General features: G+C 41.9%; 1 protein-coding gene and 1 long non-coding RNA gene across 2 annotated transcripts; both read left to right on the top strand.

Annotated features, from left to right (window-relative positions):
* Positions 1 to 14,620: 14,620 nt before the first annotated feature.
* On the top strand, positions 14,621 to 44,968 carry atp1a3a (ATPase Na+/K+ transporting subunit alpha 3a). The gene is made up of 23 exons (XM_086178469.1): positions 14,621 to 15,014; positions 29,108 to 29,221; positions 30,160 to 30,219; positions 30,486 to 30,689; positions 31,666 to 31,779; positions 32,338 to 32,472; positions 32,842 to 32,959; positions 33,819 to 33,907; positions 34,082 to 34,261; positions 36,127 to 36,325; positions 36,592 to 36,836; positions 36,994 to 37,186; positions 37,296 to 37,471; positions 38,286 to 38,422; positions 38,542 to 38,692; positions 38,790 to 38,958; positions 39,779 to 39,933; positions 40,847 to 40,970; positions 41,257 to 41,402; positions 41,596 to 41,726; positions 42,403 to 42,504; positions 42,663 to 42,754; positions 43,458 to 44,968. The coding sequence occupies exons 1-23, from the start codon at positions 15,009 to 15,011 to the stop codon at positions 43,484 to 43,486; spliced, it is 3,069 nt and encodes a 1,022-aa protein (XP_086034595.1). The 5' UTR covers positions 14,621 to 15,008; the 3' UTR covers positions 43,487 to 44,968.
* Positions 44,969 to 54,081: 9,113 nt separating this feature from the next.
* LOC147216385 (uncharacterized) lies at positions 54,082 to 62,864 on the top strand. The gene is made up of 3 exons (XR_015109114.1): positions 54,082 to 54,148; positions 56,324 to 56,513; positions 62,723 to 62,864. It is a non-coding gene; the product is annotated as an uncharacterized LOC147216385 (long non-coding RNA).
* The last annotated feature ends 9,225 nt before the right edge of the window (positions 62,865 to 72,089 follow it).

Below are 72,089 nucleotides of genomic sequence, written 5' to 3'. Positions count from 1 at the left end.
ATATAAAGAGACATACAACCATCAGTCGTTCACTCACAAATCAAATAGAAGTATACAACCATTCACCCTCTCATTTGGAGTCTCCAGCGAACCTTCTCTATGTTAATGGACTATGGGAAGAAATCAGTATAAGTAGTTCGTCCAGTCACGTTTCCCGAAAATCCCGAGCCCTGCGCCAGCAGATGATTTCACAGATGCTTCTCCTGAAGGGAACCATCTGGCACATCAGGTCAGTGCCAGATGAGAATTAAACGCTTGCCGGTGTGAACTGTGTCCTTTTTCTTAAATTACGCTTACAGAACAAGGGTGGGTGTAAACAGACCAAGTGACGGATTAGAGACAGATGTCACAACACAAATTTGGTAAAAGTAACATCTGTTGATTTTTGGATAAGAAACGTGATTATGGTAAGATTCGAAATACAAATCGCATGTGTTTTCATTTCTACCCATTGCAGCCCTGAGGTGTGGCCCCTCCTTTTTCGGCCCACTTTAACCAAAACAAAATTATATACATATGAACATACATTTTGAATAATTTGTGTCAGGCAAGTGATTGTCCCATTCAGAGAAGATCAGCAATGGCTGCAATCTTCTCTTCCCTTTTGGCTGTTCCCCTCCAGGGATCACCACAGCCAATCATCTGCCTCCATCACCTTTGCTTCCTCTTCTCTCACACCGATACACTTCCCGTCCTCTTTATATCCATCCATAAATCTCCCCTCTGGTCTTCCTCTCGTCCTCCTGCCTGGAACCTCCAATCATCCTTCTACCATCATCTACCAATCATCCTTCAAGCATCCTTCTACCCAGATCTTCACTATCCTTCCACTCTGTGTGTCCAAACCACCTCAGTCTGCCTTTATCCTGATCCTATCCATCTTCCTCGTCCCTCAGCATCTTCATCTCTACTGCCTCCAGCTCTGCTTCCTGTCTTTTCCGAAGTGTCACTTTTGCTTTTTCTTTCGCTCTGGACTGCTGACCCTAAATACTTAAAATCCTCCGCCTTCTTTATTTACGCTCCCTGTAGCCTACGCCCTCCACTCGGGTCCCTCTCGTTCACACCTTTTTTTTCAGTCTTGTTGTTGCTAAACTTCTTTCCTCTCCTTTCCAGAGCATACCTGCACCTCTAGAGATTTTCCTCCACCTGCTCCCTGCTCTCACTTCAGACCACAATCTCATCTGCAAACATCACGGTCCATGGAGATTCCTGTCTAAGATCATCTGTCAACCTGTCATCACCATAGCAAACAAGAAGAGGCTCAGAGCCAATCCCTGATGTAGTCCCACCTCCACCTTGAACTCTTCTGTCACACCCACATCACACCTCACCACTGTTTTACAGCTCTTACGCATATCTTGCACCACTCAAACATACTCCTCCACCACACCCACTCTAAGATAGCGGTAATGAGCACTTTCACACCATGCAGTGGGAAAAGGCTCTACACTAGATCACAGTCCTTTCACATACACTCACCCAGCGATGGCAGAGCTGCCATGCAAAGCGTTCAGTATCTTGCCAAATAACGCTTCAAAATACGTACGGGAGGAGGCTGGGAATCAAACCGCCAACCTTCAGATTGAAGGGACGCCCGGTATTCCAATAGAGCAACTGGATCCATTTCATATACATGTAACATTTTCATTGCAATATTAAATTGAGCAAATTTACGATTGACCAAAAATTATCGTAGTCACCTGTATTGCTATCTATTACTCCTAGACTTCCTCCAAACATTATCTTAAATGCAGTATCTCCAGTGGAATGAATTTGTGATTTAATAATAGCCCATTTATTATTCATAATTTCCCTTCACGCTCGTGCAACTCATAAATGATTTCTTGCCGATTATTAGCACATGATGCGCCTTGAGCTTCGGGATCTCTTCAAAACATATTTAGCTTGTATCGATGATAAACTTTTTTTACGTAACGTTTTAATGAGCAAAGAATGGATTTTATCCACTCTCCGCCGTTCGTGGAATGCGTTCGGTCACTTTTCCCCACTTCTGCTTTTCATCCTTTCTCACCTCCATCCTTCCCTTTTCCCTGTCCTCCCTCCCCCTCACTGGGAATTATGCAACACTCCACAGGGTCCCGCGGGTGGGGGGCAATGGCGGATGGTGTGTGTTGTGTTTGGGGTGTGATGTTGGAGAAGCGTGGTGACAGGTGACAGTCGATGGACAGCAGGAAAGAAAGAAAAAAAACGAGGTGAATTCTTTTCTTTTTCGCACGACTCACACATCCTCCACATTCCCTCACTCCTTTTCCATCAAGGTCGTCACCAAGGACAGCGTAGGCACATTTCCCAGCCGCGGATTGGCCGTCACGGCGGAGCCAGCCCTTAAAGCGACAGAAGCGACACTTTTCCTTCTTACTGACAGCAGCCATTTTCCAGAAAAGCAAAATGCCAGCTGGTGGAGGTGTGACCACATTTGACAACTCCTGCCCAAAATATACCTTTTTGTTTTTTCTCATCCAAAATATCAAAGTAGCGCACACAGATACACACAGATACACACTGAGTGCAAGGTCAGATTGACTGCCAGCCCCTCTGTGATTATTGATCGCTTCTTTTGAGCCTCTGTGTATTTTTAGATACGACAACCCTTTGGCATACAACTCCGCTGACACCCACTATCTGATAAAACATAGTATTACGCACCTCGCACACATTCCTGGAAAAGACCTACTAGCCAGCACCCTTTCTGTTTTTATTTCTGCTATGAGGATTTGTGTTTTGGAGGGCGTTGGCATAGATGACCTCCTTTTATTTTTTTATTTTTTTTGTCATATTCCCATAGTGGGTTTTCCCTTACGGGTTGTGTCTCTGTTATCCAAAGTTAGTACCGGGTCATGCAGTCATCTGCCAAGTTTTCTGAAAGCCCCAAAGCCTGATCCAGAGGATGATCATTAAGATGGTTCTCTGAAACAAAAACCATCTGGAACCTCAAGTCAAGGCCAGATGAAAATTAAATACTGGTCAGTGGGAACTATGTCTTTTTTGGGAAATTATACTAACAGACCAAATGATGGATCGCAATCCATTCAATGATGTAGTGAGAGATGTAGCAACGGGATTTGGCAGAAGGAAGTCATGTTGATTTCAAGTCAAATGTCTTATTTTTATTAATTTTATGTGGTGCCAAATCACAACGAAGTTGTGTGATTATACTTTCCATGGGCCACAGCCTTTAAGATGATTGACAGAAAACCAACAATTAACCATGAACCGATCCCAGCTCAATGTGGGCAGCCTTCTGCCTGGATCGGTTGGGGTAGAAAGATCTCCAGTGATCAAGATGGTCCATTTGTATGCAGGGCCTTCCTTCCTGTGGGACTAGCCTCAAGCACTTCCTTCTCGCAGCCATCCAGGAAGCATACATTACCAAAAGTCTCAAACAACCTCAGCTGATTCATGGAGCAGCTCCTCTCCAAGCGCCCTCAGCCTATCAGAGCCCATCGCCCTCTACTGTATAAGGACCGTAGAGAGGAGACTAATTGCAGCACTTCTATTGCTTACATTCAAGGGCTTCAGATGACTAGAACCCCTGCAACGCAACTGCCACTTACCTGTACACAATATGTAGGATGTAGCCGTACACCTCCTCCAGCACCACAAAACACATGTAGACTAGAAGAGGGATGCCTCAACTTCCTCTTGTCCAGTTGTGAGCATTAAGGCTTGGTCCAGTGTTCCAAGAGTGGAAACAGCATGGTTTCATCTGGATCAAAAGCTCAGCAGGACCCCCTTTTCATCACCTCATTCCCTTAGGAGCTGAGCAGTGTGAACCCCTTCCTTGCCACCGGAGCATACTCTGTAAGCAACTTGGGAGCCATTACCCCAGTCAGCTCATTTCCATGGATACGGTCAACTGGTCAGGTTTCATCAGGGTTTTTGACTAATGTCTCATCTATGTCAGAGGAAAATTGGGGCTTGTGGCCACACACTCACAAATGTGTGTATACAAACACACAAATAGAAACATCAATGTTATGTTGTGAATAATTCAGCCGATAGCGCTAACCTCTAAAAAAGTGTTCTGCGTTGGGGGATGTGTTTTGTGGCAAGAGACAAAGGGGAGGGAGTAAATTAAAAAGTCAACTGGCTCACAGCCTAAAGGAAGGGCAGCCTGAAAGGACTATTTTTCTAACTGAAAACAGCAGTTTGGTTTCATTCACATTTGTTCAACTAAAATCTCTGGTGACAATAGAGGCATGAAATAGAAATAGAGCTAAAATTAAAACCTGGAATGCCCATGTGACTGCTTGCAAAGACTGACATGGAATGAGCCCGATGACCATTTGCTTTTTATGTTGAACAGTCATATATGTCCCCTCTTTCTATTTCAATGTGACTGCAATGTACCCTGAAAAAAAAAAATGCCCTCAGTTGTAAGACACTCTACGTGACATTGTTATTGACGAGAGGTTGATGCCTATTGATTGCGTGACCTCTGAAATGACAACTGAGGCAATACGACAACTTTACAAACGGTGGGAGGGGGTGGGGACAGCGACCGTTAGTCTCTTTGGTGGAAGGAGAGACAATATAGGATAATAAGAAAATTCGTGTGTCATGCGTGTGCACGCGTGTGTGTATTTGTAACAATCGTCAGCCAATTCAGGCGTCAAGGAATGAAGGTTACTTTTGTTTTCGAGTGTGTACTGCTGCTAGCACCTGTGTCATCAACTCCCGAGCCATGCAAACACCCGTCATGTTTGTATTACTTTGTCATTTACCACCCAGGTGTGTGTAAGTGTGCGTGTGTGTGTGTGTGTGTTTCCGTGTAGATGACTGCAGGAAATGTCTGTGCTCAGTGATGTAATGGTAAAAGTCATCAGAGCGTGGCATCCAGCCCATCCCGAGGTACTCTAGCACACAACCTCGCTCTTATTTGCTATGGTACTGCCTGCACAATGAAGTCAGAGAGCGTAGTATATCAAACTGCATAAAAATATATATCATTGATCATTTTGTATTTATATCCGCTATTTGCATGATATCACAGACCTAGTACTGTATATCAGAACTGTTTATTTGTTGGTATCCGTTTTACCAGTTTGCCCCCTCAAAGTAAGTGTACTGTTGAGCCGCATTTTGTAATAACAGTGCATTTTGTAATAAACTGCCCCAACGCACATTGTAATAAATTTTGCCGCATTATGTAATCAGTTATTACATATTGAGAAGATTATTACAAAATGCACCGTTATTACAAAATGCGGCTCAACATGTACCATACCGATTTACACATACCTACGAAGTCTAAAATTGTTAAGAAAAAGAGGCCCGTAATTCTTTTCGAGAAGATAAGTTTTATTTATGCTGTCATTTAATTGGATTGTCTCATTTTATTAGGGGTTCTTAAATCGTTGTTCCAATCTGTCTGTGTCCGGATGTACTCTTGGACATTCTGTGTAAAACTGTCCAGCAGCGAATTTGAGCAAATCACTGACAGATAAATCAAATTATTCTGACTTTTGATATGTTGATCTGAATTTTTTTTTCTTTTTTTTTTTTTTTTTTTTTTTTTGATGTTGTAAAGTGTCAAGTTGAGTCTTATTTTATTTCCATGGCACCAAATCACAACCCGCTTGTCCGATGACTCTTTACATTAACAGCAGGTCTGGACCGCCATTCTTTAAAATGATAGCCACCCATCATTCCTCCATGAGCAAGGACGTGGCCACAGCGCTGAGGAAACACTTCCTTTTAGTCGTGCAGAGCCAGATTCCAGCTGGCCTCAACCGGTTGGAGTAGGAAGGAGAACAAGATAGAAGGACAGAGAGATGTTGATAGAGACAGCAGGGGTTTTAATGGTTGGGAGGGACAAGCATTAATAATCTTGGACTTATAATAGCAATAGCGAGACGCTGCAGCGGATCAAGCCTGGGAACCGGCGAAATGAGGACTCGGAAGGAGACGCGAGGTTCTCGTCACGCATTGATGAAGGGACACGAGTGTAGACAGGATAGGAAGAGTGAGAAATAAGAGAAGTGTGTCATGGGACATCTCTCGGCAAAGTAAGTCAATGGCAGCATAATGAGGGACAAGCCTTGCGCTGACTAAAAGCCTTGTCAAAAAGCCAGGCTTTAAGCCTATTATTAATCAGAGCGGGTGTATCGACGCCCCCCGCTAAATGGAGACTGGAAGTTGGTTCCACGGAAGAGGAGCTCTGTAACCAGATGTTCCAGCCCTGTGTCTCGGGGCAGATCGTGCATATTGCACAGAAATATAATACCACCTACATGAACCGGGAAAATATCAAGAGCGCGTCTGTTCAACAGGTAAAACGAAACACATCAATGGTATTGTGAAGGACACGAGGGGACGTGCCTCTCTCGGTTTGAGAGTTTCCGGGTGCAATGTTGTTCCTGAGCTGTTTCTGGAGTTGGATTATTAGGAGTTCAAATTCATCTTTGGCTTCTGTTCGTTTCCTCTGGACCACCACAATTTAATCTGTATGTTGGGGTGAGCAATTGGAGAAAGTTTTATATGATAGTGGACTTTGGGAGTATGATAATAATCATTGGAGATACACCTTACTGTTCAAAGTGGAACAGTTTGTAGTTCAATGAAACTAATCTGGCAGATCATAGCTTCATGTTTTAGAACTACAAAATGCTGGAGAGGTACACGAGACCTCTCTCGAGTCTTTGGGCGCTGTCATTTTGCAGGTTCCCAGGGGGTGTGGTTAGACCTGCTTCAGCATCTCACCAAGTGTATACCATTGTGATTTATTTAATGAATATTTAAGCTCATTTTGTATCATGTCAACTATCAGTATGTAACCGTTGACCGCTACATGACATCATCAGTGCCTGTTCCTCACAACTGATCGAGTCAGAAGGCCACCGAATAATACTCGGCACCCGATAAATAAAATCTGACTTGACTTGAAAACTGACTCCGTTACATGCCATTAAAAGGGAGTTTAAAAAACTTTATAGGGTTGAAGCCCTCAGGCTATTTCAAATAGTGATGGGCTTTATTATAAACCTTTATCAGAATGTTACCTCACTTACCTCGGGCATCCTCAACAAATAAAATGTCCGGTAGTGCTCTTTGCGCTCACTTTGTTTGAGTCCCCCGCTTGGGGCTCAAAGAAAAACTGATGAAATGCCTCAACGTTTAAAAATAGACCACAGCAGAAATGTCCTTTTTTTTTTAATGTTAGTTTACAAATGGATCAATAGGATTAGCCCCTTCTCAATGCAGATAAAATTAGCAACACTGATATCCCTCTGTGGAGTTACAGTATCTTGGAACAGGTTTTTGTCCAGGGCCAGATTATTACGTTTTATGTAGCTGCTTTAAAATGCATCAGTGCTCCGTAAAACATACACCGAACCTGATTATGTAAATATACTGAAGCCACGACTACGAATAAATTTCTCAGTTAAGAGTCACTTTACACCAAATTTCGATGCGAGCACCGAGGGTGACAACATAACAAAGCACGTCCTTGGTTTCAACAGCTTGTTTCACACCCCAGTCGAGAAGAGCATTATTTAAACTTCCAAGGAACATGGAGTTTTTTCTGCTTCGATGCGTTTTATGTTCCTTGTAAAGGAGAAGGAGCATGCAGGTGCTAAATTTGCGTTTAGCCACTGCAGCGAGGTGAACCGGAGCTGGGATCGATTTCCTCCCGCCGCTCTTCTCCATCGGTAAATGCGTTTGGCCTTCATTGTGCAAGTGTTGCTATCTTTAGGTATATCTTTTTCACATCTTTAGATTTTGATTTCGGTGGTTTACATTGTATGTAGTCTTGTTTATATGTATCTTTATCCATTATTTGCATATTATTTTCCCATATTACTATTTGCAAACTTTTCTACCCTGTTCTGCTGCTGTGAAAATTCAATTTTCCCATTGTGGGATCCATAGTCCATCAAATCTTTTCTTAAAGAATGCTTGTATGTCTCTCTTTGACATATGAATGATGAATTGACATATGAATGATGAATTGAATGGCTGTATGTCTATATGAAGTCAGAATAGTAGAGTAAATGCTTGTGTGTCTCTATCTGTGGCTGATCCAGGGTGTGTCCTACCCTTTCACCCGATGCCAGCTGGGATAGGCTCCGTCCCCTCCCCTGGCCCGACTTTTGGGTTTACATTTCCATTTCTACTTTCCCAAATTTGTCAAAACCTGTCATGTACAATTGACATAGTGCTAAATTTCTGCACTCTGCTATGGTTGCCATAGTTGTTCTTCTTATTGGCAAACTATGCAAATGCGATGGACCTGCTCGCCACCAGGGAGCCCCTCAGATGTAACTTACTTCTGACTGTTAACTTACTTCTGACCGTTGAAAATGATGCTTACTTAAAGTAAGCAAGGCACTTACAAAAATAACAGTGGAATGTTGACGAGTGTTCGAAGGTATGTTTTCTTTCATGATGTGGGGGAGGGGGAGCAGTATGTTTAGTATGAATAATTTATGTAACGTACATTAGTTTAGTACTACTTTCTGATTAATTCATAATGTGGCAGAGTTAATGGGTTTCTAATGGTTAGTGTGCTGAACTTAACCAGTACATATTGTGGATGTGTATGGCAGTGGGTTCTTACTTTGAGTGGGTTATTAACAACTCCCCCTGCCTTTGCTGCATTAACATAACTAAAACTGGACTTATTAGAGAGCAATAATAGTAATTATAGTGAACAAGTTAGCCTAACATGTGTACTATTATGCTGGTTTACTGCGTTTTTATTTTTGGTTAAGTGTTGATTTCCATTCATCTTGATTCATCATCATTCTAATTAGATTTGGGTTTTTTTTCAGCTATTATTGTAATACCTTATTTGTAAAATGTAAACTGAACATTTCTGAGGACCACTGAATCAATTTAATTTATTGACATATAAACGATCCATGTTTTTTCTCCTTGTACTATCAACTCCTAGCTGTTCAACTTGCATGGTTGGGTCATTCATTTTTCAATTTAATTTGAGAGATTTTATTATTGCATCCGTAGGATATCTGTAGGAATCTATCGATCCAACTTTGGCAATAAAAGGCCCCCGAACAGTAGTTTGCATCAGGGCTCCCACAACGCTAGAAACGGCCCTGTTGATTGAGTTACTTTTAAAAGACTGTTGTACTCTTTCAGATACATAACTGCAAACCCAAATCTCACCCCAACTTTATCTTATAATCTCTGTAAGACATTCTTTCATTCCTTCATCCATCTATCCATCCATTGTCTGCCACTTATCCTGCACTCAGGGTGGCAGGAAGCACGTCACATAAAGACATGCAACCATTCTTTCCCTCATTCAGGGAGCGAAGAGGAAAACCATGCAGAGGACAGGGAGGCGCCACAAAGAAAGGCTCCTCTGTCAGAATCGAAGAGAGACTTTCTTGATATGAGGCATTAGCGCTAACAACTGCCGCCCCTGTTTAAATCTGTGCCCTAAAAACTATAGGATCCCTATCAAAACCGCCTCCAACCCGTCTCTGCCTCTAATCCTATGTGGATAAATAGGTCATATCTCCACCTCGGAGCTCTTTAAAATGGCTCCTCTCTTCAAATGACAGTGGGAGACAAAAGGAGGGTGACAGAAATAGAAAATGGTTTTGCAGTCGGCTCCAAAAACCAATGACAATTAAATTCAAGGCGATGAGATTTGCTGTCATCCCTCCCATAATCATCTCAATAATGGACTTTGAAGAAGTTGAAACTACTTTGTAAGTGTGTTTTGTTTGCGGGTGTGTGTGTGTGTGTGTGTGTGTGTGTGTGTGTGTGTGTGTGTGTGTGTGTGTGTGTGTGTGTGTGTGTGTGTGTGTGTGTGTGTGTGTGTGTGTGTGTGTGTGTGTGTGTGTGTGTGTGTGTGTGTGTGTGTCTCTGGCAGCTGCTGTCATGGACCCTCGGGTTCAGAATGAAATGAACAATGACGAAGTGTTTTCTCCAACTATATTATTTATCTATTTAAAACACAAAATATTTTATGTGTTTATTTAAAGCACCCAAAGATTTAGAAAAACAAGGAAGTGTTGGGCTGTGATTTTATTTTCTTCCTTTTCCATCAGTGTCTTCTTGTCTCCGTCCAGTCATTCATCATGTTTCCTATTTTCTCATTTTCGTTCTGTGTCAGCGAGATGATCAGGGAATCATGGCAACCTGACAGCTGTTGCTATGGTGACCAGGTCCCTGAAAATGTTTTGTTTTTCCTCTGTTCTTGCCGCCCTCTCCGGTATCTCCGCTTTTCTCTCTGACCTTAAAAAAAGACATGCTTTGTCATACATCCTTTATGAAAGGATGTTATTTGCATTTTAGCTGCTCTGATGTTTCCAACTCGCAGTGTTTGAGCAAGAGGGAGGGAATGTAAAATGTTATTGGGTTTCTTTTCCACAGCTTGAGGTGCTAAATCTAGGACATTTTCTAATGACATAGTCAGGCTATAATTACTTGAAAACACTCATTTATTCAATATCAATGCCAATAATCCTGCAAGTCAGGCTGGATCTGGGGGATGGAGCCCAACAAGTGGGTGAAAGGCAAGGTTCACCCTGGACCCGTCGCCCCAACAATCACAGGGCCACATATAGAACCATACAGCCATTCACTCTCCCATTCACATGTCTTAAAGCAGGCGTGTAAAACTCCGTTCAGCTCAGAGGCCACAAGGAGAAAAATCTGTTCAAAAGTGGGTCGGCCAGGTAAAATCATGACGTATTAATGTACCTATGGTTTAATTCACCCCTGAAACCTGGTATGTTTTAGCTTTGCGGCCGGATTAAACCAGTTCATGGGCCTGTCTTTCCTACCTGAGGCTATGAGACTTTTTAATTCCTCTTCCTTAAGCCGCAGGGAATCTCAAAATCTTTGTACTTAAGACCTTAAAACACTTTATAGCCTTGACTTTGACACTTTATAGCTTTATTTGTATTTCTTATTCTCCCCCCTTTTATTACTGTTTATAAAATTTCCTAACATTTATTTATTATTATTGTTACGTTTTACTTGAAAATCTGGCAATCAATTTCCTTCGGGATAAATAAAGTTGTTCTTATTCTTGATCCAGCTCATGGACCTTGAGTTTGACACCCCTGTCTTAAAGAGACATGCGATCATACATTCTATCACTCCAATGTCAGGTAGTGATATAAAACCATTCACTCTCTCATTCACATAGCATGCAAACACATATAAACATGTAAAATACGTATATTTTATATACATATATAAAACACATGTATATATGTATATAAAACACATGTTTTATATACACATATAAAACACATATAAAAAACAATCACCCCTTCATTCACAAGTCATATATAGAGAGATACAATTATACAGTCATCTCAGCCTTCTGCCCTCAGGGAAAAAGTACCGGAGCCCCGGTGGCCGCTCCACCAGACTCACCAAAACTTCAAACACCAGGCTGTCAGGATGCTAAATTCTTCCACTTCCTCCACTCGGCCCCCCTCCTCACCTGGGCCCCACAACACTGGACTCTGACAACATATTGCACTTTGCACTACTGCCATTTTTGCACGGTTACAGTAAAATACATCATGCTGCAAATGTATAATACACCATATACTGACTTTTTTTATTCTTTTAAATCCACTTCATTTTCTCACCTGCTATTGTCTGGTATGTATTACTTAATACATTGAAAAAAAACTGTAGAGATAACTCTGCTGCTACTTTCTATATTCAAATTTAAATTACATATAGTTATACAGTTCCGTTTTTTCCGCGGATAAATCTCTATCATCCTCTCGCCTCAGGACCGGTAGATCGTATCGGCGTTCACTTTATATGCTATAGTATAATGTCTGTTTATTCATCACTTTACCGTTAATGTGCACTCCATATTTATATTGTTAATCTCATGTCACCATGGAAAAGTGAGAAACGTTTTTTTCAATACCTTTGTATGTCTAGTACATGTGGAGAAATTTACAATGAAGCTGACTTTGATACATTCTCTCTCTCATTCACACTTCATATAAATACATACAGCCACGCACTCCCTCAGTCACACATCTGGGTAATTTAGAGTCTGGGGTCCTGTCTGGGGATTTGACACCTCTTTCTAATCAGTTAAATGACTAATGTGCGGATTTTATGGGCACACAAAATCCATGCTGTGCACAAAAAATAAATGTATCTCATTTGGCTTAAAATCTATCGTATTGGAAATTGGCCATGAATATTTGAATATACAGTATAGGATTGACTTTTTTGAAAGACCACTGCGGGTAAACATATTGTGTGAAAACTAATATATAGCCCGCTGTTTCACCGAAAGTCCTTTTAGACACCTTTACCAATGCATGATAAATAACTGCTTAATTTATTCAATTTATCATGGCCTCGTTTCATTTAAACCCTGCTGTGTTGTTTCTTTTTGTGCACGGCGTCTTGCAATAACATTCAACAAAATGGGATCATCGGCAAATGTCAGACGAGTCTGGTATGTACTGTTAACAAATGCTTTTTTTTTTTAAAATGTGTATCGTATCTTGTGGTGACCCGGCCCGTCCGTCAAATTTTAAAAGTCAATGCGACCCCTGACCCCCACCCCTGGGATAGGGAGAGAGGTGCATTATGGAATATCCCTTGGAGGAGTAGAGTATGGCAGCAAAACTTGTAGTCAGGCTAACCTTAACTATTAACTTTCTCAAAATGGAAGGTTTAAGGTCGTTTTTTCTTGCCAAGGGAGGCTGTCTGTCCGTCTGGCTTTTAGAGACGCCAGGGGCCACAGGATAGCCCTGTGTCTCGGGAGCATTGAGATCTGATTTTAAAGATTTTAAATCAGCAACAAAATCACCTCCTTAACAATGTTTTTTTCAAGTGAATACTGTGAGCTTCCATTATTATTCCGTTGATGTATGCAAGTAACATTCACCATCTGAGATGCTATGAACATTAATATTGCAGAATGACAATTGGGAAATGCAATTATTGTGGTTAATCTTCACCTTGAATGGAGGAGGTGTTGGTGCTGGCAGATTTATTTTCAAACTACATCTTTAAATTTTCCAGAAAAACAGTTTGATGGATGTTGCAGGTTTATTAAATGACAAAGCAGTATAGAACCAGGCCACACTTCATTCATGATAGATAGGGATGTATTGATCTCATCTGGATGCTGTGGCTGGCGGAATAGCAAACACACACACACAGAAACAAATTAAACTGCTCCCACCCGACACACACACACAATCACATGGACAGGTGAGCCAAACCCAGCCTCACAGGCAACCATTTGCATAGCAACACACATCGCTATGGTTTGAAAACCGCATCCATTTTCCTGCTATCGCACGGATACCAGAATCTTTTCCTTCGCCAAACGTTTTGTTCGAATCTCTCTTGTCATGTAAACATGTATGCTTAAGTGTGTGTTTGTGTGCATGGCAACTGTACAACATTAATAGCCTGCAAACCATTCTGCTCTTTACAGTGACTAAAAATAGCAGTATAATTGTCTAATCTTTCACAGCAGGTGGTGCAAATAGAAATAAAAGAATGTAAAGCCGCAGCTTTGGCCCGACTGTCCACGGTTACCGCATTGTCTCCATGTAATTTCTGGTTTCAACTGGGTGCATCAGCGATAGATTCCTTTCCCGTTTGAGAGCATCTGTGCCTTTTAATTCCATTGATTGTCCTAAAGATGGAACGGAGGCTGAACTTAAATGTTATTAATGACCTTGCCTTTTACGACCCCACTCTTTTCTCATGTTTCTTGTCCTGGATAATTTCCCAGTGTCTAATCTCCTTCCTTTGACCCAGAAGAAAATGCATGTCTTTTGCTTGGTGTTCTGCTTCTCACAGCTGTTTGACATTGACTGCCAAACAAATCCAAGCTTGATCCTGTGTCAGGAGAACAATATTTGTAGGATGGGAATCCCCCCTCCCCCCCAGATGAGACTGATGCAGATGTGTACTTTGCTCATGAAGTGTTTCAATTAAAAGACAAAAGCCAAACCGCCTTCAGAAAAGATTGCTGTTGGTTTAAACAGAAAAGTAAAGAATGCTTTCATGACTGTATGTGAAACAGATGTGATAAACAACAAAATAGTGCATTGAGAATCCTACAGTTTTAATGTTATAACAGATTCGTGTGAGCACATGATCAACACATGATGATTATAAAATCATTGCTGGCAGGAGCTTGCAGCATCCCTAGAACAAACCGCAGTGGTTTAGTTTTTTGGTTCAAGCTCTCAAAATGCAAACCTGGAACTATGGTTACATTCCAAACCCAGGTTATTTTGCCTGACCAAATGAGGCACAATTTTACTTTATTCACTTTTAATGCCCTTTTACTTGGACTCGTGAATATGTCAAACATTTTCCCTTAAAATCACACTGTATTTCAAGTACAGGTGATTTGTTTTTTTTTCTCTTACAAGGAACGAGTACATAAGGAATTGTATGTATTTTTTTCTTATCTATATTAATCGCAGAAAATAAAAAGTGAGGGCTTTTTTGTTTTATTAATTCTTTCCTACGCCATAAACAGACGCAGCCTCAGTCTGCAAACGGATCTTGTTTCTTTCGCGGAGTTGCATCCGGCAGTGATCCGGCAGGCGCGGAGGGACACAGCATCCCAGAATCAAGTCATCTGTCCGGCTCTACTTCCCACCGGCATCATTTGAGCCTCACGCGGAGACGGTTGCTTAAGTATCACTTGCCGCTGATTATATATTTTTTAATTAAAAAAAAAAACAGAATTCATTTTTGTTCTTCATCTGGCGCAGCTTTGCTGCGGTGTTCCATGAAACGCCACCCCTTCACTAACCTTATGCCCATTATCTTCTGATAATATTTTTGGGGGTTGAGTTAAGCTAGTTATCTGATTTATTTTTTATTATAGCGCTAGCCTTATCAGCCGGCAGGAGATTTTTGTCGTATTTTCCGAGTGAATAAAGTGTTTTCTGCCCCGTCTCACCGCCTTAAAGCAAGCCATTCTGGTCCAAACCACGCCGAATTGCGATTAATCTTCGGAGGAGACCCGACTGACCGCGGCCGCGATGGGGGTAAGCGACATTTCTTCCGACGTGAATACAAGGACAACCGTGAATTAGCATGAACACGTAGCCTGCTGCTACTGCTGCCGTTACTTTTCACTGTGGACGTTTTAGCGTTTCCCTCGTCTGACCGTTAGGAAAACGGCTTAAAGTGCACGGAAGCACAGATAATAACGATGTCAGGATGATGTTGAATGTAGTGATAATGCGTAAATGTAAGGTTGCTGTAGTTTGAGAACGTCATTATGGACCGCACAGCTGGAAAGAGCCATTTTCTATCTTGTCAGTCAGATTCCCTCCCTAATTGTTCCTTGACAGACATCTGGCAGATGTATGTTTCCCATCGGCGTCGGCTGTCACGTCATACGTTTATTATAACACATTAAATGATATTACAGCGGCTGCTAGTTTCCTGGATAATGTGATATTTATTTGATTTCAATTTTCCGCAAACGAATGTGCGCCAGAATAATGAGTCAATCCGCCGCATCCAGCCTCTATCCGGTGTGACAGGGTGGTAACGTTCCGCTGAACTCGGGATACTAACGAGAGCTCTGTCCTTTGCAATCCATTCTTTTACATTTTAGGTAGAAGATTATCTGGAATGTGTTACCTGAATGGAGCGGAAAAGGGGTTTTATTGAGAAATACAGTGGCGTAATTTGACCTGGCGGTTGGGGGTGGCACCACATCTCCACTGTTAATCTTCTCACGCACGACGAGCACTTCTGACAACTACGCCATTTCATGTCATGACTACTCTGAATTTATTTTAAGCTTTTTTTTAATAAAAGCCATCTGCCCACCGTAAAAAGCCGATGATCCCAAAGGATGCGAAAGCGGCGCGTCAGGAGTTATTCCCGGGTTTGCGGTAATCCCGCACTTACTGGGTTGTTAATATGCGGCGGTGGCCGAGACGCGTGTTGCTTTGTCCACCGGCGCCAAAAATGGGGTGGATTACAGAGGCCAACATCCCGCATTATCGAATTCTTTATTCTTGAAATATGCGATCTGTCAGGCTGCACAATGACACGACAGAAGCCTCCCAACTTGCCGCGTCGCTTTTGAGCGACGTGCGCAATTACGCAAAGAAATGTGGTTCCGAAAGGCGCAGACTGGACTGCGGAAGATCGCGTCAGTCTCCAGTTCGACTGCAGTAACTGTTCATCCTCAAACGCACGGCCACAGCCATGTCATACGACAGGTTTTCTTAAAAAAACACAGCGCACGATGATTCTTGAATTTAGTATTTCATATGGGCAACGAGGATGCAGTTGGAACTCCATGTGCACGACGGGCGGGGTGTTCCAATCAAAACCAAGGAGACTATCTTTTTTACCCTCCCTCTTTTTATCGTCCACCGGCCATTTTGTGAACTTTTACCAAAAGGTTGCATAGTTGATGCTGGGTTTAGTGAGAATGTAAATGCAGATCTGCTCCGACTACCGTTCCTTAACATTTTTCACTCTCCCACCTTCTAAAATTATTGACGTTTTAATCCCAGAGGAAAGCGAGCTGTGTGAGTGGACGGAGCACCTTCACAGTGTCCTCCCTGCCCAGCAGTGTCATGCAACCCGACTGATCAGTCAGGTCATGAAGGAAACTCAGCCACCGCTACTAAATTTAGGCTCCGTTATGTCATTCCCACAAAATTCCCTTTTGCATTTGTAAAGATGCCTTCCTGGTCTAAGAAGAAAGCATAGTGTCCATACAGAGTATGTTGCTTTGTGAAATTTGGAAATGCTGAAAGTTATGTAGTCAAACTGCCACTGTAGCTGCATTCTAATGTGCTGTGGCTTATATCTGATAAGGAGTTCTTGTTGGAAGAGGTCCATCCCCTGCTCCACAGCTGGGATGAGAGAGCATTCAGGTCAAGTTGTGAAAAGAATGCAGCTCTGTCACTGTTTGTGATGCTGTGCTGTCCATTAGATTACCGGAGGGGAAATACACATCCACTGTGTCAAGCAGAGGGAGACCTGGAGTGTTCTTGTGGTGTGTGTGTGTGTGTGTGTGTGTGTGTGTGTGTGTGTGTGTGTGTGTGTGTGTGTGTGTGTGTGTGTGTGTGTGTGTGTGTGTGTGTGTGTGTGTGTGTGTGTGTGTGCGCGCGCATATTCGCATGCAAGTGTTGACTTCCATGTTCAGCAAGGGAAACCTTGAATGGGATTCAAATGAGTTGTGGTTTGTGGGGATGGGGAAGACCAGAGGGAGTGTCAGTTGGCAAGGCAACTGGGACCATTTGATCTGGGACAATCAATTGATTGTTGCAAGAGCCGATTTCCGGTTTGGTCTGCTAAAGGACAGAGGGCATAGATGAAATGAAAGAGGGGCACTGCAGCCTCGTCTGGTGAAAAAGTGACGAAGATCTTGTGACTGAATTACAAAATAAATTACTGAGGGAGACTGAGAGGGGGAGGAAAACTGAGATGCTTCTGTGGTAAGTCACCTTGAGAAGGGTGAACTGTGGGAAGGGATGCAGAAGAGCAACACTGGAAAAAAGGGGATGCTTAGAAGCCACTCAAAGGCAATGTTGAGAAAACAAAATGAGCAATGGATTACTTAAAAATTTAAGAATAAAAAACTTAACAGTGAACAATAGAAGGTCAAGTCAAGAAAGAAGCATCAGTTCATCTGCACTTCTCCCATGATTCACTGTGTAAGGAAGCCTCAAAGGAGAGCAGGGTGTCGTGAGTGATGGACTTTGTGTGTATGTGTGTGCGGGGGTGGGTTGGTCTGCGTTTGTTTGAAGCATTTTGAATAACTACAGCCATCCTCTATACTATGATATTTTCCGTAGTTGACGTTTTGTTTGGATTACAGTCCCAGGAATTGCATTAAAAAGATATTAGCTGACTGATAAACTACATTTTGCTGATCGATGAACTGGCATTAGCAACGCGTTGCTTACACTATAACTACTGTCTTTGTATTTTGTGTTTAGCGGTAAGCCATGTTGTCCTATACTTCCGTAGTAATCTTATAGCTATGTGGTGCCCATCAAGTGTTATAGGCATATATAAAAATTCTCCTTCTGGCAACAATAACATGTTACAGTAAGCAGTTAGTAAACACAAGCTGTCTGTACTGATCTCCAGCAAGTATCTTCTGTTGTATATCTTTGGTCGATCTATTTCTATAAGATGATGTGTGAAAACTCCATCACAGCACAAAATTGAAAATATCGCCAGAATATCTCATCATAGTAGCCCTCCATCAAAATTATTAGTGATTCATTAATCATAATTGAGGGATACGTCGAAAATCTTAATGATTTAGTTTAAGGCAACTTTCTCAGCCCTGGTCTTCACCACTCTTGATACTTTGTTATTTCAGACAAGTAATTTCTTGAAAAGCCAATATTTTTACAGTTGTCAATCACAAATCAATGACCATGTGCTGATGATAAAACCATTCAATCACAAACCCATATTGTGTTTGCGCTACATCCGCAGAAGCCCCACATGTTTCCCCATGTCCTCCCTCTATTAAAAAAGAATGAAGTCTCACACAGAGGGGTTTAGTCCCTGTTCAGTTTTCGGAAATATATAAGTACCATGTCATTTTTGTGAATTAACCGCCAACTTCGGTTGAAAAACACTTTTAATGGCCAAGTACTGCAGTGCCTTCCTGAAGACTAAACTTCCACAAACTGATCAGTAAATGATGGGATCATCAAAAGGGGACTGATGAGGCTTCTTTTAGGCGATCAGATGTTTAAATGCCCCAACATGAATGTGTTCCGCTGTCTTATGTCCCACCTGTTCAGTGAGAAGGACAGCGCCAAAGAAAATGTCAATAGTTCAGTCTCTCATAAGATAAATCAACCTTTATAATGGACTTGCTATTACATTTTCATTCTAGTTAATTACTATGCATAGCACCAAATGTGGGTAACACTGTTGCTTTGGCTCATCTTTATAATATCCTTGGCAATAATTTGGGGTGAAGTGGGTCTTTTTTTACATTTGCTGAATGCATCAGTGGTCAGCTGAGAGACATTTGGAAGTTTAGAGTCATTCTAGAAGTTGCTGTGATAGCCCAGATACTAAGCAAGACATACAGCAAATCTCCATTTAGATTGCCTATATTTCCACAAGCATCAAAAATCAGAAGCAGGAAAGGCAGTGTTATCAAGCCTAAGAAAAGGCAATTTTAGTAGCTATAAATAATAGCTGATAAAATAGATCATTGTATTACTCTCACATATTGCCCCAAGTTACAATTTCTGTTTTACTGACTTGCTTTTATTTTGTCATCTAATAATTACATTTCCTGTGCTGAAGAAAATACAGTATGATAGAAAAATTGACCCCTTTCAACAGTTTTGATCCAACATGATATTAGTGTTACTTTTTATTTATGTCCCATAAAAAAACTTGAAATATTCATTCCAATGAAAATGGAGGAGCCATTGTTAAATATGATTAGCTGCCTCTATCTATGCCTCTCATCCACTGAGAAAATTTGGTGCACCTTCAGAAATACATAAAAGATATTTTTGTTATTTGATTTACTACGCCATCCTACAGAGAACAACATAGAGTTTGACTTTTTATTAGGATTCTATGTCGAAACCTAAAACTACATCTTTATCATCTGAAAAGATAGGTGGTCCCCATGTTGCATATCAGGAGCCAGTGGTTGTTGTAAAATTTAGTTTAGTTATCAGTAAAACTCGATGCTGATGGCGTCTTGCTGCTGATAGCGCAGTGACATTGACTGTTTGAATTAGACTGAGGTAGACTGGGAGACGAACACATTGTGCATGTGATTTAGAGATTCATTAAATTACATACATTGAATTAAATATGATTCTTATGGTGATAGTTGCCCAACATCATATGGATGCAGAATTCTGTCACATGCTGTTTTGCTGTTATTTGTTGTGGTGTGCACACAATGTGTGTAATCACTGCCACACATTTATTGGATGGAATCAGTCCAACTCCTGGATGTTTGGTAGAATGAAGATGCTGGTTAAAGGTGGCTGTCAAAGAGCTGTAAAGGTTTACTTTTGAAGTAAAATAGGGTGAAAAGACATTTTCAAGAAAAGATAATGGATGGAATTTTACTTTGTGGTTAATCAAGTATTTCCAAATGAATCAACCCTTGTGTAAAACCATTGCCATTGAGGAGTGAAAAAGAGGTGTTTAAAGAATCATTCATATTATATTATTGTGTTAGTGATTAATGATTTTTATTTTTAATTCAGCTGCTACAGTAATCAAACACCTCTGTGCATGTTCAGATATTAAATACATTTCTTGGCCTGCGATTTTTGTTTGAGCGATGCACTAAGCCTCATAGAAAGTAGAGATTGGAACAGTGGCAGCTTTTTGACGCAAAAAGATTGAACATATGCTCTTCACATCAAGATGGGTTGGCACAGTTTGTGAAATTTATCCCAGTGGCATTAAGTGGAAGTTTTCGACGTTAACCTCATAATCTAATTAGGTTGATTCAAAATTAGAAGGAAAATTACTTACTTACTAGTGTCACTACTTGGATATTATCTCCAGCAGAAAGCTTTTGTTTTCAATAATATACCTGTCATGTCCAAAATATTGACAGTCTTTGAGAATTATAAGGTAGCTTTTAAACAAAAAAATTGCATTAAAATCAGCATATAATGATGTGTACATTATATCCATGCATGTATCATGTCCAATTGAGGATTATAGAAGAACAGTAGGCCCCCTTATTTTGTTATTCATTCAGCACAATCTTGTTATGCATTCAAACCATCATGGATGAACTATGAGCAGTTCTGTGCAGCAGAGCAAAACTATGGGCAGCCACTCCTCAACAACACTTGAAGAGCTAGATAATCAAACCAGGAAATGTTTGTGACTGAATTTATGGGGTCACTGCTCAGCCTTGGAAACAGAAAAATAGAACATTACTATTATTGCTTTCTTTGTTCCAATAATGACTTCATCAGTATCTGAATCAGACCCAATCAGCTTTAATGGCCTAGTATCTTCACATGTATAAGGAATTTTTACATCTTGTCCAACATATAAGGACGACAACCAAACTGAACAATAGAGCCACAATACACAAATCCAGTAATATAGCGTACAAAACTAAAAATACGGTTAAATTTGCCATAGTGCAGTGAAATAAATTGTAGATCCTGAATAAACATCTCAAACTATCTACAGTGAGCAGTGCATAGCGACACTGCATGGTGACTTGGAATTATGTAATGGTTAAAAAGTCTGCACTTTAATTGTGATATAGTTTTCATGTGTCCTTACACTTTATTACATTTTAGATAGGCCTGCAATGCCCCTGTGGTTTTTGTATTTCAAATGTACGATTAATTTAGTAAAATGTATGTTGCATAATTGCTGTGATCAGTCAATAATTCATCAGCACAGCCTCTCTCTCTTCTCTAGTTTCCATCTGTGTTTGAAATAACATAGATCCATACAACTGAAAATAACTGAGGGCATTCCAGTTCTGCTGCATCTGGTATGCAAATCATTGCAACACGCATTTCCTGGAATGCAGTGTTCAGTCACTTTAGTGTTGCTTCCTGTTCGCTGGGCATGAATGGGACGATATGGATGTCAAGGGTAACTGGTAGGTTTCTCTATATTCTGCAACATTAATTACGAGTGTGACACACGGAGGTTGTGCAGAGTACCCGGGCTACATAAAAGACATCATTAAAAGATGCCCCCTTCTATAATGCTCACAGTACTGACTTCAATTATTTAAATAGAACCACTGGATTTATGGTGTTCGGAAATTTCATATCCCACATCCATCAAGCCACTGGAGGACAATAGTTTCAGTCTAACAAAGGCTAGAAAATACACGTAATCGTATCTTTTTCTCAAGTCTAACCACATGACTAACTGAGGTTAATATGAAATAAAATAAAAGATAAAACATCTCATCTTTGAAGTTATGTCTTCTGGTGGAGTAGATTATATTCTAATTTTCATCCAATTATGATAGTATACTTTTAACATCACATCATGTAGTAAGGATTAACTACTTAGTCATCCTGCTGTTACACTCAGCCAATTGTGCAAAAGATAGCCCAATAAGTCTCACCTTAGTAGACGTGGTGCCACGGTGATTCATGCAGAACAGCACTGACAATACAAATAAATAAACTTGATTCTAAACACACATATAAGCTAGCGTTACTGTTAAAAGTTTTCGCAATAACAAAAGGAAGAAATGTTAAAAGTGAGTTTACAGAACAAGTTATTCCATAACATTAGACTCTTGAACATGCTGCTGAGTTTTGTGAAAGGGCATGCTGGACAACTACAGGTCTGCTGGTCAGAAAACCACATTTCAACCATTGGAATTCATTTCTAGTCGAATATTTGTAAAGTGCTATCTTTTATAATGAACTTAATCTTAAATGTGAGTAAGTACAATAATAAATGCAATGTTTGGCACCTTTATCCTTTTGAGATAGTCCCGTATCTGTGATGTTTTGAGATCTATTTTAGTTAGAGTAACATCAGCCTTTTAATATTGTAGAGAGATCCTGAACAAAATTCCCCGTTTTGCTGTTGCTATGATTTCATCTCTTCTAAAAAATCTGTTCAGATTGGATTATTGCAATACATTTATTTAATGCTCCTCAGGAAAATACGTAAATATGTAGGATATTCAAATGTGTTTGTGTCATGACATTTTTCTTTTCAATTTAATGTTTCTCTGGAAAAAAAAACATCCCAATAGCTTTCACTAAAAGCATCCCCCGTCCTGTATTTTTTGTAATACTGTACCAGCAGACTGTCTGAGCCTTGGTGCAAATCAATACATCAAAAAAGAGAGTGGAGAAACAGATGGGCAGCCTGAAGGGCAGAGAATGTAAATACACTGAAGGGGGTGCGTGGAGAGAGAGAGATTATGAAGGACCTCTTACTGTGTGTGTATTTTCTAGGTCGGCCAACCCAGTGATCTGTGTGATAATCTATTCTTTGTGTGTGTGGCGATACAGTGGTCAACTATGGCACCACATGAGCTACTAAAGCAAAAGAGATACTACTGAGACCCTGTGTATCCCCTGCCTTTGCCTGTGCCTGATACATAAAACAGTCAACCCACACTCAAGGAAACAAAAAATACAAATCACTTTCCGTAAACAGCTTCAGTTTATTTTTTAAAACCGTATCCAAAGTCTAATAGACCTAATCTCATCATGGAAATCATAATTGATCATTTTTCCAAACCTGTTTAGTGACACTAACACTTATGTAGTTTTAAATTATGAAAAAATAGATGCTTAATATATATTGAATGTTAATGCAAAATATGTGTTGGGTTTGCAGGTTTTGAACAACAATATCGAAATATGTAAATACTTACAAAATAGAAAACGTACAATATTGCTGAGTGTGAGTATTTGTAACTGGTGTTTTTAAAGTGTCATTTTGGTCACGTAAAATATTATCAATGTTATACTGCAGGGATTCTTAATACCTATAATTGCATTTTCTAGTGATCAGTACTTCCTGAAAATCTTCTAAATAAAAAGGTGGATAATTGATATTTCATATTCACCCAAATTATTTCCACTTTGTTATATGTATGTTATGGTCTGATGGTCTTTTGTGTCATCCTTTTATTCACAGTTAAGCTAGTTTTTCCTGGGCTATATATTTACTGTGGCCAACATCTGGTGTTGGGCAGTGAAGAGACAGGTGCAGTGTTTACATTAAATTAGTGGAAGATGACGGGTTACCTGGCTACATGAGTAATTAAAGCTTCCCAACAAGTGCTAATTATTCAAAAAATAACAAATGGACAGTTGTTGATGTTCCCTCAAAGTCAGTTCACAGAACTGCAATTTTACCTAACCAGAAGCTATGCAACAAAATTTAGGCGTTAGTTTGGTTTCATTGAAAGAAAAAAGCTAAATAACACTCATGGTACTTAGATGTTATTAAAAGCCTGGAATATTTACCGGGCTACTTTTGTGATTCCAACCTTGGTGGTTTCAAAAGGCTGTGTGTATCACTATGTGTGGCTCTGTGACCGGAGTGCACCTTGCCTCTCCCCCAGTGAAAGCTCATTCAGGCTCCAGCTCCAACACAGCTCAGACTGCAGGATAAGGGTTGTGGGGGACTGGAGCCTATCCCAGCCGTCACTGGATGAGAAGCATGGTTGACCCTGGACCGGCCACATATGGAGAGAAACAACCGGACGCTTGCCTGCGCAATATATGGTCTCGAGTTAAGCCACTTCATGTGTTTAGACTGTGGGAGAAAACTAGGAAACCCAGGTAGACACTAGAAACCCCAACCAGAAAGGCCGCCTGTTAGGATAGAACCAGGAACCTCCTTTACTATGAGGTGGAAGTGCTGACCAGAGTGTTGCTGTGCCGCCCATGCAGAAGAAATCCGTCTTTATTTATCTGTATCCAGATGTCTGCGCTTCAGTTGTTGTAAGTGACTGTTACCAATTGTAGAACTACGCTTATTATCCAGTCCCCATCAGACCATGGTTTGGCTGCACTGTAACAGCAGTTGCAAATTTCCTGTAGCTCTGTGTGAACCATCTGGACTTCCTCAGGTGTTGCAGCCTGCATCTAAGTGGTTTGCCTGCAGTAGGTACTTTATTAACAGAAAGGATGAGCAAGGGGAGCAAAATCTGTAGATTGATCTAATTTAGTCATCAAACACTTTGAAAGGAGTATATGGACAAAGATGAAAAGAAAATACCAAATAAATTAGTTTAGAGAGACAAGTCACTGAAAAATGAAACAAATCTGCAAATATTGTTAATCATTTGACATAGCTTCAACTACTCCCACATCCAAATGCAAGTAAGGACACTTTGGTTGGAGACATGTCTGCCACAGCATGGTCTTTCAAGTCACTCACTGAAGGTCTGTCAACTTGCATGAACGTAAATGATGACTCCCAAAGAGCTTTCCCACACACACACTCATTTTCTTTAATTGAAAAAGGCTCCTGTCTGTGTGTTTTTAAAGCTTTTAAAGCAAACACTACATCCAGTTGAATTCAAAGTAAAAAAATTGCAGATCCGTTTAACATATTTCATTCTTTGAGGATGTGGTAAAATAGTACCAGTATTATTTTTTGCAATGCATCTTAGAGCTATTCTATGTCTGCTGAGTTTGAATGTCAGATATTTATGTGAATTTCACATGCGACTCCTATGGACCTGAAAGTAACCCTTGTTTAATGCTGTACCACTGAAGGGTCATTTTCTGAAGCGGATGAACTTTTCACTTCATCTTCAGTAGGTGTGCAAATAGAATTGTAAATCCCATAAAAAATCAAACTTAAGTATAAATTTCCAGGCTTCCAGAGGCTTCTTGTGATTTCTATGGACCAAATAATGTAATAAAAGCAAATCATCGCCATGATCAGTTGTTTGACGTAGAAAGGGTTTGTTTTGTGTTTTTGGATGTTTTTGCTTTGTCAGTATTTGCCTGTTATTTGAGAAAATTATGCACATTCAGGAATCTACATCTAAAACTTTTAAGATACATTTTGGTGCACAATGTGCAAAAATGAATGAGAAGGACGAAATGAATGAAAGACTCGGGGCAAAAATATGTGAGAAAGAGATTTTGCGGGATTATTTTTGTTCACTGGGTTAATCTGCCAATGTAGTAAACAGCGGTAATCTGGTGGCCGACTGGACACGACAGCCACAAGAGCACTACACCTCATGACAGATGGCATCACCCACAAATGGCTGTCATACAGGGAAATACACACGGACAAAAACAGAAAGATAAAAAAAAAAATCCCACCTTTGCATTTAAGCAGGGTATGGCTTGTTTTGCTAGCTGTGAGCAGGTCATCACCCTGCCTGATTTTGGTTAAGTGAGAGTGGAAAAATGGTTAACAGTTGAAAACAGCCATCAAATCAATGAGAATCCTCTCTCGCAGGACTAAACCAAACAAGAGCTTTCTCAAAATAAGTCTGCTCTCTCCTTCCATCTTGCACAGTTAGACTAAATCAGGATCTTAAGGAAAGTTATTGTCCTTCATAAGTGGTGATCGTGTCATATTATGTCAAGCCTTGCTTTTTGTTGGTTGGTAGATAAGCATCAGTCTTTATTAGCCATTGCGTTACACCATCATAAAATACTTGATAGATTAGAAAACATTTGAAAGGCATGTCAAGTTAGGCTGGAAAATTCTGTGTTTAGAAACTACGTCAGTGTCTCTGTGCAGCATCTGTGATGCTTTTGTGTGCATTGTAACCCCTAATATTGAGATTAGAGGCTCTGTTTAGAATCCATTTTATCTGTGATTTAACACCCGTCCAGAATGGATAGACATCCTCAGTTTGTTGTGGTCCTTGGACAGCAGCTAACTTAGCTTACCTGTTTCCTGTTCCTGTTGAGTTGAGTTTGAGTTTATTTGAAAAGAGTTACAAAACATATTAATGAACATGTACATGTAAATATGCAAGATTATAGCCAAAGGCTAATTTCCGTCTTTAGTCCCTTCATCTGTTATCAACAGATGATACAGCTGCCTTGCTGCTTTCATTTGTACATCATCAGTTTCTGCCTGTTCAGTTGTCGTGTAGAGCAGTAACATTAGACAGAAAAATGAATGTCATTTTGTTTAGGCGATAATGGATTCAGAAATTACCAGCATTATCACCAACTTCTGTCAGGAGAAACAAGTCTCAGGTAAATTCAAGATTAGATAAAATTCATAATGAGTGGCCCTATTCTGATGTTACTTGCCATCTCTTTACCCTTGTATCATGTTGTGTTTCATTATTTCAAGCTTGATTTGTGAAACAATATTGGGAATTGTCTTTTGCACTGTGTATACAAAATATGCCTGTGTTTTTCCCTACATGAATACACTATTGAATCTAACTTTTGTAATTAAGTAGTAAGCATCAGCCTTTCTAGAATTTGTTCATTGTTCAGTTTTTGTGACAGACTTTGCAATGTACAGGCTTGCCGCAGTATCCCATAACATCAGTAGAATATCCAAAATCACACTGGAGTGCAAAATAAATAAAAGGAAAATGGAGAGGTTCACACTTTGCATTTTATTTAGCGTCTTACCTGTATCCTGTATTACCTGCAAACCTATTAGACCTGTAGCATAGTTGCTCAGACTGTATTCTTGGGTATTTCTTGCAAGCAAAACAGTTTTGATAAAAATAGACGGGGCAAAATAATCCCACCACACTAAAAGGTTACAAAAGAAACATGTTCTACGGATTATTTTCACTGATATATCAGTGGTTTGAGAGAAGAGGATGCAGAGGAGTGGGTTGGAGGCAGGTGATTGACTGTGGATTGTGATTGCTTGAAGGGAACCAGATCTATCATGTTTGAATTTAGAGACATTATCGTAATTAACTTTTAAGCCAATATTTGTCAGTGGCAAGTGCCATACCCAATTCAACAACTATGTAAAATTCTATGTAAGCCGTCTTTAAGCCATGGTAAATCACACACCATATCTTGGAATGAGAGCAAAGCTTGCACAGACTTGAGAATTCTCTGGTTGAAACCCCTATAGCAAGTCGGTAATGTGTTGCAGTGGATAGCCTGCAATTTATTGTTTTTTCTTCTAAGTGTGCCACTTAGACTGCAACGGTCACAGTGTCAGTTTTTTCAGGTGTCAGATAGGTTGGTTGGCATTATATATTTACAAATTTATGTTGTAAATGCAGATGAGACATGATGTCTCCTTCAAAGCCACTATGGTTGCCATTAGCAAAGCGGCACTCAGTTGTTGGATGACAATGTCTGATCTTTCAGTTCATCCATGTCAGTGAAAGCTCCACTAATGCAGTTGCATTGATGTTGTTTAATTTGCTTACCAGTAAGCAGGCACTCGCCAGCCTGCATAATAAATGGACCTAATGATTCACTACGATTACACTTTAGCAGTTAGCTCCACATTTTCATCCTTATTCTAGTAACATTGCAAATGGTCTATTGACATTCAATGTCAAGTCAATCCAGCTACTTTGGTCAGTAGAAGACCAGTATCACCTGGATCAGTGAATCTACTTTGATTCGACAATGGATGTACTCCACCTGACACATGGCACATCTGACATATAAACATGTTCCCTCCTAGACAGAAAGCCAATATACTCACATTCAAGTGCTAACGTAGAGCAGCAGCAATTTATCATGATGAATCTCTCAGGATGCATGTTTCCTGTTGTGTCTTTTCTCACAGTCAATCAATCTTTATATTCTCTTCCCCTCCCACTAGGCCTTCATTTCCCCCACAATTTGACACTGTCCTGGCAGCTGTAGTCCTTTGAAACAAATTTCACTCATCTGTATGTCTGACGAAAAAAAAGTGCAGCGTCCTAGACATTACACAATTCCCCTATTTATATCAGAAAAATCCTTCTATTCTTATTCCTTAAGAGGAGCTATTAGTTGACTTCGATTAGGGTTATTCTAAGGTAATATTTTAATTGCGTGGAGAGGAGTGTCTTGTTTGGAATTGTCTTGATAGTAGGTAACTTGGAAAGGAAGTAATGCAACATTCTGACCGGGACCTTTTCTTATCGATTTGGTCGTTTCCTTTGTTTTCATGAAAAAAACTATAGCTGTCACTGAGCCTGTCCTGTTGTACAAACAAACCTTTGGCTCTGAACGGCTACACAAAATGGGCAATAGACTAAGAATGGAAGGTAGAAATGGGTATTACAAAATGCAAGTAAGAGTCACCTCCAATAAAACCCTGTATGTATATATATATATATATATATAGAGAGAGAGAGAGAGAGCGAGCGAGCGAGCGAGAGAGAGAGAGAGAGAGAGAGAGAGAGAGAGAGAGAGCAAATGTGCAAGTATTCACATTAATGTGCAGCCCATCATTTAATAATAGTGCTGCAAGCCATTTTCTATCAAACTTTACCACAGCTAAAAATTTGATGAACAAGGAGTCATGTAATTTTGTTGTAATTCTTTTTAGATGGCATTTTCCAGAAGCCATTCCCTAAATTAATTACTCACATAAATATATATTCGATCAGAAATTATAAGTATTTTGGTTGGAAGAAAATATAAGTCAAAGACTTGAGATATAGTTTTGTTTCCCAGTTATTTAAGTGACAGAACTAAACTCTGTGATCTTGTTTTCATTCTAGTATGGACGGTCGGATAGCTACCGCGTGGCCACCACGCAGGACAAGGATGAGAAGGAGTCACCCAAGAAGAAGGGGGGCAAGGACTTGGATGACCTCAAGAAGGAAGTTCCAATCGTATGTACACTGTCTTCAAATTTCTCTAACTTTGGTTGGTTTTATATATTTTGTTTTTTTCACCTCTTGGGATTGCATAGTTTTCATGACACAAAATTGAAACAGTAAAGTTATTACTGTTGACACACCAAACTCTTGAAGTCGCCTGTGAGACTGAGGACTACAGAGAAAGTCCATCCCGTCACCCCTCCAGCATTCTTAGGCTGGAGGGGATGTAGCTGTAATTTAATCTCTATGTCTGCAAAGGAGATAAGAGGGACAATTATCTTTTTAGCTGACTGTGAGCAGCGCTGATGTGGTTTGAGGTCAAGTGTGAGAACAAATGAAGGGTGTTGCAGTGGGATCTCCTCTCCTGTAGGTACCTACACTGAAATCTATGCTATCAGTTGTCACATAGATTTTCTACCTCTTTGTTCCAGAATTAAAGAAGTGTAACATCAGCAAAGGGTGGCTTCCAGCCAGATACCCTGCAGCTGGCTCCACCAGGGGTGCTCCAAGCAGAAATGCCCAGCAAGTTGATCCACCTGTGCCTGAACCTAGTTAATCTGGCTTGTTAATGACAACTGAGGACAAGTAGTTACTTCCAGGATAAACTGGAAGGCTGCTAGGGCAGACTCGCTGGCAGCTGCAAAGTCTGCACCTGGAGGGAGGGGCGACATACCCTGTTGACATTTATACGTAGTTTAAAATACAGCCACTCACCTATACAAATCGAAGAAGTACAGGGAAGACACAGCCTATCAGTCCACCCACGTCAACCTCACATTTGTGTCAGTTGAATATTGGACCACTATTGACTTTGAAAAATTAATGATGTTATTCATCCTTTTTTATCACTGAGTAAAAAAAGTCTGACAAATCAGATTTCCTGTGTCAAAACTCCTAGATATTGTTACTGGACTAATTTTAACCGTGTCCTCCATCTTTTTTCCCGGTAGACGGAACACAAAATGTCTGTTGAGGAGGTTTGCCGGAAATACAACACCGATATTGTCCAGGTAAGTTGGATCCAACGAAAAATAGTTCATTGTAATAAGGATGTTTCTGTTCAATTTCATTGTAAATACCATTTTAATGATGTTCAATTTACACAGATATATCTGGTGATACACCTGTCTTTGTATTTAAGGTTCTTTTTAGTATAAATTTGGTTCATAGTCACAAACAATGCATTTAATTTTTTCCCCCTTTTCTACCTCTATTATTCCCTGAACTCATCTACGACTTGTTAGTCTTATATTTGTTTTTCTTCTCGCACCTCCAGGGTTTGACCAATGCCAAGGCAGCGGAGTACCTGGCCCGTGATGGTCCAAATGCCCTTACTCCACCACCAACCACCCCAGAGTGGGTGAAGTTTTGTCGCCAGCTCTTTGGTGGGTTCTCCATTCTCCTTTGGATCGGCGCCATTCTCTGCTTCCTGGCCTATGCCATTCAAGCTGCCACTGAGGATGAGCCGGCTGGGGATAACGTAAGTGGAGCATCGAGGGAAAGAGGAATGATTGGTTCACTTGTTTCCCAGCACACCTCCATAACTACTTGTTGTTGTCCATCAAAAACCACACACTGAACATCCTGTATTAGAAAAGCAATAGCTGCTCTTTCAGCACACCACTTTATAGAGTGACTTGCTGAGTCAGGAGGGAACTCCTCCTTGGGGGTGATGGCTGTGTCAGTGACAAATGTGTCAACCATTTGTTGGAATCATAACTGGCCCACCCATCTCTCCAGTGACAGATTCAATATTGCCATTATCCATTTGGACCAGCCACAGGGGTTGTGTGACTCCTGACATTTGTAACGGCTGGCAAAGGGAAGGGCATTCACGGGTCAGCAATGTTTCACGTCAAAGCTTAGAATACTGCTTGGCGCTGCAGCTGAACAGCAATGAAAAGCTCAGCTTTGCTCAAAAAGAGCCAAAGTACTTTATTCATAACACAGTGGCTGAAGGAACATGGGTAAAAACAACAGGGACCTAAACAGACCCAATGTAATACCAAGAGCCAGAACCCAAAGTGGTGCCAGAATAAACTGGATTAGACCTTCAAACATCAGTCTTTGGAGTCTGTGTATTACCTCCTGGCGCGATCAAGTCAGTCTGTTAAAATGAGTCTTACTATAACACTAATATTGATCCTCACAGCACAAATCGAAAGTGTCCAGGTGACTGAGTCCAATCTGAATTACATGCTGCTGCTTGCCAACATCACAGCTGAAATAAAAGGATTGGAATATTGATTCTAGGATTTCAACCTGAGACATCAGCTTCCTATATAATTGCTTTACCTCTCTCCTTACCACTCCTCTAACTACTGTCTTGGATTTTTTTTTTGTTCTATCATTTCATGCTATATTCATTCTAGGGAAAGAGGCAAGAACTTTTTAAACTTGACATTACATGAGGAGGTCTGATTTTTCTTTTTTCTCTTCATGTGTTGCCTCTGCAGCTCTACCTGGGTATTGTGCTGTCAGCTGTTGTCATTATTACTGGCTGTTTCTCCTACTTCCAAGAAGCCAAGAGCTCCAAGATTATGGAGTCATTTAAGAACATGGTTCCTCAGGTACTGGATTACTCAACACTCCATACTCAATATAGGATAATATCTTATCATGTTATGTTTCTTGGTGATGGCTGCCCCTAAAAGAGCAAACTATACTAGATTGCACTAGATTGGCTTTAAGAGATTGTTTAAGAGACTCATAACATTTTACCGATGGGAAGAAGAAGATATTTTTGGTCAAAATGTGACAGGAAGTATAAGTTTTATCAACACATCAGCTCAGTGAATTGGAGGGGGAGGATTTTGTTACACCACCTTTTGAATTTAGATTGTAGATTGTTACCTGTCTGCTTTTGTACATGGTCTGGTTTCTAGTTCTACTTTTTTGTTTCTCCATTTATAAATGTGCCCCTCTTTTTACTGATAGGGTTACCCATTTTAGCTGCTGCTATGATCTGTGTTTCAACATGACTGGGTTTCACTCTTTGTTGTGTGACTTTGCTTAACAGGCATTTCTTGCTCTATTGGGATCATATGGAATCATATTGAATAAAAAAAAGTCGAACTCCATTTTTCACCAGTCAGAGTCTCTTTAAGTCTCTTTGCCTATATTTTCAGCAAGCCCTTGTGATCCGCGAAGGGGAGAAGATGCAGATCAATGCTGAGCAAGTTGTGGCAGGAGACTTGGTGGAGGTGAAGGGGGGTGACAGGATCCCCGCTGACCTTCGCATCATCTCCTCCCATGGATGCAAGGTGGGTCTCCTGACATCTAGACATCTGGGGCACTTCTGTTTTAATGTCATAGAAGTTGATTCAGTTCAACTCTCAGTTTAACAAAATTCTAGGCTCAAAACAGTCAGTAAAGGTGGACAAACTCAGTGTTCACATCAGACATCATTACAAATTAAAGATATATGTAATCTATTATGAACTCAAAGTAAAACATACAATCTAAGACTCACACATGAGAAAATTCACATATAGACAAGTAGAAGTTGCTTTTCTGTCTAGCTTTATGAGTAGTTTTAAACTAATCAGTTGCTCATGTACTCTTGAGTATGTTGCTCTTTGTTGCTCCTGCCCTTCAAGACAAACAAAGTGTTTTACTTCTCATTTGCCCAGGTGGACAATTCATCCCTGACTGGTGAATCGGAGCCCCAGACAAGGTCACCTGACTGTACCCACGACAACCCCCTGGAAACACGCAACATTACCTTTTTTTCCACCAACTGTGTTGAGGGTAGGTTCCTCATGTCCTCTAGCCACACCAATTATACTATTCACTTGATCCAATTTACTGGGAAAGATTAGAAAGCTTTTCACCTTTCTATGTCCACTTCTATCTATAAAAGTCTATATCAAAATGATTAAAATACTTCCGATATCTGTCAGATATCAGAAAAACTTTATTTGTCCTCGAGGGGCAATTGGGGGAATTGTGCATACACATTGGGATCAGCAGTGACATTTATATGACTAGTTTTTCTGGGAAGCCCAGTGGGGGATATGGGACGCCATATCCCCTTGTACCTGTCCATCCCAGTTAGCTCAGATTAGTTAATGGGGCTCAACCAACACAGACGCAGACGCTCAAAGGTGACACGGTAACAGAAAAATGTCTGCTGCCCTCTAGTGGAAATATGTTTTTATTACCTTTTCCTCAGGACCTGTTTGTTGTTATCCAGTCATTTTTCTCTACATACATGTTTTCTGGAACAAAAAGGTGTAGAAAATTAAAACATCAATTCTTAATACCTGTTTAGCTCATGTCTCAAGAAGATTATTTAAGAAGGACTCCATATCTCACTCTTTTGTCCCCAGTGGCCCCACAGCTCGAGACTTTGTCCCAGACTGATTATGATCCACTTTTGAAGAGTCACCTAACACACTGTGATTGCAATTCCCTTTCATGTTTGTTTCTTCATAATTGTAATTTATCTCTTACATCAAGTATAAACACATTTTGGAATACGTGTGTATTAAGGAGAAGCTATGTGTTCAAGCCTATAGAGCAGGTTAGGATCATTTTTGAAATGTGAACCCTTGTGTACATTTTTAAGAATAATAATAAGATGGCACCATGTTTTATCCTTCTTCAGGAACAGCACGTGGTATCGTTGTGTGCACCGGTGATCGTACAGTAATGGGCCGCATTGCCACCCTCACCTCAGGCCTGGAGACTGGCAAGGTGACTATTTTTCTCCATTTCTTTGGTTATTGTCATATATATGTACTATTATGTTCTCACTATTGCCTTCTATGTAGTGCTATAACCACATCCCATTCAGTTTCCTGCTAAAATCAAGACATTGAACTTTTTCTGTGATTATTCTGATTTTGTGTGTAATGTCAAAAATTACAGACACCCATTGCCAAGGAGATTGAGCACTTCATCCACATCATCACAGGCGTGGCTGTGTTCCTCGGTGTGACCTTCTTCGTCCTGTCACTCATCTTGGGCTACTCCTGGCTGGAAGCTGTTATTTTCCTCATCGGCATCATTGTTGCAAATGTGCCAGAGGGACTGCTGGCCACAGTCACAGTGAGTAGCATGAAAAAGAGTTGGTGGGATTCTCTATTAACAGGGGAGCTAACCCAGATCTAGATATAAGCTGCTGAACCAAATTTCAGTATTAAATAAGTCAAACGTGCAGTATACAGAATGGGCTGGCAGCAACAACTGAGAAATCTGTAGATTCCTGACATTCCATCAACTGATATATACTGATAATCAAGTATCCAGCGGTCAGCTGTATTTCTGTAAGCTAAACTCAATAAAAAGAATAAAAACAATAGGTTTCCAATGCATATCCAAGCACATGGTAACTGAAGACTGAGTATATGGCAATGAGCAGGTTGGCACCTTATGGCAGCCATGGGGATAGTTTGAATAGTAATAAACTTTCATTAGCCTCCAATGATAAGAGAAATCGGAAGATCTTCTTTTCAAGAAATGGGTATGTTGTTAATATTTCACCCTCTTGTTCATATTGTGTGTTCAAACTTTCTTTGGTTATGGAGGGGGATATGTTTCCATTGGTCTCTACTAATGTTTTCATCATCATCATTATTATTATTCTTTCCCGTTATTAGGGATGTTTCAGAAAGAAGTTAAAATCACTCTGATTCCAAATTGTAGCCCTTACATTTTGCCTTATTTAAGCATAAGTTTAAATGATCAAATATATATGAAGAATGTCTTATACACCCAGTATATTTTCCGAGCCAAACATCATGTGAACGAAAGTTGGTCTCGTTTTCTTCCTTTGTTTTGAGTGGCGGTTTTTGTATGGTATAAAATGTCTTCTATCTTAAAATAATGGAAAATTTATCAGAGATTGTGACGCTGTTAATCTTCTTAAACCAAGATTCACTATAGTATCTTATCCAAACTATCCACTTGAGGACTTTTCCTCTAGCCAAACTAATACAACCACAAACAAAACACTACACCATGTTGAGATTGCTTTTGGCCTTTACAATCACATAGATTGAAAAAAAAAAAATACTCTGCATGAATGAATACATCTGATGTGTGTCTGTTCATATGACCGTGTAGACATAAGTGTGTTGTGCTACACTGTGTTTCTGCTGTAGTTGCCGTAGTGTGTCTGCTATTTTGTTTGTTCTCTCAGCTTCTCTTATCTCTGTGCCCATGTGGTCTCGGCTCTGTGATGGTGGTGTGTGCTTTGTGTATGTTTGTATATCTGTGTTCTGTGTGTCAGTGTGTCGTGGAGGTGGTGTATATAGTGTTTGTTGATCTCTCTTTCCATGTCTCTCTTTTCCAAGGCAGCCCCATGTGTGTTTGTGTGTCTCCTTTCTTTCTACCTTCCTCTTTGTATGTCTCTCTCTCTTTTCCAGGCCAGGTGCGGTGCTGTCTGCAAAGACAACAACTAGCTAATGTAATGCCATTTGGCTAAAGAGTAGTCGGCTCCATTAACTAATACGGCCTCCTCTGCTTGGCCTTGGCTAGTTTTTGCCGCATGATGGCATAATGCACCGCTGCTCTGCTTCCCTGCCTCACTCATTTTTGCTTCACTCTTTTCACTGCACCTTGGGCTGTGATTTTTACTATATTGTTAGAGAGGGGTTTTTCATTTGAGTGCATTTTGCTATATAGATATTTCTTGATGAGGAAGATGGGTGTCTCCGGGTTTACGGGCGGTTTGCTTGGGGTGGGTTTATTCAGGTGCATTGTAGCACAGCAGTGTTTCTGCTCATTGATCCGGAGACTTTCATCTCCATTTGCCTTTTATACTTACTAATATTTTTCTCTATCCCATTTCACCCGTCCTCTCTCGTTTTGCCCTTTTCAACACCAATCGTCCTCTTTTCCCCCCTCCTCTCCTTGCTGTTTTATCCCCCTTCTGCCGTTTCTTTTTTGATTTCTTTCATGACGTAACTTAGGTGTGTCTGACCCTGACTGCCAAGCGAATGGCTCGTAAGAACTGCCTGGTAAAGAACTTGGAGGCCGTGGAGACTCTAGGCTCCACCTCCACCATCTGCTCTGACAAGACAGGCACGCTGACCCAGAACAGGATGACCGTAGCCCACATGTGGTTCGACAACCAGATCCATGAGGCCGACACCACAGAGGACCAGTCTGGTAATTCTACCACTGATGAGACACTTTCCAGATCATCTATAGTCTATAGTCCAACAGAGCTTCTTTTCATTTTCAAAGACATAGACCTGCAATCTTGAGAACAAATTGAAAACTGGAGCCAAATATCATCTTAATCATGCAAACTAGCAATATGTATTTATAAAAAAATATGACTAAAAAGAACATCACAATACCAGGATGTAGTTGAGGTAGGAGATCTTCCAAGAATTTGTAGGGTTTCTATGGTTTCCCTGTTTCCATTCCAGGCTCCTCCTTCGACAAGAGCTCGACTACCTGGGTATCTCTGGCCCGCATCGCTGCCCTGTGCAACCGGGCTGTCTTCAAGGCCGGTCAGGAGTCTTTGCCCATCCTTAAGCGTGAAGTAGCTGGTGATGCCTCAGAGTCCGCCTTGCTGAAGTGCATCGAGCTGTCCTGTGGCACTGTGAAGTCGATGAGAGACAAGAACAAGAAGGTGGCTGAGATACCCTTCAACTCCACCAACAAGTACCAGGTAGGTCCCTTACTTATAGAGTAAACAAAGCCTGTTTTTTTCAGATTCCACTCCCTTGCAGAAGTCACAACATCCTTTGTAATCTGATGCCAAAACAGTGACCACTCTGTACTTCACTGAAATGGGTACATATAATAACATGATATGTTCTTGTCAGCTCTCCATTCACGAAAGCGAGGACGAAAATGACAATCGCTACCTGCTGGTGATGAAGGGAGCCCCAGAAAGGATCCTGGACCGTTGCTCCACAATCATGCTGCAGGGCAAAGAGCAGCCTATGGACGATGAAATGAAGGAGGCCTTCCAGAATGCGTACTTGGAACTGGGAGGACTGGGAGAGAGAGTACTGGGTAAACATGACTTGAGAGGAGAATTTGATTACAAAAAAAAATCTAGGTATCGTCCTCTGTGTGGAGATGCATCTGCCATTGCTCATTCTTATCTTCTCACCATTTCCAGGTTTCTGCCACCTGTTCCTCCCAGAAGACAAATACCCCAAAGGATTTGCCTTTGACACAGATGATGTTAACTTCCAGACAGACAACCTCTGCTTTGTAGGCCTCATGTCCATGATCGACCCACCACGTGCAGCCGTACCTGACGCAGTGGGCAAGTGCCGATCTGCTGGCATTAAGGTGGGCACATTTCTTATCAGACAATAGAAAGAATAGAAAAGACATGTTCTTACCGCCCCAGACATTTTTGAAGGATAGTACTGAGTAGTGGAGATCCAGAAGTTGGAGGATTTCAGATACTTGGGGTTAACAGTCCAGACCAGCGGAGAGTGTGGAATAGAGGTGACAAAATAAGTTGGAATGGGTGGAAAAAAGTGTAAGGGGTACAATGCGATAGAAGACTAACAGCCAGAATGAAAGGAAATGTGTACTTGACGGTGGTGAGTGGTGCTGTATGGCCCAGAAACAGTTAAAATGACAAAAAGACAGGAGGCAGAGCTAGAGGTTGCAGAGATGAAGATGCTAAGGAGTGACCAGGATGGATAGGATCAGGAATGAGTCTATCTGAGGAACAGCATATGTTAGATGTTTCAGAGGGAAGGTCACAGAAACCAGACTGAGATGGTTCAGTCATATACAGAGAAGGAATAGTGAATATATTGGTAGATGGGTGCTAGAATTGGAGCTGCTAGGCAGGAGGTCTCGAGGAAGACCAAAGAGAAGATTCATGGACACAGTGACTGAGGATATAAAGATAGTTGGTGTGAGAGAGGAGGATAGAGAGAATAGGGTTAGATGGAGAAGGTTGATTCGCTCCGGCGACCCTTGAAGGGAAAAGCCGAAAGGAGAAGAAGAAGAAGTACCACCGAATATCTAATGTCTCAGTTTACCTGGACAAGTTCCTAATCTTTTCCATTATCTGTGGTTTATTTTACTTTGTCTGGTGTCACTCTACTCACCACCTCTTTGCCCTCTTCATCCTCTCACGTTGCAGGTCATTATGGTGACTGGTGACCACCCCATCACTGCCAAGGCCATTGCCAAAGGTGTAGGCATCATCTCTGAGGGCAATGAAACAGTGGAGGACATTGCTGCACGCCTCAACATTCCTGTTAGCCAGGTTAATCCCAGGTAACCCCTCACAGCCCAAATTACAATGATAATAATAATAATCTTATAGCTTTGTTTAAATGTTCTATGCTTTCAGTGATTGGGATATTGAAAAACACAATATGATCTTTGTTGGGTAGGGATGCAAAAGCCTGTGTGATCCATGGAACGGATCTGAAAGACCTGACCCAGGAGCAGATGGATGATATTTTGAAGAATCACACAGAGATAGTCTTCGCCAGAACCTCTCCACAACAAAAGCTTATCATTGTAGAAGGCTGCCAGAGACAGGTACTGCACGTGTTTACATAAAGATACACACGGGTAGATGTACACGTTGCGTGAAATCAAAAATTCTAAAATTTCATCGCTCCCTTTTCCACGTCAGGGTGCCATCGTGGCTGTGACAGGTGATGGCGTGAATGACTCTCCTGCCCTGAAGAAGGCTGACATTGGCGTTGCCATGGGGATCTCTGGCTCAGATGTTTCCAAACAGGCTGCCGACATGATCCTGCTAGACGACAACTTCGCCTCCATTGTCACTGGAGTAGAGGAAGGTGAGAAATTACCAAAAACAGTAATATTATCTTTTCTGTCTCTTTCTTTTTCATGGTATTCTTTTTCAATATTATTCTTAAAGTTAGGACAGTATCATCATTGAGTATTCTAAACATATTGTTTGTTTAATAGTTAAATAACATATTTTGATATTCAGCAAATGTATTGCCTCGGTAGAGGAGAAGGAAGAGGAAAGACTTGTTAGTGGAGGGAAACTGGAAAGAGCAGTTGGAAGATTTCAATAAACTATCGGGCCTCTCTTATTGAATAGTACCATAGAATGCTTCAAAATCACCAAATACATTTTAGAATTAGAACAGTATGAAAACATCCTTATTTCCTTGACTGTACCTTGAATTCCCTTGAACTTATTATGTCATTTTTCATTGGTGCAACTTTGCCAAGAATATTTAAACAGGGGCTATTAAAAGACTGAGATAAACATCAGTGCCATCATTCCCCACTACTGCAGACTGGTGCGGGGTTAAATATAACAGCATAGTTATTGACAGTGTCTTGATCGACAATTCATGTTTGTGTCCTTGTATTCAAAGGTGTGCGTTTCATGGAAAAATAGGATGGAAGCTTATACAGCGATACAGATCAAACAACAGTATATCTTCAATTGGTGCATTTGAAACTCCAAAATCTAAGTGAGAATAAATAGATCGTAGATCCACAGCCATATCAAATAAGGTGTCATCCACATGAATGTTAAAATCTCCGGTACACCTTATATCATTTAATAATGGAGGAAGGAAAGTCAGTAAAGTCAGAGATAATTCATACTCATGTCTCACCTGGTTTGCATCTTCAAAGGCCGTCTGATCTTTGACAACTTAAAGAAGTCCATCGCCTACACTCTGACCAGCAACATCCCAGAGATCACCCCGTTCCTCTTCTTCATCCTGGTCAATATCCCGCTGCCTCTGGGCACCATCACCATCCTCTGCATTGACCTTGGAACTGACATGGTAAGACTTCCAGACTGACTAAAACCAGAGCAAGCCAGTGGCACCACCGAAAACAACTTCTTTACTATAGCATCAAGCCGCCAATGGGCCTCTAAAGAGCGGGTACTGTTGTCTGTGAAATCTGTCTTGTGTGCTGTTGTTTTTTTCAATAACTCTTTTATTGGCTTCATGTTTTATAATTAGAAGTCTTTCCTTCTATGAAAGTTCTCACAATGCCAGTCAGCAAGCCTCTGGCAAGCGGTAACAAAAAGCAATTACAGCCATGAATGTTTGGATGGCTTTCAACTGGACTCTTGCTCATGCATGTCCCTAAACATGTCCTCAGCTTGCTAGCTTTGAGATGGTGAGCTGAAATTAGCTCACATAGCAGGCGCACAACGCCATTTAAATATTAGCGTTCTTGGTTAAATTTCGGTGTTTCTCTATTTCTTTCAATTTCAATTCAAAAATTTTGACTCAGAATGTTCACTACCAGCCGCACTTCTCACAAGCACACACATTCATTGTCTAAACACTTTCACTTACTAAACACTTTACTAAATCACATTTGCATTGCATTTTACGATACATACATAAACGTACATACATTCAGATGTATGTGTCAGCGTGTGTGGTTGTGTGTGTCTGTATAGAGAGAGGGAGACAAATAATAAAAGATGGCCTGATAATGATGTAACGTCTTTCCTGTTAAAGATATTAAAGAAAAATACAAAGTGAAATATCTGCATATTAAGATTTCTCCTTTTTCAAAAGGAAGCAGCAATTTATGAGGCTGCTCCATCATGCTGAGATTTGATAGCCATTTTTTGGTGAAATATTGAGAACGAAGAAAAAATATATCTCGAAAAAAACATACTTCCTCTTTTCTGCTAAGCTCAAACATCACCATTCATCTAACTGCCTCTTCCGACAGGTACCTGCCATTTCTCTGGCTTATGAGGCAGCAGAGAGCGACATAATGAAGCGCCAGCCCAGGAACCCCGCGCGGGACAAACTGGTCAATGAGAGGCTCATCAGTATCGCTTACGGACAGATCGGTAGGTGTCTGACTTACATTATTCTGAATATTTTAAACAGTTTTAGGGTGTTTCGGATTGTCTCAATGAAAAAGCTTTTCACCATTTTTATGCAGTGGCTGGAACTGGGTTGTGATCTGCATGTTCAATTTCTGTATACTTTCACTATTGTCAGCATGCTCGACGGCAGTAAAAATCCACACGCTTATCTGCTGTTAACACACTCACGGATATCTATCAGAATATCTATTGAGTTATTTTATCCATATTGCGAGGCAACGCTGATCTGTGGTGTCTTTTTCTGAAGGTATGATCCAAGCTCTTGGGGGATTTTTCGCCTACTTTGTCATCATGGCTGAAAACGGTTTTCTGCCTTCTGACCTCGTTGGTATCCGGCTCAACTGGGACGATCGCTCCAACAATGACCTAGAAGACAGTTACGGACAGCAATGGGTATGAGTCACTCAATACAAATCTTTGTTCTTACCATTTAGCTCTGCAGATATAAATCAAGTGGTCTTGGGGAAATTTTACAGAAACTGTTTCTTCACAGTTCCTACTTTTTGTGCAATCTTTATGTAAAAATCTTCCAGAAAAGATCAGTCCCTCATTTTCTTCCTCTCTTCACCCCACCACCCCTTGACAGACATACGAACAGCGTAAGATTGTGGAGTTTACTTGCCACACAGCCTTCTTTGTCAGCATTGTAGTGGTGCAGTGGGCAGATGTCATCATCTGTAAGACCAGGCGTAACTCCGTGTTCCAGCAAGGCATGAAGTAAGTGGAAAAAGTACAGTCGTGTTTCTAATGTCAAGGGCATTTCGAAGGAAGAGCTGTCTCCACACACACAGAAGTCACAATACATACTTATTCAACCTTTAATTAACTTTAATGACATTACAAGCCACCAGCAAGATGCTCTTTGGGCCCCTCACTTAAATGCCCCTTTTTGTTACTACATCACACCCTATTGTGTGGATCAGTCAGAAAGGCAGGTTGAAAAGCTATCAAACCAGGCCTCTTGTTTTGTTGTTGTAGTTTCCTTCAACAGCCACTAGATGTAACTGAGGAGTCAGAATTGATTTGACAACCCCCCCTTTCATGTATGGCCACGGGTGGCGCACCACTGCAGGGGGAGTGTTCACCGCATACAAGATGCGTGTAGGGAGGCAACACTGCAGCCACTTCTGAGTTCAAAGTCATGTGTAGATAGTATCTAGGGCAAAAAACCCAAGTCTTCAGAGGTCCCTCTTTTCAGCTGAATGTCTGAGACATAAGTCATTTCCTTTATCTGGGTCATGTGAGTCTCTCCTCCCTTTTAGAAGATGAACAGCAAATCCCAACTTTTAACAGTAGAAATTATTTCAAACCCTTTTAAAAAAATTTAGGCTGTAGATCATCACAACATTCCTGACCAAAATTGACTCCTGCATGTTTTTTTATTTCCCCACAGAAATAAGATTTTGATCTTCGGCCTGTTTGAGGAAACTGCTCTCGCCGCGTTCCTGTCCTACTGCCCCGGAATGGATGTGGCACTACGGATGTACCCACTCAAGTAACTAACACCACACTCACAGAATGAATGATTCACATGCCCGTCTCAAGTCTGAATCCAGCAGATATGACCTCAGTCTATGTTGGTTAATAACTAAAAATATTTTTTTAAAAAGTGTTGCGAGTTATAAAGACCTTTTAATTTCCGTCATTCCTTAGGCCCAGTTGGTGGTTCTGTGCATTTCCGTACAGTTTCCTCATCTTTGTTTACGATGAGATCCGAAAACTCATCCTTCGCCGAAACCCCGGAGGTAAAAACACACACGTACACATATATCTGTCTGTATACCAGCACCATCGGGATTGTATAGCATTTACATGTCAGTTCACTCAACATCTTAGGACTTGAATTAAATTCTAGATTTAAGTTTAATCACCGTGTGACTGCCATCCTCCCTTCTCATATGAGAGGGGAGGATGGCAAATGTATTGGAGATCATAGATATTTAAATAAAGCGAGGGCCTGAGGGCCTCCATCGCCGGGTTGCACAGTTTACCATCAGTGAAAGTCAGTATCAACATGTATCTCACGTTGTAACGCAATCACATCTTAAGAATGAACTGCTATTGATAGGTGATAATCGTCCGCAATGATCCCCCACATATTTTTAGCCAAGCAAGAAATCAAACGGGTGATATCACTTGGGACCCGATAACTTGAATATCAGTCCGATTTAATGTGAATTGATAGCAGCCGCAATGTGAAGTCCGTGTCTTGTGGTCATTGATGGGCCTGTAATCATATTCTAACTGCTTTTACCACCAAGCTGTAAAGAAAACAATTAAAGTCACCGCTTAACGGTGTACATTTTTAGAAACTACCTGTTCTTTATGAAAGCTAAAGAGGGGCAGAGTCTAGAAAGATTGAACTAAAATAACAGGGAGTATTTCGTTGAAAGAGGCTTATTATCACATATCTCTTTTGTTTTCCTTTCTCTCTCCTCTTCTCTGCAGGCTGGGTGGAAAAAGAGACATACTACTAAATTATCAAAGCGTCATTTACTTCTCACCCTGTCCTTCCCTCCTCTTGAGCTCATCCCCTCTTCTCTATATCCTCCCCACTAGCCCCCCTTCCTCTCCCCCCTCCAACCGTCCCACCTCAACTCTCAGCACACTCGCGCCGTACAAGAAAACAATGTTTACTCCTCCCGCTCCATCTCTCCCATTCTCTCCCATTCATCTCCTGACAAAAAAAAAAGACAAAAAAACGCCAAGAAGACGAGAGGACCAACGACAGAGGAGGAGAGGATGGGAGGGGGGTCTCTTACTTCCATGTCCTCTCTGCCCCTCTGCCCACTTTTTTTCTATCCAAAGTCTCTACAGCGCCATTCTACCAGTAACGTTGTCGTGTCGATGCTTCTTACCACACCGGGTGCGTCTGCTATTCACGTGTGCATTCAAACCACACCGCTTGTGTGGAACCGACCTCGATTCCAACAGTACGGACCGGGAAAAAAAACAAAACAAAAACCTGACTGTTCCACTGCGACCGCTCCCGCCAAGCAGAACAGCAACATGGCAGCTCCTGTCCTGACTCCCAACTGGTGTTTTGGGCGAGTGGGTGACATTGTTTTGTCTTTCTTTTTTGGGGGGTGGGGGGTGTTCCGTTGTTTTCTTTGTAGAGGCACCAGGCTCCAGCTTCCTGATCACTGCCATTTTGAGCTACTAGACTCCTTTATTTCTATCCTTCCCACTTTGCCCCCCCACCACCTCTATTTTTTATAATTACTCACTGCCAATCTTCTACTGCCATCCTTCCCCCTCCTCCTCTTCACCCTTCTCTTCTCAGATAGAATCAATCTAACCATAAAACCGAGGCTCACTCACACCCTTCACGGGGTGAAGGTCACTTCCTCTGACTTCTCTCCTTTCCTCGCACAAGCCGGCCCCCCCACCCCCTGTGTTCGCTTTCTGTTCCGCTCGCGTTGTTGTTTTCTAATAGACGATTGAGTTTTTTTTTTTTTTTTTTAATAACTAAATTGTTTGCTTTTGGGCTTTTTTTTTTTTAATTGTATTTCATTTTACATTTGGAGTGGGTCTGAGAGCTGCTTGTTTTCATTCGGACATGACAAAGCACACTGTCTCACCTCCTTCTCCCTATCTCCCACCCCCCACCCCTCTTCTTCCTCCCCACCTCCCCCCTGCCTGTTCCAACTGTCCCTGATCGTCTGTCTGTTTGTGAACACCGTGCAAACCCTCTGTCCTTGTAAACCTCCGCCCACTTTCACTACCTGCCTCCTTATATACAGCCCACAACTTCCCGTGACCCGCCCAACCTCACCCCCTGTTTGGAAAAAAAATTACAATCTTTCTGTGTCCTCGGAAAAAGAGATTTCTCTCCAATTTCATTATTTTAATCTGTGGAAATATGGAGTAAGGCGAATGTACCTTAAAATGTGAAACAGCAGCAGGGTGAGAAAAAAAAAAAGAAAATGAAATAAAATAGAAGGATCTCTCTTTTTTCAGTTTGGTCTCTTGTTTGTTTTGTGTGGAGTTTTGTCAGAAAATGGAAATAAATGCTGTGACCAACTCTTACCTGTGGCTGCAGTGTCGGATTATCTCTTTCATACCATGAGACCGAGCCGAGTCACAGAAAACACTAGCGCGTCCAAATGTCAGCGTGCAACAGCTGTGGGCGCGACGGCGGCATGAAGCAGGACTGAAGAAACTGAAGAGCCCCAGCAATCCAACCAGCGTGAGTTATCAGATATCAGATTGCTCTCAACAACAACATCATTTTTATTTTCCAAAACTGTCAACGCAAGGTTTTCCGGAAGTACAGCCGGGGCGTGACGGAAGGTAGGCCTCCTTTTCTGATCTATCACACCAGGAAGGATTTTGCAAATTACAAAGGAAGCATGATGGGAAAATTCTAATTGTAACAATAACAAAAATAGAAAATACATATATGTATAAATATATATATATATATATATATTTTGTGTGCATAATGAGTGGCTATTTAGCTGGTATGCGTCTGTAAAAGCTATAATGATAAATGTTTGATCGAGAAGGTTTGACTCCTCTAATAATATTCTTACAGCGCATGTGGATGGAAACCTACATTCACATTTTCTTCTGGTGAATTCCTCCCCTACCAAAAAATCCTTTTACGAGATATCTACGTAAGATTATCTTCTCGCCCCCATCCCCACATATTATTACATTACTCCTGGAAAACACTTCTGTCAGCCTCCAGCAAGGGCCAGATCTTCTCGGAGAAGAATTGTTCTCATATCGAACGAAAACCTCCCAAGGAAGAGCCGGTGGAACGATCACGCTCCGGAACGTCGGGTTCACGCTGGTGAGCAGGTCGATGAGATATTTTACAAAACGTTTTGGCAAAGTAGCCTTATTATCAATTTTAATCACATTATGTGTTGGTGGAAGTGGTTTATCTACACTGAAAATCAGATGTTTTAAAATCTAATATTTCTAGACTAAGTTGACTCCAAAAAACGTTATTTCTGTCATTTTCAATGGTTTGGATCAGGGATCCAAACAGAAACCGGTTCTTAAAAAAAAGAAACTGATTAAAGAGTCTGACCTGACCCTCACATATGTCAAATGAGTACAATTTTGTAGAAATTTGGCAGATTATTTGTTTTCCTCAGTTCCTGACCTACTCCAGTTGCAGCCAGAGGAATTGTTAACACTTTATCTCAGGGAATGCTTTTGGGGGATTTCTTGGAATAGGGTGCCATCATCCAATTGGACTTCAGTATGAGCCAATGAGACACTGATGGCCAGAGGTTAAGGTCACCCCAACCCCGCCAGAGAAGTGTTCTCTCAAAAGTCACCCCTGCTAGGCAAAGAAAATCATCGTAACACCGTGTCTTAAGATCAAGTTAAACTACACAGTGGTAAGTGTTGCTGCCTCACAGCAAGAAGGTTCCTGGTTCAATTCTGATCAACAGGGGCGTCAGCAGCACCGCGATGTGGATAGAATCAAACATCCGGGCGCAAGTCTAACACAGTGGGGGGAGCAACAAAGAAGAAATCACCTGCTTTTTCCACCTTGTTTTTAATTTCCAGGCATATCTTTTCCCTGAAAAAATTGACCAAATATTTTCTGAGAAAAACCTCCAAACACCTAAAACCTATGATGTCATCCAGACCGATGGAAGACAACATCCACCTGGAGCTTTCAGATAGTCTCTTTCATTTTGTAAGATAATCAATTAAAGACGCAGCGGTGGTGCAGTGGTTGAGGGCTTCCCTCTCGAAGTAAAGTCCCCAGTTTTATTCAGACGGGGTCTTTCTTTGTGGAGTCTCCATGTTCTTCCCGTGTCTGGGAGGGTTTCCTCGAGGTTCTCTGGGTTCCTCCCACAGTTCAAATCATGGAAGAGTTTCATTGAGATGAGATGAGAACAACTTTATTTATCCCGAAGGAAATTGTTGGGCCAGAGTTTCAAGTAAAAAACATAACAGTAATAGATAAGATGAAAGGAGGAAGAATAAGAAATACAATGAAATATGAATTGTCTTAACTGTTAACTGTAACTACAAAGATTGACGATTGAAGACCCTAAATTGCCCAGACATGCAAGTGAGAGGGTGAATGGTTGTGTGTCTTTATACGTCTCCCTGTGATCAGTCCAGGGTGAACACAACCTCTCGCACAGTGACAGCTGGGATAGACTCATCCACCCCACGACCCTGAGTGCAGGACAAGGCGTATATATAATGAATGAATGAGTGATTAAAGGTCACCTCTGCAACGCTGCTTCAGATGGCCTGAGAGACCAAAGGGACTCTATTGAAGACGTGTTTTTGTAGCCCGGCTGTGTCATTTATTTTTTTGTAACTTGTGTAATCTCGGCGTACTGGATAGAGCAGCGGCGCTATTGAAAAGCCTTTGTACGGTCAAAAGGGGAAATCCTGAAAGGCGTAACATTATAAATCTTGACAGAAAAATTAAGGGGAACTCAGCGGTAAAACAAAATACTGCTTAATACTAGATGAAAACAGGAGGATGAATGTGTCCCGACTGTAGCCATTGTTGTTTCCCAACTGTGGTATTTCTTTGTGTAATCAGATACTAACAGTTGCAAAGTAATAACACATACTAAGGATCATATTTGTTTAATTCATATATATTTTTTCATCATTATCATTGTTAGTAATTGGTCTGTATGAGGCAGGAAAATATAGTTTTACACTCCTGCAGCTGTGTGTACTTTGAGGTGTGCTCATGAGGGGTTTGGGGTGTGTATGTGTGTCTGGCATTTAAACCTAAATTTTCATAGTAAGAGTGAAATACTGTAACATTTTGAGTCTGTTTTTATTAAGAAAACTTTTTGGAAAGTCCTTGAATTGTAAAACTTGGAATTATAATAGTAATAGAATAGCAATGGGGGAGGGGGGTGTTGATGCGGTACAGGAAAAAAAAAATAGAAGAAGATACTTTAAATTTTTATTAAACCCTCACTTTGTATTGATTTGAACCAGGACTTGATTCAAAGTGAATTTGCGTACTGGGATGAACACAGAACCGTCTCCGGTTGGATTATTTCATGTTGCCGTTGGTGTGTTTGTCTGCGCACACACACAAATACACACATACCACACAGACGCACGCCAGCTGAATGCAACAGTGTCCTGGTTTCAGGAACACTATTTCAAGGTTCACAAAGCGAACAAGTTCTCCTTGACAAACACAAATACACACACATGCACACACACTTTTAACCCAGGGATATAGGTCATCTCTTTTGTGGCTTCATTGTTCAACCACTTTCTTTCTCTCCTGAGAGTTTGGTGGAGCCTCTTCTGAATCACTCACTCCACTTAAATCATGTCCACAAACACATTCTTTTTTTCCTCATGTTTAAACACCACAAGGTCATTATATTGCAACGTTTGAGACAGACTGTTGTCTCTTGGGTGGCTCTCCCTTGTCACCCTCGTGAATACCACAGTCGTAAACATCATTGCTAGTAAAACATTGTTTAAAATCAAAAGTACACAAACAATATATTTGTGTCACAGTAACATCAGCCTCAGAGGAGGGACCACGTAGCTTACCAGCACAAAGACGGTGGGAAAAAGCAAACAAAGCGTCAATATAAATAACAATTTGCAGTCATTGGTTAAATGTCAAAACTGTTTTTATGTGACTCAGATCATCTCAAGGTTCTTACACAACTGCGCGCACACAGGTGAACCATGGTGCAATGCCTCGGTCCACTTAGAGCGCACATCTTCAAGTGTGTGGACTCTCATGTTGTTGAGAAACGTTGAAAACTGTTTTTTTGAAAAGGGTTTACTTCTGATTGTAGTTTATAATTGTAGTGCATTTATGATGTGATGGATAGTTTCGAAGTTTCAAAAGTTGGAAGTCGAGAACCCTCAAGGGGGTCGGGGCTGAAAGAGATATACCATGATAGATAGATAGATAGATAGATAGATTGATAAGTGAGTACATAAATATGTATATGCATACATAAATACATATAAATGTGTCAATATTTACATTAGCACATATTACCTTTTTTATTAATTTACATAAGCACATATGTACATTCAAAAATACATGCATGTTTGTATTACATGCATAAAAATGTAAACACATACATACACGCTATTGCATTCAATTTCTATACTAATTATCCTGCACTCAGGGTCCTCGGGGTTGCTGGAGCCTATCCCAGCTGTCACTGGGCGAGGGGCTGGGTTCAACCTGAATTGATCACAGGGCCACATATAGAAACATATAAGCATTCACTCTAGTTCAATTTCGATGTACATTTTCGTACTGTGGGAGGAAACCCATGCAGACATCGGGAGAACGTGGAGAGTACACACAGAAAGGCCCCCCTGTGGGAATCAATCCACGGACCTTGCTTTGAGGCAGACGTGCTGCCCTACATACATACATAACCATGAATACATACATACATAAATATGTACATAATCGAAGTAAATGAATGCATACATGCTCACATAAAATATGTGAATATATACATAAGTACATATGCATACATATATAAGTACATGCATACATACGTACATACATACATTTGCCAAATCTGTCATATTTTAAAGTAAATCCAAATGTGGATTTGTGAAGTTCCATGAAATCCCCTCACGTTAGTCTGAGTCAGATCAGGGTGCTGGGATTATTGGCACAGTGAAAGGTAAAGAGGCAACTTAATGCATCAAGACAGGAGGGCAAATAAGCAAAGTAACTGAATACTGCAGTGGAAGTGACTCAGTGACAGGTTTGATATTAGTATGCGTTTTTCTTTTGACTTTTTTTTTACTGCAGTGTTCGCTTTCAATCACCAATAATCCATTATCACCATATCACAATCAGAACTTTACATTTGTAGATTTCAGTCTTACAATGTCTGATTTTGTCAATGATTTTGATATATCTGTCTATACCATACCCTGTTGTAATTAATGCTTACTTATGCATTTATTATGAAGGAAATATTATTTAAAACAAGAGACAGCCTCTCAATGATCAGAGATTGTTGGGATCCTTGAGCTGAAAAAACGTTGGATTCAGCGCATGTTGCTCTGCCTCATACGCAGCTGCATGACAAAGCCCACAATGTACAAACCGAATATCTCCCTTTTATTCATATACCTATGTAATTCTCATTTAAGTGTACCAACTGAAAATATATTTAGCAAGTGTTTCTGGGGTACGGTTTTAAACTGAAGCCGAAATAATTGACAAGAAAGTGTGTGTGTGTGTGTGTGTGTGTGTGTGTGTGTGTGTGTGTGTGTGTGTGTGTGTGTGTGTGTGTGCGTGTGGCATTTCAACAATACAAGATGCTATCTAAAACAATTCAGTAGATCCCTCCCAACCAGATTGCTGTTTTCCTTTAAAAATGATATCAAAAAATTAATTTGATTTAATTTTAAAAGTGAACAGTTGTTACATCGTCCCTGCAGTGTGTATGATTTCCTTTCCGTTTGTTCTGTATGCGCCGCCGAGGTCGTGTCATGTAAGCCTGCGAGCGCCGAGCACCCTCGGGGTGTGTGACGCTTGAATAACAGTGTCCGATTCACTTCATATGGAGGGAGACAAAGACACACACACACAGAGCCAGGAATCCACTAACAAACATATGTCAGAATAGAGACAGAGAGAAGGTGCCTTAAAGCGCTGCAGCTCCTCTCAACTCATTATGATGCTCACACACACACATAGACACACACCTCCCTTTCTTACCCGCCACAACAACCACACTAAAAACACCTTTCCTTCAACACACACACACTTTCTCTCAGTCTTCCATGCACTTACACCCTCAGCCCCCTACTATGTCTTTCTTCTAAATCACACACACACACACACACCATCTCTCAATCTCCTACCTGATTACACCCGCACGCTAAAACCCCTTTTTGCACGACACACACACACCTCCTTTCCATCTCCTACCTTCCCTAAAACCCTTTTCGTTTCCTCTCTGACACACACGCGCAGACACGCACATATATGGGCATGCATGCACACACACACACACACACACACACACAGCAGCTCTCTTTTTGTCAAGCGCTAACCCCGTCCCACCCCCTCCTCTCAGTAATCTGGCTGGCCCGTGGCCTCCTCTCTCTCGCTCCACTGTTCTGTGTGATAGAATATCGATCGGTTTGCCTCGGCTCGGCGTGGAACAGGAGGAGGGGTCGGCTGTAGGGCTATAGGGAGTGTGTGTGCATGTGTATGTTTGTGTGTATGTGTGTGTGTGTGTGTGTGAGTTGGGGGGAGGAGGGGGTGGGTTGGGAGGGGAGATGGGGGTGGCGGCAGCGGCGGCGGCAGTGGTCAGACATGCTCCAAGGTTGTTACCACAGCAACAGCAGGATGGGTCAGGGGGTTGCCATGGCGCCTAGGTCGCGGGGTCATGGGGAGGGTCCTGGAGGGCTCTGGATGATTCGTGTGTGTGTATGTGTGTTAATGGGACGGGAGGGGCGAGCTGTCGGGGGTTGGGGGAGCCAGAGGTGTCCGGTCCGGCGATATTGGGTGTGTTAATAATGAATGGTGCTGTGTGCAGTCCCTGTCTGTCTCTACCCCCCCTCCGTCTGCACCCACAACCCCCTCCCTTTATTCAAAAATACAAATAAAGAAACTTTAAAGGCACAAGGAAGTGTTCTTAGAGAGCAGTAAATGGTGGATAAATCTTGACACGCACACACACACGCTCACATGCACTCAAAGAAAATTGAAACTGCGGAAGTGTGTGTGTGATTGTGGGCCCTAAATGAAATAGAAAAGCAATTTATGATTTAAATGTGACAGATGATATTTTAATTTGCATAAAAAACGAAAACTTCCATGTCATTTATGTGATTTCAAATATATTTGTGTGTTTGCTCTTCCAGTGATTTCCTGAATTGTTTGTTTATTCAATGTTTTTTTTCCTTAATATTTCTCTTTTTTGTGAGAGACAAAATTCATCTTGTCCAACCACTGGGCCTGTTCTGTTTTTCAAAAACCGTGAAATAAAAAATGTGTGGCACTTTACTGCTGATTCGACACATCTTAAAAAGTCTGCCAGCCATCCCATAATGTGAAGAAACGAGAAAGAAAACGTGTCAGACCTCCTTCTCCTGCCTTCCATTGCGTTTAATCAAAACGCCGGACAAGAGATGCCGTTGTTTGCGCTCTCTCTCTCTCTACTGACCTGTCTTCCTCATTATCTTCCTCAGAAATGTGGCGACAAAAACGACAGGATAAAAAAACACACACACACAAAGAGGGGGACGGGTGGGGTCGACCCGAAAACACACATGTACAGATTTTTTTTAATAAGTGATAGATTGTGATACTGACTTTAAATCTATCCTACTTTTCAAGCCTGTTTGGGAATGAAAAGGAATTAATCCTTCAAATGTTTTGTAAAATCAGGATAAATTGGAAAGGCTAACGTGCTATCATTATTATCATTATTATTATTATTATTATCATTTTCATTATTATTATCATTTTAAATGAAAAACCCTTTTTTCAGGCCGTGATTCTCGACCCCATTCGGTCAGTGCTTTTCCGAACCGACATGCCCCCGTCCGTTGTTCCAATATAACGCCTTCAGTGTTTACGGAAAGAGAATTATGTCTGTGGCTCAGAATACAAATTCACATCCAACTGGACTTATCTGGTCAGGGCCAAGATTTCCTTCATTTTTTTTTCTCTCCCTCTCTCCTTAGATTCTAAGCCAGTGGACCAAATAGGATCTTAAAGTCACAAGGCAAAGTCAATCTCTCAGCACTGCAGACCCCCAGCCCTTTCCCCTTCAATTCCTGCATTACGACTGCAGGGTTATCAAACACTCCCCGTGCAGCTTGTATGACTACATCTGTGTGACTGATTCCGGCTCCATTTCAGAGCCACTCCGAAGGATGTATGTTGGGGAAAACTTTGAAGCAGGGCGTTAATGCAAATTTTAAAAAAATTAAATCATATTAAATTAAAATAAAACAGAATACATTTAAGAATCCAACAAATTAATTTCCCACCAGCAAACTATTGAAAGTCAGACATGCAGAAATTCATTTTTTGATAATGTCAACATCACTCGGCTTCTTATTTCAGATAGTAATCACTTGTTAAAGAAAGATAGCAAAACAGACAGGAAGTATTAATCTTGGTCACATAAGTCAGGGTAAATCCAAATGCCACCCCTCATTGGTGTGTATAGAATTTAGAGATGTACCTATAGTTTACTGTTGAGCTTGACTGTGTGAGTGTGTGTGAGTGTGTGTAAGCGCACGCGCACACCGAGCCTGCAACTTCCAGGTGCGTGCACATTCATCGATCAGGGTGTAGAATTTCTCTGAATTCACGGGGGATCTATCTGATCTGAGGAAGGATTTGTGACATCACAAGTATTTTTGAAGCCGATTCCTGCCCAATACTCAGCTGATGCAGGATCGATGGGACATCACTGCAGCGAATCGACTTGAAGCAACACTGTAGTAATTGTATATACAATTGTCTACATATATATGTATATATACATATACATATATATGTGTGTGTGTGTGTGTGTTTGATGACTGAAAAATCACCTGAATCATTGCAAGTGGGAAAAAGCTACATTATCCAACCAACTGTAAAAAAAAAAAGAAAAAAAAATCACAAAAAACCCACACAATAAAATGCAACCCCATATTTTAAAACAGGAGTATTTAAAAATAAACTTGTGTTCAGCTTCTCTGGTGTGGTTTCCAAAAAAAAAGTATTTCCTTCAAAATTAGTAATTTCAAGAGGTTAAGTAACATGATATACCTGGATGCAAAAATAACTGACCAGCTAATAAATTCTCATTTCCAGTTGCCAGTAATTTTGAGTGGATGTGTTTTGCTCGTTTTTTTATCATGTGGTTTCAGTGATCGTACCCCTTAATAAAATAAATATTCCTTTCGATACTCCATCCAAAATTCAGATAACGTTGAAGAATTCAACAATGAAAACGCCTGAGATTTCATCGACCTGGACAGACCGTGAAGCAGGCTGCAGTGCCACGAACCGCCTCTAGATGTCGCTCAAAGCTCTGCGGCAGCACGGTGACTCCGGCCCTGCGAGCAGCAGATGAAGAATCAATTCGGCTTCAAAGTCAAAACATCCTAAGCCGTACCCTGTTTGAGACAGAAGAATTTAAAGCAGTTTCTTCACTCGGAATTCGGTAAGGTTGGATTAAAGCTTTATTAATTAATATGTTAACACGTATTAATATGTATTTCAATTTAACAACACTTCCTTAAGTTGGAGCGCCATTTCTATGATTGCGCTAAGTTTACATTTAGCTTCGGTTCGGGTCGGATATTCACACGTCTATACAACGTTTTAAGATATATTCCCTCAATTTCAGAGCTCACCTCATCCTATACATTATAGTCTCTCGTATTTACTTTTAGTCATTTGTTTGTTATTTATTGTGAAAAGGGATTGCCAGAAAGTAAGTTTGCCTACTTCCTTGCTAATGCTGTTACCGGAAGTAGCAGCAGCAGCTGCTGCGGAGGAGAGATAAAAAGTGCTGGAAGACCGTTTAGATAAAAATGAGAAACTGTCCGTTTCTGGACGAGTTTACAAATATTCAGTTTTTAATAACATCGTATCCATCTAAAATAACTTAATAAGCTCACCAAACCTTCTCAGGCATTTCCTATTTCTAAACATCCAATAACAAACACATCTGGGTCAGATCAGAAGCTACGTAGCTATTGTCACTAAGCCCGCAGTTCAAAAAGTGCACAGCAGAGAAACATCTTAATTTCATAATAGAAAGTAGATGTATCAATTTCTATGTGCTGTAACTTCTTATCATTTGTGTTCATGTATATTTTTTAAACAAATATTTTAAAGGTTTGGTGTCGGTGCTCACAGCTGTTCATAGATAACTTGGATCAAGTTATGTGCTGAAATCACATTTGGGTGATTGTTTTTCACCAATAAATGTGTACTGATGTTAATTGAATAATAAAAATTGGGTTTGCGTCCGTTACAACATTTTCAAAGACTGGTCAATCCATCAAAAAAGGCCCAAACGAACACACACATAGCACAGCCCTGTGTTAGAATCATGACCAGGAAACATTCATATGCTAACATTATTTTATTTTTGTTTAATGTTGAACAATGATTATTCATAGCGCAGTATAAGACCTGAAGTTCCTAAGGTTCCATTGCCACAATTGTGTTTAACACCAAACAGGTCTTTTTATATCCTCCTGAAAAGATCATCCCTTGCCCAGACCTTGTTTTAGGCAATTGATTGATGTTGTGTTCTTGGGAGAGAGAGAGAGAGAGAAACTCGTAGACTTGTTAAATTTACCAGAGAAATAGAAATAAAAAGTGCAACTTCTGTTTTAGAGCGCCATGAGAGAGAGATTCTCATCCGCTTTGGATCCGAAATCCTGAGAATCCCACAAAAGCATCAGGATGAATGAGCGGCGGCACCGGCAAAAGGCCGGATGTTCTTTTTTTCATTCTTACTTTTATAAAGATTCGAACATGGATTCTTACTTTTTTTCTCGAGGTAACACTCTCAAAAAGTCTGTGTCCCGGTTAAAGGGTCTCTTATTACAAAGACGGGAAACGACGAAGGATCAATCGACCAGCCGCCTCCTGCGAGAGTGTGAGGGCGGACGACCCCAAGATTCCTGTCATTCCCGTTCCTCTGCTGTTGTTTCTTTTCATTTCCTCCGCTCGCCGAAGACAAGTTACCCCTTGAGAGGTGAAAATATAAACCGCCCAGAAAAAAAAAAAAAAACAGACCTGCCGTTGCTTCTCCATTTACAAGAACGCGGCTGTGTGTGTGAAGAAGTGAATGCGCGGTGACACAGAGGCCTCCATCTGCCAAAACCACAACGGACAAGTTTATCGTCTGGTCTCCGCGAGTGGTGGATAGCACACCTAAAGGGGAAAAAAGCACTAAGAGAAGAATTAGATAACGCTTGATGTGGCCAAATATCACACAAGCTGCAGAGGGAGAGGCGAATGACAGTTCACCGCAATAAAAATGGCAGCGCAGACTTGAGTGTACCCCACACTTTAAATGTATTTACATTAACAATGATGAATAACAACGTACAGGGTGATGGGCATCTTTTAATGTTTGAATATTAACAGACACACGCAATGGGTTCATTGGGGACACCGAATTGTCGAGACAGAGTGAATGGTCGCTTCTCTGTCAATGAGGTGTGAATAAGGGAGAGTGAATGGTTGCATGACTTGTTTGTGTTCCTATAGTGGAATACAGAATTAAAGAATATTAACAATAATGTTGTGAAAAGGAAGTCTTCCTTTTGGCTTCCTGTTGTGTGATTGTTTTTGTTCTTCTCTCAACTTTTATTAGACGTGAGAGAAATGACTTTCCAAGACGCTGAAACGCCATCCCTCTTGGGCTTCATCACCTGCTGCTGCTGCTGCTGCAGGCGTGCACACACAGACACACGCGTGCGCTCATACACACGCACCCCCCCTTTTCTGGTTTCAGTCTGAACTCCATCACCATGGAAACAGCTAAGATGCCAAGTGCAGGAGAGGTAAGGGGTAGGGGTGTGTGTGTGTGTGTCTGTGTGTGTAAGAGAGTGAGAAGGTATAGAAAAATCTTATAAAGGACACACAAAGCTAAGTGTGTTATATTGACGCTGTTTTCGAAGAACCTAAACACACACATGCACACACACACACACACACACACGCACACACTTGACACCGTATATTAAACAGATTTCTGAATAGTTTCCCCCTCTTTTTTTTCACTCCCCGACAGAAAGCTTTTGCTTCCCCTCACATTTGTGCAGTTTTTGACCTCTCCTCTTCTCCTTGCCACGTCTTTAACTCTTTCCTCGTCTCCTCCCGGCACGTTCCAGGCCTCCTCCTCCTCCCCCCACCCTGCACCGCAGACCTCGACCCTTTCACAGTAAGCATTCACTGTAACATTACAATGAGCCCATATATTCCTGCCATCAGCGAGACCCCAGAGGGAATCAAGTGCCCCAAGCGCCCAGCTGTGTGAACACTACGGCAATACCGGACCCCCATCCCTCTCCCTCTCCCTCTCTCTCTCTCTCTCTCTCTCTCTCTCACCTGCTTCTTGCCGATGTCTCCCGGCTTTTCTCCCTCCCTTTTCTTCTGGCGTCTGAAAAAGCCAGATGGGCCCGGGCTCCTGTTTTTTTTTTTCTATTCCCGGGACCCCGGTGCACGTGCCGAGGACACAGGGGCCTCGCAGCGTTTCATTCACGCGCTCCAGACGCCTCCTTCTTTTAACCTCCCGTGACCAATTCCATCAACCATGTCCCCCCCCCTCCCCGGCCCCTTCCCCTCTTCTCTGGCTCCTCGGCATCTACTTTTGTCTGTTCCGCCCCGTGTTTGTCTTGTCAGCCGCGTTCGGGCAATGGCGTGTTTTATTTCAACCACCACCCGCCTCCTCTCTGATTCTTATTACTGCCTTCTCGTCACTTGTGAGGGCAAAGGGAGGTGGAGGGTCCCTCGGGTCTGACCGCTGTCCTCTCCCCTCCCCACCCAAACTGCGCAAACGCCCTCCGAGCACCCGTCCACGGCAGCGCCCCGTCCTTCTTCCGGGCGGAGAAGTCAGAGCAGAGGTGCGACTGCTGTCCTCCTTCCCCCACCCACTTTTCTTCCCTTTTTTTTTTTTTTTAAGAATGTTTTTTTCTGGTGCAACGACAAGACAGCGGGCCTTTTGATTCGCTCAACTGCTGTGTAAGAGGATTAAACTAGACGGGCGAAACAGGAAGTGGAACAAGAATCAAGCGGAGCTGGCATCGATTATTTTTTATTTTCATTTATTATATTTATCTTTAGAGGAAACTGGTGTCCTTTCCAAATTAACTGAACGGTGTGATATATTCTCCCAAGGAAATTTGACAAATTTTTTTTTTTGATAATTAATGACAAATAAATCAATCAACGTTGTTCAACTGTTTAAATCTTTTCCAAGTGTCCAATTAAGTTCCCCCCCAATTCCCACTCAGGACTCCTGGGACACTTGCAGCCTCTGGGCCACAGACATGGAGGAGGAAAGCTCGGAGGGAACCCCCCCTTGCAACATGATATTTTTTGCATATTCATAGATATAGATATATATATCTAAATATTTTATTTTGAATTTATCCCGGAAATTGCGTGCGAAAAATCTGGATGTCAACAAGGGATGGGATCAAGCGAAAGTTCTAAATTCCCTACCACCAAAAAAAAAAAACATCCACGCGTGTTCCCTCCTCCCGGGCAGAGAAGGGGGGGTTATTTAGTGTCTAATAGTTATCGAACCCGGACAGTATTTATTCGGGTTAACGCGGAAATAATGAGGTTGCCGATGTTAAACGCTGGCGGGCGGACGGAGGCGGATCGATCGGAACACCCGAGTTAATTATGAGAAATCAATTAGAAGCGTGGGAGTGGGGAGGGAGGTGGGGGGGGACCCCCGCCGTGGGGAAGGAGGGAGGGTCGTCCTTGGTTGAGTAAGATTTTAAAACCCCCAAAAAGCCCCCTCTTCCCTCTTCCCTCCCCCCCCCTCCTGTCCTAAGAAACGCGGGGAAGCCCGTGGCTCGCCGGGCCCACGGGACGCGGGGCCGTCGCGCGCAACTTCGCCTCCCGTGGGCGCCGATCGATAACCGATAAGCAGCCGAGGGGACTCTGGAAAGACCGCAACCCAGGATCAGCATTCAAATATTTAAATGATAATAATATCCGAATGTAAAATGCGATCTGATTTTCTAACTGAAGTTGGATTTGATTTTTTTTTCTTAATGAATAAGTTATGTCGTATTAATAACTATAGTCATACGTTTAAATTGCAATAAATATATCTACATATTTATAAATTATTATCGTTTTGTAAAATAGTCTGCGTTATGTTTTGATGTTTTTGGAAAATGATTACATCATAAATCAGCTTCCTAATTTCAGAAGGCGCGGCTTTCGTCCCCGCGCTGATCGAACATATCGATTCTAATCGCGGATTCGTTTTTGTTTAATCTATAGGATGTATATGACAAACGGAAATAATCCGTGTTCTGCATATTGAAATATGTTTATGAGTTTTTTTGCATATATGCAAATAAGCCGCGCGGTGAGAAAGGCCCTCCTCATCGATCGCAGAAATCGAACGCGATCGTAACAATCATCTGATCGATTTTCGGGCCGTTTGAATGACGTCTTCATCCACGCAGGAACGAAAACAACAAGGCTCTCAGGACTTTCTCACGCCAACTTCCGTGAAATTACCACATTTAAATATGTCACAAACACGCATTTGAGTAACATACGCCGTTGGAAATTAATAATAACAGCAATAGCGATAATACCGATGATAATAATAATAATAAAATGAAAATACCACTGTCTTAGACGTCCTTCAATCACAGGCCGAGCTATTTAAATATTTGCATTAATAATAAAAAATATTCAAATATCAGTCAGGTTCAACCCATGATTATTTTGAATATCGACTATATTTATAGTCACCGGATCGATTTCCCGTCCGAATCCCGACGGCACTTCCGGTCATTTGATTCGCTTCCTTTTCTTATCCCTTAGAAATATGTTTTATAGAGATTCTATTAATAGGAACAGACTCCCAACTTTGGTGTGATGATTAGTTTATGGAGGGGGAATAGGATGATTTATTTTATATTATTATGATTTAAAAAGACAACATTTAAAATTACAATACTATTAAATTCTCCTGGCGAGCCGTAAGGGTCTCGGGGTGACAAACGTTTGCTCGGGTTTCATTATCAGACTCTATTGCCTTTTCATCAATTTGCCTGGCGTCTGTCACCGCGGCCCCCCGAGCAGGGGCCCCGACCCCCAGCGCCCGACCCCCCCTCGGGGGTCACAGGTCAGCCGGCCACTCCACCATTAACCGCCAGCCTTTTTTAATCAGTCTGAGAGGAAGAGCAGCATCACCCTTTTCTCCCTTTTCCCGTAGCCCCCCTCCCTCCCGGCAGCCGCACGCCGGCGAGCACAAACTCAAATGAGCTCTATTTATCCGGAGTTATCCTTCTCCGAGCATCACGGAGGGTCCGGCACGGTAAACGAGCAGTTAGCCGTTCATCCCTCCTTTACCGCCGTGGATTTAATTCGCAGCCGCCCAGGTGACCGCCGCATTAACTATTTATCACCAAACTCCCTTTTATCAGCTTTTCTAAACACGCCAGCTGCAGAAAGTGCGGAGCTCGGGGTTTATTAATAACTGAATTATGTTTGCTCGGCCAGCTTGTCTGTTATCAGCTCTGAGGTAAAATTATCCTCCTGTCTGCTGTAAATCTGTTATAAATCTGTTATAAATGTGTAATAACAACTCAGGCATTTTTTTTTTTTTTTTTTCCTTTTAACAGTGAAACATTGTAGCCCGACCCCCCCCTCAGTCTCAAGGCCACCGGAGCAGCGTTTGCAACAACAGTTGCCGAGGTTACGAAACCAGAGGCGTCGCGTCACAGCAGAGCAAACGCTAGAAATTATTTATGTTCCAGTCGTGCCGAGATTGTCGTGGCTCTCGCGAGCGAGGTGACACGCACCTCTCTGGCCGAATGGAACACTGCCGCTATTATCGCTATTGATTACAGTGTAACGTCTGCCGCGAGAGAGGATTATTAAACCAGCTATTACAACATTTTCCACCCAAAAATACACTATAATTGCACTGCAGCACAACCAACTTAGAATATACCAATATATGAACATGTGACTTGCTGCAATGGAAGCGGTGAAGTTGTCGTAGTTTTAGCAGGCGGCAAAAATAAAATTCCCTCCATCACCTCCGTGGAAAATAAGGATCAGGACTGTCCGGCGGCTGATAAGAGAGAAAAGCCCCCTCTCGCATGGACCCTCCTCCAACCCCCCCCACCAACACACACACACACACACACCCGGGACCCCCCGTGGTTTGCTGTCGTTTCAAAAATGAATTCATCCTAAATGAAGTGATAACGGCCGGAGAGCGAATCCACCGCCACATCCGCCGGCAGATAATTAAAAAATAAATAAAATGAATTCCTTTTTTTGCCCAATCCATCCTTTTTTTAAAGGTGGCCTCCGGGGCAACGCCTGATATGTGTCACCCAAAATGATAACCTATAATCATTACACCTGCCGCATATTGACAAGCGGCTTAACGCACGTGTCGACATCCGTGTAAACGACCGGCGTTTGTCTATAAATAGTGGGAATTAAGCGCAGGAGGTCAGCGGAACAGTAACTCCCTCACATTGATTTCCAATAATCTGGTCGTTGCCCGTCTGATCCGCGGGACAGAGGCTGTAGAGAGATTGGGGGGTGGGGGGGGGGTCTTCTGCTAACATCCCCAATCGCTGTTGCCGTGGCGACCGCTGTGGAGATAATAGCGGTTAATGAGATCTTAACCCTCCCCGCGAATGAGTAAGAAACGGGAAGGGGGTGAGCGTCGGCAGGAAAAAAACTAAAAGACGGGATTTCATCGACGCGTGACCTCAGCCTGATCAATACTGTTGTGTTGTTTGACGGCGGTAACAAGCAGCTTGACCCCCGCCCCCCCCTTTCTGGAACCAAGGAGATAAATCCAATTTCTCCGTGCACACACACGCATACACACACACACACACACATAAGCACGCACGTCCTCACGAGATCAAGCACATTTAAAAACATAAGCACGCATCTGAAAAAACACACACACATAAACATGCAAGGGGAAAAGGAAAAGAGACAGACACACACACGTGCACATAAACACACACACACATACGCATAAATACACACAGCGCCTGCCGGTTGGACAGTTGCCACTGATTGTCCGGGCGGTTAGAATGCAAGTGAGCAGTCGCGCGTTCTGGGGTCAAAGGTCAGCGGCGGCCCAGACAGTCTGACCTCTGCTCTCCAAAGACTGGGTAAATGAGAGAGGGTGTGTGTGTGTGTGGGGGGGGGGTGTAAGGTGTGATACACGTCGATGTCAAATGCAATGGTAAGGACAAAAATAGAAGCATTTAGTTTTGTTGGTGCTCCTGGTGTTAGTGCCCTCTTGGTCCCTTTCTTTGGACATGACAGAAAGTGGAAATAATCAAGCACTCACTTTCAGGCGTTCTTTATTTTTTATTTTATTTCTTTTAATTTCTCCCCTTTTTGGCTCCTTCCACGTCGTCCTCCCGCTCTGTCTTTTTGGCGTATTATCACATGACCTTCACTTCACCCCCCCACCTACACCCTTTATTGGGCGCGTACAGACGTATATATAAAAGCAAAGCAAGACAAAAGCAGTAGCTCCCTCTCTCTCTCACACACACACACACACACACACACACACACACACACACAGGTTTTCAGCCTCTGTGCCTAGTTGATATTGACAAGCGTGTTACGAGTATCAAGTTTGGTGACCGACGGATTAATTATTAAAATATCTGCAGGCATACTAAATTAGCTGACTAAAATTAATAAAATAATGATAAATAATATAGATATTTTTCAACTATTTAAAGTATATTTCTTTTTCAGCCGTTTGTTTCACTGCAGAGTGATTCCTTGAATTAAATAGTGAGGGGATTCTGTTGTCAAACAGATGTCTTACATTTATTTCTGATTTCTGGAATAAGTAGTCCGGCAAATCACATCTGGTGCAAATAACGATTTTTGTTTCTTTTGAAAAAAACACAAAAAACGATATTACAGTTTAATCGTGACATTTACACATATAGAGGTATAATATCAGACTTGTTGATTCGTTTCTATATGTTTATTTTCTTATGTCACATAGTGATTCTCACGTGCCCGAAAGAAAAAAAAAAAAATCATCCTAATCAACGACCATCGTCAGCAAATGGCCTCCAGCCCGGCGCGACAATCTCAGTCGTCCCCGAGGTTCAAAGCTGAAGGTAAGAGGGACGGGAGGGTGCGGGGGGGGGACTGGGAGGAGACGGGGTGGTGGTGGTGGAGGATGAAAGCGGGGTGGAAATACGCCTGGCCGAGCATTTGTGCTCCCACCCCACCCCGCCACTCCCTCCTCTCCTCCCCGGCAACATTCTTCTCCTTCTTCCAGCTCTCCTTCACCCCTAATCCTTCGCTACTCCACTGCATATGTTTCCTAATCCGCACTTTGTGGGAGGCCCGTGAACCCCCCGCGCCATCGCCTCCCTCCTCCGCCTCCCCTCACAAGTTGGCTTCAATTTTTTTTTTCTTTCTTAACCTTCCCCTTTTCCTCTGTCTTCATTTCCCCTCCTCCGACTGTAATCGTCCTCGGCGGCGTCTGAGCCCCTGCTCGACCTCTCTTCCCTTGACTCCTGGAGATTTTCCGCCTCGCTCTCCGGCCTGTCCTCTCACTCTTTCCCCCTCCTGTTTCTCCTCGCCTCGACCGCTCCTTTCTCCTCCCTGTTCGCTGAAAAAAAAAAAAAAAAAGACGGTTATAACCCTTTTATACCTATGTAATTACACTTAATAGCTGCAAATCATGCACATAAATCCATAGCTACCACTTGCAGGAATTTAATAATGCACGTCCGTCACCTGGGTGGGGAAAACAATCCCCTTTCTTTTCTTGATTATATTTCTCCTCTGCCCCATTCATCCTTTCATTTTTTTCCCTTCTCCTTCCTCCCACTAGCTGTCTCATTTTCTCTCAGGTGATTTTGCTCTCTTTCTCTCTCTCTGTTTCTCTCTCCTCCCTCATTTCAGCCGCTCTCGCAACACACACACACACACACACACACACACACACACACACACACACACATGCAGGCTTTTTGTCCTGCTTCCTTCCCTTGCTTTACCCCATTACTGAATAGTATTCCCGGAGCCCTTTGTGGAGCCTTGTATAGGCACATGCCAAGTCAAGTTTTTCAGAGCGGTTTCAATGGAATTACCCCCCAAAATAATCTCCATTTGCTCAAAAAAAGGGACAAAGGGGCCGAAGAGGAGAAGAGAATAATGTAAAATGAACCAGCACCCTCCACAAAGAATGGGCTTGTAGCTCCGCGCTGGAAGAACATAAGAATTTCTAAAGATCAGAGGGGCCCACATGTATGAAAGATCTGGATATGGATTGCGTGATGAAGGTGGGGTGGGGGGACCCCTGCACCGACCCCTATATAGGTGGGCCCACCTGGCTTTTTATTCCCGGGATCATTTGACGCGTTGTTTTAGGAAACTCGTTCTGCATCATTTTGGATGATAATCGCATAAAATATGTATGTATGTATGTATATATATACATATGTATATATATAAAGAGAGAGACGGAAACATATTGAAATGTATATATATATATAGAGAAAGAGAGAGACAGAAATATATTGATATGTATAGATATTAAATAAACACCAGGGAAGGTTTAATTCATTCATTCATTCATCTATGTATGCATTCATTCATTCCTAATCTGCACCCACATGGGTAGTCATGCAACCATTCACTCTCATTCACACGTCAGGCAAATTCGGGGTCTCCAATGGACATATATACACACACACAAATATATACACATATGATGCATGTATGTACATATATATATATATATTGAGAGAGAGAGAGAGAGAGAGAGAGAGAGAGAGAGAGAGAGAGAGAGAGAGAAATAATACTATTCACTCCTTACACACACTCACACACAACATTCATTCTGTCATTCACACACCGTAGCAATATACAACCATTAAGTCCGTCATTCACATATATTCACGTATATATGTATATATATATGATGCCTAGACATGTGAAAGGCGAGTGGTTGTATGTCTATATGACATGTGAATGACAGGGTGAATATATAACTACATATATATATATATATATATATATATATATATATATGTATAGAGAGAGAGAGAGCGAGAAAGGGAGATATGCAACTAATACACTAATTCACTTCCTAACACACCATAAAAACATAGTATTGTTCTACTATTCTCTCTCATATATATATATATATATATATATATATATATATACATGTAGATGCATACAACTATTTGCTCTTCATACAAGACATAGAATCATTCACCCTCTCGTTCACACATCATTTCGAGTCATGTGACCCTTCAGTCTGTCATTCACATCTGGGAAAATCAAGGTTCTCCGCTAAACCCATGCAGACGCTTAGAGAACCTGCAGAAAGGCTCCCTTTCGGAATTGAACCAGGGACCATCCAGCCGTGAGAGGGATCCCCCTCCACCCCTCGGCGTTGCGGCGCCTCCATTGCTATGTACATACATCCATGCGTGAGCGTGTGTGTCGGTGCCAAGTGTCATATCGATAGGTTAATAGCCGCGGTGTCAGATTCACTAACTCTCTGATTAGTTGACAGTTCACTAATCCACACTCCTCCTGAGTTATTGGCCAGCCCATTGATTTCCAGCCTGCCGGCCAAGCCGGGAGGAACTCGGGGGTCGTAAGAGAGCCTGCCGTTATTGATTGGCCCCGGATCAACCCCATCATCACATCCCTATAAGACACACACACACACACACACACACACACACACCAAACCTAACTGCAGCTCCAGGTTTGGTTTCTTTCTATTCTCTGACCATCCAGATTCTCAGCCGCGGTATATTTTTTTTGCGTCTCCGTCAATCATGTTTTGTTGGAGTGAAGTGTTTTTATTGACACGCTTTATGAGATGTAGAAAGAACCTGACAAATCTGCTCCTCTCTCGTCTCTCATCCCCGCCCGATTCGCCGATGCCTTAATATTCTTTCAGCTCTTTTCCGCGTGTTACATTAATACTTCACTGAAAATCCATGGAGGGTGGGAAAAAAAAAGAAAAAAGAAAGAAAAAAAAAACCCCTCTCCTCACGGTTTTCACTGCTCGCTCAGAAAAACAGCTTTATTCCATTTAGACCGTCACTTTTCCCCCGGAAGGAAAGACCTCTGTCATTTAGGGAATGAAAAGTTAAGCCGTAACAATTCCAGACCACTGCTTTATTCATTCATTCATTATCTACACAGCTTATCCCGCAGTCCGGGTAGGGAGGGGCCCGAGTTCATCCCCACTGTCACTGGGCGAGAGGCGGGTTTCACCCTGGACCAATCACGGGGCCACATATGGAAACGTACAACCACTGATCCTGTCATTCACACGTCTAAGAATCAAGGGTCTTCACTGAACTCACGCCGACACGGCGAGAACCTGCAGACAGGACCCCTTTCGGTGTTGAACCGGGGACCTGAGGCAGAAGCGCTAACAGGTTATTATTGCATGTCTCTCATTTTCATGTTATTTACACGTAGAGAGACATGTTGTCAGGATCTCCTCTCGGCCGCTGAGAGGAGACACGGCTGGGTCCAATTGAGAATCAGCGCCAGCTGCCGCTAATCACCCAGCTCCATAAAGAGCAGCGGCACGCTCTGCCAAGGGCCGGGGAATTGGAGAGGGCTGGAGAGGAGGTCGACCGGAGGAAGAAGCGACAGGAGGCCCCAGGGCCGGAGAATTGTGGGACCCTTCCTTGAGACCCTGCCTGTGAGACCCCGCCTTTGTGTGACCCTTGACCTAACCCTGTTGCTCGGCCCACCATGTCCCCCTCGTCTTGCCCTGCTCTAAATAAAGAGTTCCGACCCTATTTCAGCCTTGTTGGTGTGGTTCCCTGCCCGAGTCCGCCCCCTAACCCGCGACGCATGTAATCATCCATTCTCTCATGGGAAATTTCAGATTCTCCAGGGGGTATAGAGCACTCGTCCTTGGAACCGAACATTCCTGGTTCGATTCCCTGTTCCTCCTAGCCTGTCGAAGTGTTGTTGAGCAAGACGCTAAACCCCAAACTGCTCCCCTGGCGCTGTCCCCTAGCTGCCTGCTGCGCATGGTGCATCCATGATGGGTTGAATGCAGTGGTCAAATTTCACTGATGTTGTGCTCTTTGTATAACTATGTGATAATAAAGGCATTTCTTCTTCTTCACCCCTGAACACTCCAGGATGCAGACACAGGGAGGACACCAGGACTCCACACAGAAAGGCCTCCCCTGTTGGAACTGAACCTGAGACCCTCTTGTTGTGAGGTGGAACATGTGCCGGCATGCTTTCCGATGCAACTCCGCATAGTCCCGATTATGGCGGACGACTTGTGCGAATCCACGATAGATGAAGCCACGCCCCCTGTGAAGCTGACCAATGAGAGAGCCCATGAAGGTACTACCCTGCATTGTTGAAGGGAAATGAATAAAGACAGGATCGGAAGAGTGGGAGAATGAGAGCGGTGCATGATGGGATATCCCCAAGCAGAGTTAGTTTATGACTGGTGACTAGCCTAGCGCTAACCATTAGCCTTCTCAAAATCAATGTTTTGCAGCCTTATCCATTCCCCTGGATGGAAATCAGAAGATCGTCCCACAGAAGAAGAGCTCAGTAATATGGCCCATTCCCCCGGCAGGAGGTCTTTTCGACAAAAAACGGAGGCTAATGTGCAACGTCATCTGCGTCTGTACTCGCCCCTGCGGCGCCACCCGCCGGTCCGGATGCGGCAGCGAAGGCCGTTGCCATGCAGGAGGAGAAAGAAAGCTTCTCCGGATTCATCTCCGGCGACAACAACTATCCTCGCGAGTGGGGGAGACACTAATGAATCCCCAGCAGCCGAGGTATGTGACTGACATGGAAACAACCACAATGTCAAGAAAAGGGGTGTTTTGTTTTTTTTTTATAATCAAAAGAATCATTCCCTCTTAATCAATAACACCTTGCATTTTGCTTCTAAGTCTTTCCGAGACATTTGTGTTCGTCGGATGCCGTCCTTGCAGTTTCTGCATCCTTGAGTGCATTGATGTCACGCTGCACGTGATAAAGGGATTGTTTTGTCGCGGCGCATCGACACATTCTCAAAATAGAATAAGTGCCCCCGGTTTCCAGCTGCGGTCTGATTTAGACAGAGATAATCAAGATGCGAATAAAGGGCCTAAATAGTCATAAGACTACAGACAGACACATGAATATTTGAGATGACATTTTGATCTGAGGATCGTCTTGATGGCAGTTCAACCGAGGAGTTTGTGGAAGGCACCTGTATAAACGGATGAAGGAAGTGATGTCATAGCCGGTATGGATACAGTTTGGACAAAACAATAACTCATGGTTGCAAAGCGCTTTTCAAATAGCATTCAAACACATACGCCGCCGTGCTGGATGCTAACCACGCAGACAGGATTCCCGAACGACAAGAGTGATTATATAAGTGGATATATATATTTATATACATAAATATATACTGCTCAAAAACATGAAGGGAACACTTGAACAACACAATGTAATTCCAAGTCAATCACACTTCTGTGAAATCATAGTGTCCACTCAGGAAGCAACACAGATTCATTTTGACTTGTTTTAAGGACATTACATCAAAGTTGGATCAGCCTGGAGTTTGTTTTTACACTTTAATTTTGAGTGTGATTCCTAATCCAGACCTCCATGGGTTGATACAATTGATTTCCATTGATCATTTTTGTGTGATTTTGTTGTCAGCACATTCAACTGTGTAAAGAGCAAAGTTTTTCATAAGAATATTTCATTCATTTAGATCTAGGATGTGTTTTTTAAGTGTTCCCTTTATTTTTTTGAGCAGTGTATATACATGGGGTACATATTGATTATCCCTAAATTTCCCAGATATGTGAAAGGTACGTGAGTGAATAGTTGTAAGTCTCTATATGACGTGTGAATGAGAGGGTGAATCTTATATAACATACATATGTATATATGTGTGTAGAGACAGAGAGATACAACTAATACACTGGTTCAATTCCTTCTACATCCTTGAAATATGATAATATAAAACTATTCTCACTCTCATATTTATGTATATATATACACACACATATGTATCTATATTCATATAGATACATACAACTATTCACTCCTCATTCTCTCGTCATCCGGAGCCACGCAACCATTCGGTCACTTACATGTCTGGGAAATCAATGGTCTCCTCTGAACCCATGCAGCCTGGGCAGAACCTTTTTGGACAACAAAATTACTCACGGCTTCCAAGTGCTTTTCAAATAGCATTCACACACAAGCCGCCATGCTAGATGCTAACCGTGCAGACAGGATGAGGAGCCGGGAGGAACTGAACCGCCGGCCCGCTTCCCAAGCAACGGGGTGGTTATTTGGGGGTCGTCCTGCTAAAGATGTCCATCTTGGCATAAACACCGCCCCTTTCCTGGTAGTCCTAATCTCTACATTCCCCAAATCCCCCTGTATTATTCCAGCCCTGTCTCTCCTCCCGCTCCTCCCTTGGCTCCCTCCATCCTTCTCCGGCCTCTGTGTGAGCGGCGGGGTGGGACTCGGGGGGTTGTTAAACATTTTTCTTCCTTCTTAATTGTTTTTACTTGTGCCATCGGCATCCCGATTAGGCCCCATTGATTTCTCGCCGCTAAGTGCATTGATTTCTACATTTCTCATTGATCCCCGCTTCTAAATCTACCCCCACACACACACGCACACACACACACACACACACACACGCACACTGTGTCTGTTTCCCTTTCTCTCCATGATCACCACACAGGCTGACCATGAACGTGTGCAATTGTGTGTGTGTGTGCACGCGTGTGTGTGTGTGTGTGTGTGTGTGTGTGTGTGTGTTTAGAAATGGACAAGTGCGTGAAATCCATCGAGGCAAGCATGCAGGCAAACATATGGAGCGCTGCCATTTTTAACAATGATGTATTTGTGATAAAACTAATACAATCTTAGCATCTCTTGATGGACTTGCCAACATTTTGTAGAAGAAATTTTTTTCCTTTTTTTTTACTTTTACGTCAGCATATGTACCCATTCCATTTTAACTACAGAATACACATTTAACAAACTAATATATTGAAAAGACAGCAATAAAACACTTTCTCAAAGCTCTGCCAACAGGAAACACTCCAGCGGTGGATCCTTTCCTTATGAAGATTATAACACACTGATTTATCTAATCTGTTTGGGAGTTTTTGACTTACGCCGTTATTACATCCATTTATTATATTTCAAATCTTTTTGCTTTTTTGTGGTGTCAGGCTTTTGCGTGTACAAATACGTAAGGGTTTGGGAGAATTTCACAGGGAATTTACTAAATTATCATATGAAAGCTATTTGGCGTGGCGGTTATACATATTACACTTTACACTCATGCTTTGGGAATTTGGTCGTTTTCTACCGCTCCATTTCCAGACCTATTCTCACACACCCTTGATCGTGTTCCACGGTGTCCACGGGTGCAGAGTCTGATCTCCTCAGTGTTTAAAGACTCTCACAACCCACCCGCCCAGCACCGCCACCCTCACGTCTCTGGCCGAATTGCACAATAACACCCGCACGTTTTCACTAACGCCCGCGCGCTCCAAGCTGGAAAAGCTTCACATCCATGTCATTGGCATTAGCCCGAGCCTCGATGGTGCGTTCGTGCCAAGCTAAGCTGTTTAGGTCCTGTGCAAGCACAAATAAAGAAACCCCGGACTGTGTTGAACCATGCAATCGTGCACGTTACAGTGTATTTGCATGGATCTCCGTCCGGCATTGCCTCGCTTCCCTGCAAGATGTAGGCGGGTTTGTGAATGTCTGTGTGCACGTAGATCATGCGTCTGTCTATGCATAAGGGGTTCGTGCGTGAAGCCGGATGTAGAAAAGACAAAGACCTGGCTCTAGATGGCTCTAGATCAGGGGTGTCAGACCCTTGCGGCCGTCGGAACAATATTTTGTGGCTCCTTGCCTGAAATCAAATCTTGGTGTTGGTGCAGCCCCCACGTTTTTTCTCACATGTATCTGGGGGTTTTATACAGGGGGTTTAAAAAAAAAAACGGCAAAGGAAAAGAATGAAAAATTAACTTTGCAATGTATTTTTGCTTCAAAATTTGAAAACAAAATGATTTTTTGATGAAAAAATGTCTTGTGGCACTGTTAAAACAATCTTTTCTTATTTCTATTAAAACAACAAAACAATAGCAAAAAAAAAAATGGGCAAAATTAAAAAGATTGATTTAATAACCACCATTGTATAGCCTTGTAAACATTATATCTCCTCTTATATATGCTACCAATCAATTTTCTAATAAATTCTAGTGGCAAATTTCCCACAGTGACAAGATTTTCTCTTTTAACTCAACAATATTTTTAGGGTGTAATTTCATCAATTGCTTTTTAATATTCATTTTAATATTAATTCGTCACGTATTTTTAGAGGAACAGTTCATTACATATGAAGATTTGTATAATTTACCTGTTTACCTCCTTTACACTAAAACAAAGGAAAAATTTGCGCGTAGTGTTACTTCCGGGTAATGATTTTATTGGTCCGGCCCCCTTGACATCAAATTAGGCCGTATGTGACCCCAAAATGAGTTTGACACCCCTGCCCTAGATGGCCCAAGCCATCATATCTCACAGCCCTCTGAGAACCAAGTCACTATGCTGGTTTAAGAACAGGCTTAAAGCCTTTCATTTTGAGAAAGCTTATCGTTAGCACAAGGCTAGCCCCTAGTTATGCTGTCGTAGGCTTACTCTAATCAGGGGATATCCCATAAAGCACTTTTCTCATCCCTACCACTCTACCTATTCTGTCACGGCGTATGTCCCTTCATCAATTTGTGATAGTAACCTCAGATCCTCTCCCTAGTCCCTGGGCTCTTGTTTGGCAGGTTCCAACCGCCCACTCTCTCATTTACAGACATACCTTTTACGTCACATGCCGACGCATTGGACACCCATTTCTCGTCAGAGAAGCATATTTTATCAGCCGTAGCATCAGCGGAGGAACTTGGTTTCTCATTTCGAATGCAGAGATGTGGAAAATACAAACTCTGCTTTTATTTTGGTCAGGTTTAGAAAAAGATACCGATGAAGATGTATACATGACGCGCCATGGTTCGTAAAAATAACAAGAAAAGGGTTTCAAATGTGGCGATATGTGGCGCTAAGGCAACAGTCACCAGTCGTCAGGCGGTCGGGACTGAGGATGGGTTCACTATTCACTCTCATTCACACGTCATTCCTAGACATACATACAGGTAAAAATTCATTCATTCATTCATTCATTATCTATAGACTTTATCCTGTGGTCAGGGCCACTAGGGGTGCCGAGGACTATCTAAGCTGTCAGGGGGCGAGAGGCGGGGTTCACCCTGGACTGATCACGGGAACAATTTTTACATGTCTGTCAGTTACAT

Source organism: Fistularia commersonii, chromosome 30, assembly GCF_037954325.1.
Source record: "Fistularia commersonii isolate RoL2024-O1a breed Wild chromosome 30, RoL_Fcom_v1.0, whole genome shotgun sequence".
Classification (NCBI taxonomy): domain Eukaryota; kingdom Metazoa; phylum Chordata; class Actinopteri; order Syngnathiformes; family Fistulariidae; genus Fistularia; species Fistularia commersonii.
Note: the sequence above shows the minus strand (reverse complement) of the source record. Positions and strands in the feature narration are given on the sequence as shown.

Excerpts from the sequence above, each read along its gene's own strand:
- atp1a3a (XM_086178469.1), top strand. Across the intron at positions 32,960-33,818 it reads TTCCACCAACTGTGTTGAGG|GAACAGCACGTGGTATCGTT; the intron begins GTAGGTTCCTCA and ends ATCCTTCTTCAG. Across the intron at positions 39,934-40,846 it reads TTGACCTTGGAACTGACATG|GTACCTGCCATTTCTCTGGC; the intron begins GTAAGACTTCCA and ends CTCTTCCGACAG.